General features: G+C 41.9%; 3 long non-coding RNA genes across 6 annotated transcripts; all 3 read left to right on the plus strand.

Annotated features, from left to right (window-relative positions):
- The first annotated feature begins 29,605 nt into the window (after positions 1 to 29,605).
- Positions 29,606 to 31,621, plus strand: LOC139829829 (uncharacterized). 2 transcript variants are annotated; one of them, XR_007865869.2, is made up of 4 exons: positions 29,606 to 30,003; positions 30,132 to 30,220; positions 30,372 to 30,464; positions 31,020 to 31,621. It is a non-coding gene; the product is annotated as an uncharacterized lncRNA (long non-coding RNA). The 2 variants fall into 2 exon arrangements; XR_011744293.1 differs by having other exon boundaries at positions 29,606 to 30,220.
- Positions 31,622 to 35,954: 4,333 nt separating this feature from the next.
- On the plus strand, positions 35,955 to 39,581 carry LOC127323675 (uncharacterized). 2 transcript variants are annotated; one of them, XR_007865868.2, is made up of 4 exons: positions 35,958 to 36,879; positions 37,008 to 37,096; positions 37,248 to 37,340; positions 37,896 to 39,581. It is a non-coding gene; the product is annotated as an uncharacterized lncRNA (long non-coding RNA). The 2 variants fall into 2 exon arrangements; XR_007865871.2 differs by having other exon boundaries at positions 35,955 to 37,096.
- Positions 39,582 to 67,713: 28,132 nt separating this feature from the next.
- Positions 67,714 to 71,555, plus strand: LOC127323669 (uncharacterized). 2 transcript variants are annotated; one of them, XR_011742358.1, is made up of 8 exons: positions 67,714 to 67,851; positions 67,999 to 68,161; positions 68,303 to 68,622; positions 68,715 to 69,084; positions 69,175 to 69,287; positions 69,385 to 69,490; positions 69,751 to 70,912; positions 71,324 to 71,553. It is a non-coding gene; the product is annotated as an uncharacterized lncRNA (long non-coding RNA). The 2 variants fall into 2 exon arrangements; XR_011742357.1 differs by having other exon boundaries at positions 69,751 to 71,555.
- The last annotated feature ends 534 nt before the right edge of the window (positions 71,556 to 72,089 follow it).

A 72,089-nucleotide genomic window follows, 5' to 3' on the forward strand; every position in this document is an offset into this window, starting at 1 on the left:
AACAACAAGAGCGTCACATGGATGGATACTGGAAGCAACCTCATCAAGTATCTCATGGAACAGAGGTTGAAATTAAAGCTCAAGAGGCAGATCTCGAGGGTGCTAATGCGCGGACAAACCGTCGTCCTTAAGGCGATTATCAAGGAGAAGGAGGATCTCCGTGCATAGCTAGCGACCTATATCTCGGCGTCCAGAAAGAGTTCCCCTGAGTAGGAGATCTTGTTCTGCCTCTTCTTTTGATGTTTATATTGCTTCATCACCTTAATATCGCCATGTGCTCGTAAAACTGCGAGTTAACTTTCTGTTGGTATGTTACACATTTGATTTGAACTTTGTGTTTTGCAATGCACAATTGATCAACTACTAATAAGTGTATATTAAAATGGCGGGATACTCTTTTTAGTGGCGAAAATTTTCCATTTGTTGCTATTGTAGTGAAGCTAAGCCCTTCAGAATCTACCCTAACGTCAAGAAAACTTTCCAAAAACATAAGCATTTTGGAGGGCAACCTTGATGATATAGGCTATGAGGATGATCCTGGGTTGTGGTTCTTAGCGTGATCTGTAAATGGAAATGCTTCTTGTTCATACCTGAGGCTTTACTGAGGCTGCAAGATGTTCTCTAAGGACACTGTCAGTTATGTTCAGATAAGCTAGGGAAGAGATTACTGGTCTTGGAGCATATTGTATTTTCGTGGGATTGAATTATCCGCTCAACATTGCAGTAAATCATGCATATTTCGATTTATATTTTGGTGGAGTTTCATTCGATTTGAATCATAGGTTTGTGAGCAAATATATATTTAGTTTAAACTAGTGCTCGAATACGTAAGAAGCTATTTAATCACAAGCTAGTCGTCCGAATGGGATGAAATATTCATACTGTAGATTTTAAAACAAGGCATCTACATATTACTGGATTTTTTTCAAAATTTTCTGAATAGTTTTTCTTTTTTAGCTTCGAAATAACAGATAGTTTGGAACGTTGGATCATGAATGGGTGGTAGATAGTGGCACCTAGTCACAATGAGACTTGGAAGCATCAAGTCACTGAAGCTCCGTCCGGTTTCCAAACCAAGCTAGGAATGCATTGAAAATGAAGTTCTGCTCTAAAACATCTCTAATTTCATTTTGGTGCTCGCGCGGTTGCATGCTGCCCACGTGTTAAGGTACGTGTCTCTGGCATAGAGTAATACGATTATCGGCGCGCTAAATATATCGCATTGGAAAGCGTAAAAAACCTTTCTGCTCAAGCTGATGTGACGAGACATCACTGCACCAAAAGTCGTCGCAAATTTATAGATGGGTGGCGTGCTAGTCTACCATCTACCAACTGTCAAATTGGCGCCCAGTCGCAGCAGCAGCATCCTAGAGTACTGCCTAGGTTTTGCCCCTTGCATGTCTATCATCTTTCTTCACCCTCCCAAAATCACGCGCACGCGCAGGATCTCGATCCCGACCACGCCGCATCACTAGTACTATACCTTTCTCTCCTCACCCCAGCCGGCTGCGGCGCGCATCGTTCCTTCCATAGCGCTCGCCCTCTCCTCCGAAAACCCCAAGCGCAGTTGCATCCGCCATCCACCTAAATCCATCTTCACGTGATGGAATATTCAAGGCTTTGCCGGGGCGGCGGGGACGGCCACTTGGAGGCTCTCACCGGCGACAACATCGACCTCATCGCTGCGCATCTGGACGTTACCTACACCGTCCGACTTGCCGCATGTTCCAGGGAGCTCTACGACCAGATCAGCAATGATGAAGGTAAGATGCACCATTGGGATGAACCCTGCCTGCTGATGCCTCCGCCTGCTTATTGGTTCGATGAACACTGGTCCGTGGCGACAGCATCTCGTCTGCATGTTACCGTGTACGACCTGGTGCCCCTCGACTATCCTCGCTGTTCTGTCACCCTGCCGTTCATGCACGACAGAAAATGGCTTGGCGCGAACGGCGACTGGATCGCCACCGCCGATCATCGTGGGTGCCAGTGGTGCCTTGTGAACGTCTACACCGAGCGACATATCCCCCTTCCATCCCCACCTGATCCGAAGATTGTTCATGGTGTTACATATCAACCTGCTACTAAAGATTGGTTATACTATCTTTGATGGAGTCGAGCAATTAATTTGTTGAAGATTGTAATCTGCCAAGTGCTCACAAAAGGTGGGAGGTACGCAGATTACAAGCTCATCGCCTTGTTCGACAAAAGGATTTTCTACCTGGAAGGGGGTGGCGACTGGAGAATGCTGAAGAACCCTACACCTGAACAAATTGTGCCGGCGTTCTGTGATGCCATTGAACTCGGTGGCCAAGTTTTTGCGGTGGACGAAATTAGGGGCTGGACGTACTGCTGGGACACCCCAAATGGTATTTTTTCAGTCCTTATGTTGCATTGCATGATACACTGCCTTAATCAATGAAGTTATTCATGAACTACCTTGTTTATATTTTACCTTTCATAAATGACTTAATGATCACACCGCCTTTTGCTGAATATGAATGAACCGTTGCTTGCAATGAATTAGTACTAATTAGTCACCAACAAACATAGTATGCTCAGTATGTGATTGCATTCCTGAATTAGTAATTCTACGCCACTGCAGAATATGGATGTAATTAACCAGTATCTCAAAAGATAAGGTAGCACTATGAAGGCACCCTTTTTGATAACCTTTTACACCCATTGTTTCATATATAACTAATTGATTTTTGCTCCAAAAGGAGGACGAGAGACCCCCGCCATCTGCATCAGAGAGATGCATAAGGACTTTCATAAGTATATGACTTAACGATCACATCCTTTATCTGAATATGAATGAACCGTTGCTTGCAACGAATTAGTACTAATCAGTCATCAGCAAACATAGTATACTCCGTATGTGAATGCAATCCTGAATTAGTAACTCTATCCACTGCAGAATATGGATGTAATTAACAAGTATCTCAAATGTTAACGTAGCACAATGAAGGCACCCTTCTTGATTAACTTTTACACCCATTGTTTCATATAACTAGTTGATTTTTGCTCGAAATAGAGGGCGAGGTACCCCGGCCTCTGCATCGAAGAGATGCATATGGCCGTTATTTAGTACTCCATCTCATGAAACATGTTATAACTATTTCTTACTTTTGATTTACTCCCTCCGTCCCACCAAAAGTGTCTTGAATATCTTCCTTCTCCTTTTTTCCCTTAGAAAAGTAACTCAATCAAAATCCAATTATTTACTAAACAAGAATGAAATACTTGTTATGCCTAATTTACTTAGTTTAACTTTGTACCTTTTATAATTCTGTTCTTTATCCGGCTAGATTTTTCTTTGCCAAATTGCCCGAAGCTTATGCATATTTCAACCCCATCGTGGATGTTATGCCTATCATACCTCTATTTTTTTCTATTAGCCTTTGTTTGGCAAGCTGCTTTAAGTTTCCCATGAAATGTTTAGTACTCTATCTACCAAATTGAATGTTGTATTCATTCCAAAAAATCAACAAAATGTGTACAAGGCGAGAACTTTTATATTTTTATATTACTAGTATCTATGCACGTCAAACCATTAAAGATTCTGTTTGATAATCAAAAGAATATTTATAGCATGCCTTTCGCAAGTTTTGAAAGAATATATAAAAAATCTAAAAAAAATAGATGTAGAGAATGTATTATTCTACCAGAGTGTAAAATCTGAAATTGAGATACCCTATATTCGGGCCGCACAAAAATGACAGAATCTGATAGATTTTGAAGTTACAAAATGTTGGAAAATATATATCAGATTTTTTTGTTGTTGCAAAACCTTAAATATAAGATATTTTGATTTGGACATTTGAATGTTGGTAGAACACAACATTGTTGACACCCGTATTTAATCTCCGTTTTCTTTGGAACTTCAAAATGCAGCTCTCAAAATTTTCAAAAACCATGCTACATGTAGCTCGAGCTATATTCATGGTTTTCGAAAGAAAATATTGCCAACAATGCATATATAAAATACGAAAACAAGAGTGGTCCTACAAAAAATGATGTTTCTTCCCATCGATCGGCCAAACGAAGGGAACAAATAAAAAATTAAAAATATGTGTACATCTAACACTCACTCGTTTCTTATCTACCTTTTCCTTTGATGTTTCCTTGAGAGTTGAGACCGTAAGAACCTTCCATTGATCCATGTAGCAGTGCTGAATAGCGATTTCTTTGAACGGGGTTATTCCTATGATTCAGGGGTTTCAGATATTTGGTCATTTTTTGGGGTAGATCCAAGGCTCACGTGATGGTTCTAAAATATTGTAGAGTTAGCTATGTGCACTCTTCACAGAGAATCCTGCTGTTGTGCACCGTTAGATTTAGCACTCCAAGGGTCATGATTGAAGCTCTATACTCAGTTTAAAACTGGACCAACTGGTAGCTTGTCTATACTCCTATATTGTATACAAATATCTAATCATATACACCGTTGGATCACTTAAGACAAAGGGAATTAACTACAACACAGGACTTAAACTTAAGATGATATATTTGTCAAAATTTGAATGTATCTATATGCTTTCACTGTCTAGATACATCTGAATTTGGACAAATCTCGCACACTTTTGTGGGACAGAGGTAGTATATAATCAGGTATGCCAAAACTAGTGTCTAGTTTTGGCGAAGTTAAGACTAGTTTCGTGGGATGCATGCAGTATAACTGATATATTGGACACTCGATTTGAACACATGAATGACCAATGTCCTTAGCTTACATAGTCGTATTTATATTGTGAGCATGAACGATGAACGATCTTTCTTTGTTTGAATATGGTTGCCAGTAACACCCTATTCGTCTCCATTTCTAATATTGCAGAAAACCCGATGTCCATGTTCGTAATCTCGCCACCGGTGGTGGATGATCAGCAGTACGCGTGGTTCCTTGCTCCAACTGCTGATGGCAAGTGATTGATGATCATCCTTACAGTAAACAACATTGGGATTGCCAATGCTGAAGTACCTCCTGACATTCCCTATGCTGCTAATGGGCTTCAGCTACGGCAGTATCCTCCTGTTGCCACCTACGTCTTTGAGCAGGATCCCATATCTCTGTTCGTTGCAGCACGTGCAGGGGACTTTCATTGGAGGCAGGTTAACAGCCTCGGCGACCACTCTCTGTTCCTCGACTCAATTGCCCGATCATTGCCAACCTGAAGAAGCGTGAATCCAAAGCTCCTGATGGCACATTGGTTCCATTCATGAGGAAAAAATGCGTCTACACAGCATACCGGAAGTATCTTCATAATCAATACCCTAAAATTTTGCGCTGCAACCTCCAGCCAGATGAAGGTGAGACTGTGGGAGTTATCAACCTTCCCAGAGATAGTTGGGGTAGTGTCCGAAAAGCGGCTATGTGGTTTAAGCCTGCTTTAAACATTGCCCGTTCGGTGTTACCTTTAAAAAAACACTGACACACTTTTTTATTATGCTTGAAGTGTTGAGAAGTAGTACACTGTTTTTAGTATGTACTAGTTTGAATCAGTTTATTTGAACACTGCCCTGCTTTTGTATTTTGTGTTGCCTTCATATTATAACCCATGCATGGCTGTTTTAGGATTGACTTTATTTCAGCACTATAATTACAATGTGTGTACGTCCTTTATAATATAGCCACCTCTTGTTGATCATAGTCATGAGAGGACCATTCCTATTTTTTCGCCGCTAAAGGGTAAAGTACATCCCTGGGGGCAGCGATTCTTGCTGCAGGCCACTAAACATGCATCAACTATGAGCAAAGAAGTTGATGTGCGACCTAGGTGACTGTGCGGACCCCACATGTTAACCAAAGAAACAAACATGTCAATACAGAACTAATGTACATACGATAACTCATATATGATATGTGTACGATTGAGCATCTGGAGGTGTGCTGCCACCTGCTTCCTCACACGCTGGGTTTGATCTTGTGTTGCGTACACGGATCGGACTGAAATTGTCGTGTGCATAGCAAGGTTCATGTCAATAAGGCTGAGTGCCTGAGTTTGGCATCTAAGTCTAGGCAACAAATACTTTTGGGTTCCAACGGCCATCTACATGGTATTTGCTATAGGCCTACTTGCTCAGCCGTCGAAGCCCAATAACTAGAAATGGGCTTTTCTGCTCTTGCAATTTCGGCCCTTTTCTAATGAACCATAGATCCTATGATGGCAAAAAACAAAAACACGGAGATTCTGCATAAAAGTTGTTTTTATTTATTTAGAATTATCCGGTTGCAATTTTTGAAACTGCTCATGGCCAATATGAAAATCCTTGATCGCTCCATACCCACACGGATCACGGTATTTTTAAAAAATTCATAAAGTGGATTTGAAATTTAAAACATATCCTAATAATTCCATGATTTATTCTATTAACTTGCAAGATCTTGGAGCGAAAGAGCTTGTATTAGACTGAAAAAATAATACAGAAAAACCTGTCATTAACAAGAAATGAAGGTTTATCGTCCAAAGAGGATGCCATGTGGGACCCATGAGCCAGCAGCGTCCTCAACATTTCAAAGGCGGTAGGAGATCCAAAAAAGGCAAGTATCTCGAAAATAGGGGTCAAAAATAAATCATAGAAAGGAATCATTTATAGTTCGAGTGGGTGACATGTGGGACAGATTCGCAGAACATCCTCATCATTTCAAAGTCGGCAGAGGATCAAAAGAAAAAAAGGCAAATAGCCAGAAATTAGGGGTCGAAAGTAAATCCAACAAAGGAAACTTTTATTATTCATAGAAGAAGACATGTGGGACCGACCTGCCATCATCGTCCTCATCGTTTTAAAGGCCCCAGGGGATCAAAAGAAAAAGGCAAATAGCCAGAAATTAGGGGTAAAAAATAAATCCAACAAAGGAAAGGTTTATTGTTCATAGAGGCTGACCTGTGGGACCCATGAGCCAGCAGCCTACTCAATTTCAAAGGCGGCATAGGATCGAAAGAAAAAGGCAAGTGACCAAAAATCAGGGGGGAATCCAAGAAAAGAAACTTTATTGTACATAGAAGATGACATGCGGGTCCCATGAGCCAGCACCTTACTCCACGTTTCAGAGGCGGCATGAGATCGAAAGAAAAAGGAAAGTGACTAAATATCAGGAGCAAAAAATAATCCAAGAAAAGAAACTTTTAATGTACATAGAGGATGATATATGGGTCCCATGTTGTAGCAGCGGTCTGAATGTTTCAAAGACGGCATGAGATCGAAAGAAAAAGGCAAGTGACCAAATATCAGGAGCCAAAAATAATCCAAGAAAAGAAACTTTCATTGTACATAGAGGATGACATATGGGTCCCATGTTGTAGCAGCGGTCTGAACGTTTCAAAGACGGCATGAGAACGAAAGAAAAATGCAAGTGACCAAATATCAGGAGCCAAAAATAATCCAAGAAAAGAAAGTTTATTGTACATAGTTAATGACATGCGGGTCCCATGAGCCAGCAGCTTACTCAACGTTTGAGAGGCGGCATGAGATTGAAAGAAAAATGCAAGTCACCAAATATCAGGAGCCAAAAATAATCCAAAAAAAGAAACTTTTATTGTACATAGAGTATGACATGCGGGTCCCATTAGGAAGCAGCATCCTCAATGTTTCCAAGGCGGCATGGGATCAAAAGAAAAAGGAAATAGCCAAAAAGCAGAGGGTGAAAAAATCGAAGAAAAGAAACTTTTATTGTTCATAGTGGATGACATGTGGGACCCATGAGGCAGCAGCATCCTCAACGTTTCCAAGGCAGCAGGGGATCGAAAGAAAAAAGGAAATAGCCAAAAATCAGAGGGTGAAAATAATCCAAGAAAAGAAACTTTTATTTTACATTGAGGATGACATGTGGGTCCTATTTTGCAGCAGCTAGCGGTCTCAACGTTTCAAATACGGCTTGAGAGTTGAGATCAAAAGAAAAAGAAAGTAGCCACGAAAAGAAAGTTGATTGTACATAGACGATGACATGCGGGTCCCATTTTGCAGCAGCTTACTCGACGTTTCCAAGGCGGCAGGGGATCAAAAGAAAAAGGAAATAGCAAAAAATCAGAGGGTGAAAAAAACCCAAGAAAATGAACTTTTATAGTACATAGAGGATGACATGCGGGTCCCATGAGCCTGCAGGTTCCTCAACGTTTCAAACATGGCATGAGATCGAAAGAAAAAGACAAGTGACCAAATATCAGGGGCCAAAAATAATAATCCAAGAAAAGTAATTTTTATTGCACATAGAGGATGACATGCGGGTCCCATTTTGCAGCAGCGGTCTGAACGTTTCAAAGACGGCATGAGATCAAAAGAAAAATGCAAGTGACCAAATATCAGGAGCCAAAAATAATCCAAGAAATTTTTTTATTGTACATAGAGGATGACATGTGGGTCCTATTTTGCAGCAGCGTTCTCAACATTTCCCAAAAAAAGGAAGTAGCCAGAAATCATGGGCTCAAAAAAATCCAAGAAAATAAAGATTTCAATTGGGCTGCATCTGGCCGTCTGGGCTTTCGAACTATCCTGCTGTACGCTTTTGGACTCGTACAATTTGAGCCCACTCCAAAACAGGAAAGTCCTATGCTTCGCGAAAACAAAAAACAAGGAGATTCAACATATAAGTTTGTTTATTTAAAAGTAAAGATTTATTTTTTCCCGTTTGCAATAGCTCAGAGCGAAATACACTGTTTATTGTCTGCAAAATAATCAAGATATCACATGTTTCTTGTACGGGGAGGCTGACATCGAGTACCCATGAGCCAGCAGCGTCGTCAACGTTTTTAAAGACGGCAGAGGATCGGAAAAAAAAATCAGTTGGTAAAAAAATCCAAAAAAAAGAAACATTTACTGTTCTGAGAGGATGACATGCGGGACCCATGAGGAAGCAGCATTCTCAATGTTTCCAAGGTGACACAGGATTTTAAAAAAGGCGAAATAGCCAGAAATTAGAGGTCAAAATAACTCCAAGAAAGGAAAGGTTTATTGTTCATAGAGGCTGACATGTGGGACCCATGAGCCAGCAGAATCCTCAACGTTTCAAAGGCGGCAGGGGATCAAAAGAAAAAGGAAGTAGCCAAAAATTAGGGGTAAAAAATAATTCCAAGAAAGGAAACTTTTATTGTTCGTAGATGATGACATGCGGGACCCATGAGCCAGCAGCTTACTCAACGTTTCAAAGGCGGCATGAGATCGAAAGCAAAAGGCAAGTGACAAAATATCGGGAGCCAAAGATAATCCAAGAAAAGAAACTTTATTGTGCATAGAGGATGACATGCGGGTCCCATTTAGCAGCAGCGGTCTCAACGTTTCAAATGCGGCTTGAGATCAAAAGAAGAAAAAAAAGTTGATTGTACATAGAGGATGACATGCGGGTCCCATGAGTAAGCAGCTTACTCAACGTTTCCAAGGCGGTAGGGGATCAAAAGAAAAAGGCAAGTGACCAAAAATGAGGGTGAAAAATAATCCAAGAAAAGCAACTTTTATTGTACATGGAGAATTGCATACGGGTCCCATTTTGCAGCAGCGGTCCCAACGTTTCAAATGCGGCTTGAGATCAAAAGAAAAAAGAAAGTAGCCAGAAATTAGGGGGTCAAAAAAACTCCAAGAAAAGAAAGTTGATGGACATAGAGGATGACATGCGGGTCCCATGAGCCAGCAGATTAGTCAACGTTTCCAAGGCGGCAGGGGATCAAAAGAAAAAAGAAATAGCCAAAAATCAGAGGGTGAAAAAATCCAAGAAAAGAAATTTTATAGTACATAGAGGATGACATGCGGGACCCATTTTGCAGCAGCTGTCCCAACGTTTCAAATGCGGCTTGAGATCAAAAGAAAAAGAAAGTAGCCAGAAATTAGGGGGTAAAAAAACTCCAAGAAAGGAAAGCTTTATCGTTCATACAGGCTGACATGTGGGACCTATGAGGCAGCAGAGTCCTCAACTTTCAAAGGCGGCAGGGGATCAAAAGAAATAGGAAATAGCCAAAAATCAGAGGGTAAAAAAAACCAAGAAAATGAACTTTTGTAGTACATAGAGGATGACATGCGGGTCCCATGAGCCAGCAGGTTCCTCAACGTTTCAAACGTGGCATGAGATCGAAAGAAATAGGCAAGTGACCAAATATCAGGATCCAAAAATAATTCAAGAAAAGAAACTTGATTGTACATAGAGAATGACATGTGGGTCCCATTTAAGGAGCAGCGGTATCACCGTTTGAGAGGCGGCAGGGGATCGAAAGAAAAAGGCAAGTGACCAAATATGAGGTGCCAAAAAAATCCAAGAAAAGAAAGTTTTATTGTACATAGAGGATGACATGCGGGTCCCATGAGCATGCAGGTTCCTCAACGTTTCAAACGTGGCATGAGATCGCAAGAAAAAGGCAAGTGACCAAATATCAGGAGCCATGTGAGAAACTTTTAATGTTCATAGAGGATGACATGTGGGACCGACCTGCCAACAGCGTCCTCATCGTTTCAAAGGGGGCAGGAGATCAAAAGAAAAAGGCAAATATCCAGAAATTAGGGGTCAAAAATAACTCCAAGAAAGAAAACTTTTATTGTTCGTAGAGGATGACATGCGGGACCCATGAGCTAGCAGCTTACTCAACGTTTCAAAGGCGGCATGAGATCGAAAGAAAAAGGCAAGTGACAAAATATCAGGAGCCAAAGATAATCCAAGAAAAGAAACTTTATTGTACATAGAGGATGACATGCGGGTCCCATTTAGCAGCAGCGGTCTCAACATTTCAAATGCATCTTGAGATCAAAAGAAAAAGAAAGTTGATTGTACATAGAGGATGACATGCGGGTCCCATGAGTCAGCAGCTTACCCAACGTTTCCAAGGCAGCAGGGGATCAAAAGAAAAAGGAAATAGCCAAAAATCAGAGGGTGAAAAAAAATAAAGAAAATAAACTTTTATAGCACATAGAGGATGACATGCGGGTCCCATGAGCCAGCAGGTTTCTCAACGTTTCAAATGCGGCATGAGATCGAAACAAAAAGGGAAGTGACCAAATATCAGGATCCAAAAATAATTCAAGAAAAGAAACTTGATTGTACATAGAGGATGACATGCGGGTCCCATTTAGCAGCAGCGGTATCACCGTTTGAGAGGCTGCACGGGATCGAAAGAAAAAGGCAAGTGACCAAATATTAGGAGCCAAAAAAAATCCAAGAAAAGAAAGTTTTATAGTACATAGAGGATGACATGCGGGTCCCATTTTGCAGCAGCGGTCTCAACGTTTCCAAGGCGGCACAGGACCAAAAGAAAAATGAAGTAGCCAGAAATCAGGGGGTGAAAAAAATCCAAGAAGAAAGATTTCAATTGGGTTGCATCTGGACATCTTGGCCTTCGAACTATCCTGCTTGGCCTTTTGACTCGTACAATTTCAGCCCACTCCAAAACAGGAAAGTTCGGAATTTTCTAAAAAAAAACAGGAAAGTCCTATGCTTCGCAAAAACAAAAAAAACAAGGAGATTCAACATATAAGTTTGTTTATGTAAAAATAAAGATTTATTTTATCCGTTTGAAATAGCTCAGAGCGCAATACACTGTTTATTGTCTGCAAAATAATCAAGATATCACATGTTTGTTGTACGGGGAGGCTAACATCGGGGACCCATGAGCCAGCAGCGTCGTCAACGTTTTAAAGGTGGCAGGGGATGGAAAGAAAAAATAAACCAAAAATCTGTTGGTAAAAAATCCAAGAAAAGAAACATTTTCGTTCTAAGAGGATGACATGCGGGACCCATGAGGCAGCAGCATCCTCAGCGTTTATTGTTCATAGAGGCTGACATATGGGACCCGTGAGCCCGCAGCGTCCTCAACGTTTTAAAGGCTGCGGGAGATCGAAAGAAAAAATAAGCCAAAAATCGTTTGGTCAACAAAATCCAAGAAAAGAAAACATTTACCGTAATGAGAGGATGACATGCGAGACCAATGAGGCGACATCCTCATCGATTTCAAGGCGGCAGGGGATCAAAAGAAAAAAAGGAAATATCCAGAAATTGATTAGGGGTTCAAAATAAATCCATCAAAGGAAACTTTTATTGTTCATAGAGGATGACATGTGGGACCGACCTGCCAACAGCTTCCTCATCGTTGCAGAGGGGGCAGGAGATCAAAAGAAAAAGGCAAATAGCCAGAAATTAGGGGTCAAAAATAACTCCAAGAAAGAAAACTTTTATTGTCGTAGAGGATGACATGCAGGACCCATGAGCCAGCAGCTTAGCCAACGTTTCAAAGGTGGCATGAGATCGAAAGAAAAAGGCAAGTGACCAAATATCAGGTGCCAAAAAAATCCAAGAAAAGAAAGTTTTATAGTACATAGAGGATGACATGCGGGTCCCATTTAGCAGCAGCGGTCTCACCATTTGAGAGGCGGCAGGGGATCAAAAGAAAAAGGTAAGTGACCAAATATGAGGTGCCAAAAAAATCCAAGAAAAGAAAGTTTTATTGTACATAGAGGATGACATGCGGGTCCCATTTAGCAGCAGCGGTATCACCGTTTGAGAGGCGGCTGGGGATCGAAAGAAAAAGGCAAGTGACCAAATTTGAGGTGCCAAAAAAAACTCCAAGAAAAGAAAGTTGATTGCTCATAGAGGATGACATGCGGGTCCCAATTAGCAGCAGCGGTGTCAACATTTCCAAGGCGGCAAGGGATCAAAAGAAAAAGGAAGTAGCCAGAAATCAGGGGGTCAAAAAAATCAAAGAATATAAAGAATTTTGGTTCATAGAGGATGACATGCGGGACCCATGATCCTGCATCGTAAACGGCTCGATCGGAGAGCGTTGAACGAGATGGCGCGATCGAGAAAAAAAACAATGCCAGAGAGGCTGCCATCTGGGCCCTACATCCCTCGGTGGTGCAGATTTGCGTTGACTCGGCCGGCGAACCCGAGAATTCGAGATGCACCACGTCCCGGGCCACCATACGCAACGTTTTGGCCGGTTTCGTCGGGCTAGGTGGCCTCAAAAACGAGAAAAAAAAACGTTTTGACATGCACAACGGACAGACCCAAAACCGTCGGCCATGGTACACCAGCAACCACGGCGCGACTTCAACTTCGTTGGCCATGGCAACTTTTCTTGTAGTGATGTGGCAGATCTGTTGACTAAATCTCTCCCTAGGGTAAAGCATGACCAACACCAAAACGCCATGGGTGTTAGGTACCTTACAATGTAATCTAGATTATTGACTCTAGTGCAAGTGGGGGACTGATACGTCTCCGACGTATCGATAATTTCTTATGTTCCATGCTTGTTTTATGACAATACCTACATGTTTTGTTCACACTTTATATCATTTTTATGCGTTTTCCGGAACTAACCTATTGACGAGATGCCGAAGGGCCAGTTGCTGTTTTCTGCTTGAACGGATCGTAGCGAACAAGAGGGGGGTGAATGGCGCTACGGCAAGTTTTAACCTTTTTCAAGTTTTAGCGCAACGGAAGGTAAAGGTGATAACTTTTGCTATAGCGGTGTTCCTACAATGAAGCTAGAGCATGTGCAACAAGTAAAGGAAACAACAAGATAGTAAGAGTGAGGAGCGAGACAACCGGGGAAGCGCGAGGCGAGTCGAGGTTTGTTTCCCGCAGTTCCCTCCACTAAAGGAGGTACGTCTGCGTTGAGGAGGTGCTAGTCTCACACAAGAGACTAGGCGGCCACACCACGAAGGAAGGCCTCACCCTCTTCCTCGAGAGAGCTCCACGGAGGTGCTCTCCCTCTTCCACTAAGGCACCGGTCGAGGCGGTGATTCCTTCACAAGGTTGGGGCGAGCTCCACACACACAAGGATGTTCCCAACACCCTATGGAGCTAGTACATCACCAAGCTAGACTCCATAGCTGCTCATCTCCAATGCTCCACCATAGGAACCCATCTCCAGTGCTCCACCAAAGGAACCCCTCCAATACTCCACCAAGAAGCTCCTCCAGTGCTCCACCAAGAAGCTCTTCCAGTGCTCCACCAAGAAGCTCTTCCAGTGCTCCACCAAGAAGCTCTCCCACCAAGGAACCCTAACAACAAGATCCACTAAGGACTACCACGAATTGGTGAACTTTCTCTCGGTGGAATGATAGATCGGGGTCTCCTCCACCACCACACAAAATATGAGCAAGATTGGTTGGGTGGATGAGGAGATCCCCTCAATTTTGAGCTCAGCAACAATGGAGGAGAGAGAGAGAGAAGAGCTGAGCTGGGTGGAGAAGAAGGGGCCTTTATGTAGGTCCCTCCAAATCCAACCGTTGCCCTCTGTTTTTGCCTAAGCGGTACTACCGCTCCTAGAAGCGGTACTACCACTCTGAGTTCGAATTCCCCACTGAACTTGTCCACGTGGACACATTGCGGTACTACCGCTCGCGGTACCGCTTGTGGTACCGCAATAGGGTCCAGACCTTACTGGAACCCACGCGGTACCCGAGCGGTACCAGAGCGGTACTACCATAACGCGTTACGGTACTTAGCGCGGTACCGTGGGCGGTACTACCGCCCTCAAGCGGTACTACCGCTCCAGGTACCGTGAAGGTACCGCAACATGCTCTGTGGGGCTAATCCTTGTGCAATGCTCAGAGCGGTACCACGGGCGGTACCAGTAGAGGTAGCGGTACTACCGCTCCTGGTACCGGTAGTACCGCTATGGCTAAAACAGTTTTCCTCTCTTCCTCTCCTACCATGTCACCTCACGACACACACGCAAAACCAGAAACCCTAAGAGCTACGCTTCATCTTCTGATCATAATGTGCTCAGCGAGGGTACCGTGCATCTTGCAATCCTATCAATGACAAACTTTGTGCACGGTTAGAATTGTTCGAGTGTTGTTATCAAACACACAAAACACGGGATATGGATCTTGCTCTTACAATCTCCCCCTTTTTGGTGTTTGATGACAACACACGAATTTGCAATAAAACATAGGATATTATGATAAGGAACTTTGGTTTGCAAGTATAGGCGAAGCTCCCCCTAGATGTGTGCATATTTAGAATATGCATTTGTATACAAACGCACACATCCTAGAGAGAACTCCCCCTAAATTTCACAAACCAAGCACAAGTGCTAAGATGATTATATGACAAGAATAATGTAGCACAAGTACACTATAGAGGCAAGAATATATATATATGGGGGAGTTTGGGTGAACCTTTTCATACCTTTGCCTTGAGAAAACCCAAACTCACCATAAGAATAAGTGCCACCACCATAATAATAAGTGCCTCCATAGGAATGATATGGCCAATCAAAGAATAAGCAATGGAGACCAATGACCATTAAGCTACGCACGATTAAGTTTTAATACAAACGGGGGGGGGGGGGTCGGGAGACCCACGAATAGAGTAGCAAGCACATATGAATAAGTTCCGAATAACTAGTGGAAAGTTTTGATGCCAAGGCCGAAAGAACCAAAACAAAGTCACCAAGCCCTTGGCATCCCCATGCAAATTCCCGTCCTAATAGATCAACTTCTCCCCCTTTGGCATCGAGACACCAAAAAGGGAGAAGGAGCATTTCTTGGGAGCAAATAAGGATTGGCTCCCCGCACCTCCAAGAATTGGCGCTTCTTACATCAAGAATTGACTGTTGGGGTCCCCTTGCCCCTGCTGCTGCATCTCTCTGTCTCTTGGTGGTCCTTGTCGGTATGATCTCCTCTTGCTCATCATCGCGATGACGACGAGAGGATGGCTTGACTTTGCCACCACGGGTCTTTGGTGCACCTGTGAACAGCAGAGGTTTGGGAGGGAATAGGAGATAAGTGCACAAGCCTAGAAATTAAAGATCAAAAAGGACACTAACAAGCAACATTGGTGACTCTATGCAGACCGGTAGTACTGGAATTTTCAACCGGTAGTGCCGCTCAGACCGGTAGTACCGTCCAAGAATGGGCGGTACTACCGCTCAAGCTCGCACAACCAGATCGAGGTTGGTCCATGGCAAAATCAACTCTAGAGTCACACATTGTTGCTAGCTAGTATCCTTACACATGAATAGCTTCCAAGAGTGCTTCTCCACCACAAATCTCCAACAAATCCTAGCATATGCATCTAGGGAGATCAACTCACCCTAGAAAGAGAAGTTAGGGTTCATACCGGAGGACATGGCGGAGAAGGGGTTGGGGAAGCTTCTCCACGGAGGAGAATGGGCCGATGGCGGCTGGAAAAGGAGATCGGGGCCGATCTCCTCGAGCTCTTGAACCTGGGGGCGCCCTTTGACTCGAGGTGGAAGAGGAAGAAGTGGTGGGTTGGGATGGTCCGACCCCCAACCGGTACTCTTGTCAAAGGGGGCAAGCGGTAGTACCGCTCCTAAAAGCGGTAGTACCGCTTACTGGTAATAGCCCGGTACTTAGAGCGGTAGTACCGTTCTGGGGATAACTGTCAGTTTCGTCAGACAACTGCCCCAGAGCGGTAGTACCGCCCCAAGAAGCGGTAGTACCGTCCACAAATCCAAAAAGAGCTCAGATTTTGGTGTAGACTTGTGCTTTTAGACGGAATTGGCTCAAGAGGTGGATGATGGCTTGGGATTAGATTGCGGAACTGTTAAGGTACTATCCAACCAAGCTTGCAAGAATCAAAGCTAGAAAAGCCAAGCTTGGGTGAATCTCCCGAGAAGAAACAAAGATGAAAGAAGAAACGACACACAAAAACATGAAGAGAAAAAGAAAAAGAAATCAAAAAGAACAACACCTCCTCGGAGAGAAGGTTTGGTGGCCGAGGCCACCGTGTGAGAGTTTAGTAGTGTGAGGTCGCGTAGAGACCTAGGACTCACGACTACTACTCAACATGAAGCTCATAGTCACTTGATTGACGGATAGCACATGCTTTTGGGTTTCTTTGTGCATCATGGGGGGAGGGATAGCTCAATAATTTAAACCGCACTCCCCCTATGTCCATGCGTGCTTTACCTCTAGACATATGGCACAAGAGTGGTATAGGTATCCACTATGACACAATGTCCAAATGAGAAGCACAAGGGTAGAGAGGCAAACCTTGACGATAAACGATAGAGAGTGAGTCCATTGTCTTGTTGGGCATAATTGGGATGAATAGATCCTTGGGATTGCTATACCGTTGGATCCCATCACTTCTTGCTCTTGAGAATATCTTGTGCTTTGCTTGGATTATGACGGGGTCTTGACGCATTAGCATCCCGGCGAGAGAAGATCAAAAGGATAGGTTCATGTGAGGTTCCTTGATCATCATCGAGATTTGAGTCCTCGCCTTGACGTCATGATGTTGATGCCGAACTTGAGGTTGTGGAAGAGGTGACTTATCACTTGGTTGTCCAAAGGAGCTGACTTGGCCTTGTGGTGTAGATGGCTCCATATAGATGGAACTTCGTCCTTCCCCGGTACTCATAGAAGGTAGCATTTGAGATTGGTGAGAGCCAACACTCATCCTTCCTATGGTAATCGGGGGAATTACATCTCCTTTCTCACAAGAAGCACTTCGCCTTCTCCAAGGAACTATCATATCTATCAAGAAGTCTCATCACTCAATACCACAAGCCTCTCAATAGACTCATACTCCATCATTATGCTTGAGTATCTTCTTAGATTTGTCTCTCACTTCCGGCAACCCTATGAGGTTAGGGTAAGAATATGGCTAGGAGCAAAAGATGGATTCCTTCTTTGCCAATGAAGAAAACCAAGATCTTGAGAACAAACTCCATTCCATTGTTGCCTCTTCTTGCAAGGATTATGTCATAGAACTTGTATCGAAATTGTTTGGGAAGCTTCATCATGATGCATTTCCTTTCAACACAATTCCTACAAAACACAATCTCTACACAAAGAAGCAAATTCCATTAGTCCTAGACCGTGGCCTCTTGAAGAGACTAGCTCCACAAGAGGACCACAACATGTTCATAATAGTAGGTAGGAAGACCCAAGAGTGTAGTGCAATGAACAATGAGTACATATGTAGGAGTCTTGACAAGATAGGACTTTGATCACCACTTTGTCAAGGCTCCATTACCTCTAAGCTTGATTGTGTCGTCGTCATAAGAAAGATGGATATAAGTACTTGATGATGACACCAAATTCCTTGCTTCCGGACATAAGACTTGTGGCTTCATGATAACCACCCAATAAGTACCTCCGAAAGCAAGGCCCTTCATGGATCAAGAGTTGGAAATAGGAGCCCACTTTTCAATGGGCTCTACCTCCATATCCTTTGCTTCATTGATCCTTCCTTCTCTCTCAATCTTCTTTGGCAAAATTGCCACTTCTCCTTCATGGCATACGTCCTCGTGGGCTTCAATGACTCCTTCCAAGAATTGGACTTGAATTTGGAGACTCTCAATCTCGGACCTCAAATCATTAGCTTCATCTTCTCGGTCCACTAGAGCTTCCTCAAGAAGAGAATTCCTTCTCTCGAGTGAATGCTTGTGTCTCTCCAAGGTGGCAATGTCATCCTCATGATTGCGACAAATGTAGTCCTTGCTTGAGCGTTTGTATTCTTCTATGGCTTCATCTTGCATAAGCTTGATCACCATAAGTTTGTCCTTGCTCCTCTTAAGATAAGCAATTTCATCCTCATGGTTACAACAAGTGACCTTTTCTTTGCTTGAACGGATCCACTCCAACAAGGACTCATTTTGCCTCTCATTGACTTCAACTAGCTTGGCCTTGTGTTTCTTTAGAGTGGCAATCTCTTCTTCATGATCACAACATTGCACCTTCTCTTTACTCAAGCGATAGTATTCATCTAAGGCCTCCTCTTGAGTTGAGATGACATCCAAGAACTTTGCATTGTGTTTTCTCAAGAAGCATACTTCGTCAAGGAGCTTGTCACAACATGAGTTAGGACCTTCATCTTCATTCTTCTTAGCAAAGGTTGCAACATCCTCAATTGACCATTCATGATCTTCTTCAAGATAATTCTTCTTCGTCTTGAGCTTGTCCAACCAACCAAGAGCATAATCTCGATCCTTGAGTTGGGAGATGAGAGAGTTGTTGTAGTCTTCAAGAATAAGAGCACTAGTTTCAAGAGTCATGCGCATGCACACTTTTTCCTCATAAGCTTGGGTGAGAGAGATAAGCTCCAATTCCTTCTTCTTTTCGAGCCCTTCATTTTCTACCATGTGATCCTCATCTTCAAGCATATTAGTTCTAGGCTTCTCGGTGGAGGAAATCTTGGAGACCTCGTTGTTGGGGAATAACTTGGGGAGCCCTTTGAGAAGAGGTCTACACCCGCTCTTGCGAACGAGCTTTCCATCATGTTCATCTCTTCTCTCAAAGATACATTCCGCAACAAGATGCCTTTTGTCACCACAATTGTAGCACGATACTCTTGAGCTTTGTCTCTTGATTTCCTTCAAGTGTTCACGAAACAACGCAAACTTAAACTCAAGCTTGCGGTTAGAGTTATTCACATGTTTGAGGAAGAGCATGTCAAGTTTGTCCCAAGCTTCCTTGGCGGTCTTGAGCGAATGGATATGAGCGCGATCCTTGGGAGTAATGGCCAAGTGGATCATGTTGATGGCGATGGTGTTGAGTTGGTTGTCCACCACTTCTCTTCTTGTCAAGTTCATATGGTCTCGTGGTGAATAGCCTTCCTCAATGATACGCCACAACTCGATGGAAGCACTGCGCATATGGGAACGCATTAAGAATTTCCAATCACCAAATCGATTATAATCAAGTAGTAGAGGTGGAGGACCATGAGGTAAAATGCATGGCATGTGTATTTGAGCATTTGAGTCATAATCACTTGATGGAGATGCATCCTTCCCCTTTGATGAGGTGTCAACATCCTCAAGATCCTTTTCCCGATGTGAATTTGTTGATTGCTCAACAATCTCAACACAAGGAAAAGAGTCGACTTGTGATGGGAAAACATTGACACCTCTATGAGTATCTATGATGGGTTTAGGCTTTGGAGTAATCAACTCCATCATCATGGCCTTCAATTGAGATACAATGGATGACTCCAATTTCTTGAGGTCATACAAAGTAGCCGGAGTATTATCGGCACTTGATGATGGAGATGATTGCTCACGGGAAAGGGCTCCATTCACAACCACCTCTTGTTCGGCCATTTCTTAGGCGGTAAAGCCCGAGCAACAAAACCTCGCTCTGATACCACTTGAACGGATCGTAGCGAACAAGAGGGGGGTGAATGGCGCTACGGCAAGTTTTAACCTTTTTCAAGTTTTAGCGCAATGGAAGGTAAAGGTGATAACTTTTGCTATAGCGGTGTTCCTACAATGAAGCTAGAGCATGTGCAACAAGTAAAGGAAACAACAAGATAGTAAGAGTGAGGAGCGAGACAACCGGGGAAGCGCGAGGCGAGTCGAGGTTTGTTTCCCGCAGTTCCCTCCACTAAAGGAGGTACGTCTGCGTTGAGGAGGTGCTAGTCTCACACAAGAGACTAGGCGGCCACACCACGAAGGAAGGCCTCACCCTCTTCCTCGAGAGAGCTTCACGGAGGTGCTCTCCCTCTTCCACTAAGGCACCGGTCGAGGCGGTGATTCCTTCACAAGGTTGGGGCGAGCTCCACACACACACAAGGATGCTCCCAACACCCTATGGAGCTAGTACATCACCAAGCTAGACTCCATAGCTGCTCATCTCCAATGCTCCACCATAGGAACCCATCTCCAGTGCTCCACCAAAGGAACCCCTCCAATACTCCACCAAGAAGCTCCTCCAGTGCTCCACCAAGAAGCTCTTCCAGTGCTCCACCAAGAAGCTCTTCCAGTGCTCCACCAAGAAGCTCTCCCACCAAGGAACCCTAACAACAAGATCCACTAAGGACTACCACGAATTGGTGAACTTTCTCTCGGTGGAATGATAGATCGGGGTCTCCTCCACCACCACACAAAATATGAGCAAGATTGGTTGGGTGGATGAGGAGATCCCCTCAATTTTGAGCTCAGCAACAATGGAGGAGAGAGAGAGAGAAGAGCTGAGCTGGGTGGAGAAGAAGGGGCCTTTATATAGGTCCCTCCAAATCCAACCGTTGCCCTCTGTTTTTTCCTAAGCGGTACTACCGCTCCTAGAAGCGGTACTACTGCTCTGAGTTCGAATTCCCCACTGAACTTGTCCACGTGGACACATTGCGGTACTACCGCTCGTGGTACCGCTTGTGGTACCGCAATAGGGTCCAGACCTTACTGGAACCCAAGCGGTACCCGAGCGGTACCAGAGCGGTACTACCATAACGCGTTACGGTACTTAGCGCGGTACCGTGGGCGGTACTACCGCCCTCAAGCGGTACTACCGCTCCAGGTACCGTGAAGGTACCGCAACGTGCTCTGTGGGGCTAATCCTTGTGCAATGCTCAGAGCGGTACCATGGGCGGTACCAGTAGAGGTAGCGGTACTACCGCTCCTGGTACCGGTAGTACCGCTATGGCTAAAACAGTTTTCCTCTCTTCCTCTCCTACCATGTCACCTCACGACACACACGCAAAACCAGAAACCCTAAGAGCTACGCTTCGGTCTTCTGATCATAATGTGCTCAGCGAGGGTACCGTGCATCTTGCAATCCTATCAATGACAAACTTTATGCACGGTTAGAATTGTTCGAGTGTTGTTATCAAACACACAAAACACGTGATATGGATCTTGCTCTTAAACTGCTGTTTTTGGTTTCAGAAATCCTAGTAAGGAAAAAATTTCGGAATCGGACGAAATCAACACCGAAGATCTTAAAATTCCTGGAAGCTTCCAGAGCACCGGAAAAAGGCCAGAGGGGAGCCAGGGGGCCCCACCCCACAGGGCGGCGCGGCCCAGGGGAGGCGCCCCCCTAGTGTGTGGGTCCCATGTGGCCCCTCCGACTCCGCCTCTTCGCCTATTTAGTCGTCCCTGACCTAAAACCTCGACCCAGTTCGACGAAACCAGAGAAAACCTTCCAGAGCCGCCGCCATCGTGAAACTCCAATTCGGGGGGACAGTAGTCTCTGTTCCGGCACCCTGCCGGGACGGGGAATTGCCCCCGGAGCCATCTCCACCGCCGTCTCCACCGCCATCGCTGTCTCCATGATGAGGAGGGAGTAATTCACCCTCGGGGCTGAGGGCTCCGCTGTAGCTATGTGGTTCATCTCTCTCTTTGTGATCTAGTTGAATATCATCTATGTGCTACTCTAGTGATGTTATTAAAGTACTCTATTCCTCCTGCACGGTGTAAAGGTGACAGTGTGTGCATCGTGTAGTATTTGGCGTAGGCTATGATTGTAATCTCTTGTAGATTATGAAGTTTACTATTGCTATGATAGTATTGATGTGATCTATGCCTCCTTCATAGTGTGATGGTGATAGTGTGCATGCTATGTTAGTTCTCGGTGTAGTTGTGTTGATCTATCTTGCACTCTAAGGTTATTTAAACATGAATATCGAATATTGTGGAGCTTGTTAACTCCGGCATTGAGGGTTCGTGTAATCCTACACAATTAGTGGTGTTCATCATCCAACAAGGAAGTGTAGAGTAGTCCTATTATGTGATCATTGTTGAGAGTGTCCACTAGTGAAAGCAGGATCCCTGGGCCTTGCTTCGAAGCATCGAATCTCTGTTTGTTTACTGTGTTGTTGCATGTTTACTCGCTACCATATTTTATTCAGATTGCTATTACCACTCATACTCATCCATATTACTTGCATCTCACTATCTCTTCGCCGAACTAGTGCACCTATACATCTGACAAGTGTATTAGGTGTGTTGGGGAAACAAGAGACTTCTTGCATTGTGATCGTAGGGTTGCTTGAGAGGGATATCTTTGACCTCTTCCTCCCTGAGTTCGATAAACCTTGGGTGATCCACTTAAGGGAAACTTGTTGCTGTTCTAAAAACCTCTGCTCTTGGAGGCCCAACACTGTCTACAAGAATAGAAGCACCCGTAGACATCAAGCACTTTTCTGGCGCCGTTGCCGGGGAGGAAAGGTAAAAGGTACTCACACTCCGAATCTCGGCTACCAAGCTATTTTCGCTGTTGTAAGTACTCGAAGCTATTTCCTTTAGATCCTGCAATTCCATCTTTTTGTTTCTTGTTTTACACTAGTAAGGCATAATGGAATACAACTATGAGATTTTTAATTTATTTCCTAAGTTAAGACATGAATTATGTGATGCGAAAATTAAAGAACCTATGGAGCCTCAATTGCATGCTAGTAGCAATGTTATTAGTATGAACGCAATCACTGCTAATGCTATGGATAAGTCTAAGCTTAGGGAAGCTAGTTTTTGTGATCTTTTTAGCTTTCCATCTTTAGGGGAGAAAATTTGTTCTGATAATGCTTTATCTCCCATATGCGATAACTCTAATGATGCTTGTGATATTTTAAATCCACCAACTGCAAGTACTGCTTTCAAGATACCCATGAAAATTATTGAACGTGTTATGGATAACCGCTATGAAGGGCTCTAGATGATCTTGGTAAAAAAGTTTGTGCCCTCTATCCTTTTATTTGTGAACTTTGCCATGGAGTGGGTCATTTTAATTTTCAATGCTCCTCCAATGATAATTTGAACCCAATGAGTGCTGCAAATTTTTATTGCGATGATGAAATTACTCCTAATCAGCATGATGAACTCACTTTATTTTTGTGGTGTGAAGAGTTATCAAGGAAAATTTCTTTGTTAGATATTAATGATCTAGATATTGATGACGTCCTGCATGGGTGTTTTTCTTATTGCATTGATAATAGCCATACAAATACTTACATACAAAATATTTTAGAAGATGACACCTTGCCAAAATATGTTAGGACCGCTGTGTGTTTTGAACTAATTAATGAAAAGGAGGAATCCTCCCAAGTTTCGTCTATTGTTTCTAAAAATAAATCAGGTTATGCGTACAAGCTACCCTTCAAGCCTCTTCCTCCTAAAGAAGGGAACGAGGAGAAGAAGAAGAAGAAGGGAACGAAGAAGAAGAAGAAGAAGAAGAAGAAGAAGAAGAAGAAGGAGAATAAAGAGAAAGAGGTAACAACATATCCCCGCGTGAATGAGATAACGCTAGGTAACCGTAAGTATGTTGCTCCTAATGATTATTATGATAATGAATCTGAATACAATGATCTTCCTATACCCTTTACATACATTAGTGATCATGATTTGAAAGAGCACACTACTTTTGATATTGCAAATCTCTGGGAAACTAATTCTGAAAATGATGATGATAATAATTGCCATAGTATCAGTGCTATTCATGCTTCCTCCCATAATGATATAGAAAGCTCTAAGCTTGGGGAAGAGGTGTTTGAAAATCCTTTTGCTACTGATCATTATGTGTTTGATACATCTCCTTCTAATAACAATGATGGTATGGTCACAGATAAACCGACTGTGAAAGATAACTATTCTATTTCTTATGATGACACTATGCCTCCAACCTTTGATGATTATTATAAAGAATGCTATGATATAGGTTACAACTATCCTTATGAAACTTGTCATAGTTATGATTGGATTGCCAAAAACAATTCCCTTACTTGTTTACCATGTTCAAATTCTTGATAATAATCTTGCTCCAATTACTATTAATGAGAAGAATTCTTCTTATGCCAAAATTAATGATACTTCTATGCATATGAACCATGATAAGAATGTTTTAAGTGATGGATATATTGTGGATTTCATCAATGATGCTACTGAAAGTTATTATGAGAGAGGGAAACATGGTTATATGCATCTTAATAATATTAAGTTTCCCCTCTTTATGTTGAGAATCTTGAAGTTACTCGTGTTTTATCCTCTTATGCTTGTCACTTTGTTTTTCATGAATTCATTTGTGTACAAGATTCCTTTGCATAGGAAGTGGGTTAGACTTAAATGTGTTTTGAATTCGCTTCTTGATGCTCTCTTTTGCCTCAACTCTTATTTTCTTGGGAGTGCACCATTGAAATTATTGAGCCCATCTTTTTTTTGAGCATAAACTGTAAGGCTTGCGCCCCACAGTATTTTATTAAACCAAAGCAACCACTGTACAAATATTTACAACAAACTACACTAAAAGATTACAAAAGTGAGTCAATCCATCTTGACAGGCTCTGAACATGCTTCTCCTTCACCCTATGCTTATGCAAAGAGAGATCTAACACAAAACGATTCTTCCAACCCCTAAAAGAAGGCATTATACCCTGAAAGATAGCCTCATTTCTCTGATTCCAAATGTGCCAAAGAGCAATAATCACCACTTCAGAGAAGAAAGGCTTACTGAATTTCCTCATGGCAGCATCAACTATAACCTCCTTATTGAGCCCATCTTAATGGCTATAAAGAAAGAACTTCTTGGGAGATAACCCATGTGTTTATTCTGCTACAGTAATTTTGTTTTATATTTGAGTCTTTGAAGTTGTTACTACTGTAGAAACCTCTCCTTATCTTAGTTTTGTTGCATTGTTGTGCCAAGTAAAGTCTTTGATAGCAAGGTTGATACTAGATTTGGATTACTGCGCAGAAACAGATTTCTGTCTGTCACGAATCTGGGCTGAATTCTCTGTAGATAACTCACAAAATTATGCCAATTTACGTGAGTGATCCTCAGATATGTACGCAACTTTCATTCAATTTGAGAATTTTCATTTGAGCAAGTCTGGTGCCTCTTTAAAATTCGTCTTTACGGACTGTTCTGTTTTGACAGATTCTGCCTTTTATTTCGCATTGCCTCTTTTGCTATGTGGGATGGATTTCTTTGTTCCATTAACTTCCAGTAGCTTTGAGCAATGTCCAGAAGTGTTCAGAATGATTGTGTCACCTCTGAACATGTGAGTTTTTGATTATGCACTAACCCTCTAATGAGTTTGTTTCGAGTTTGGTGTGAAGGAAGTTTTCAAGGGTCAAGAGAGGAGGATGATATACTACGATCAAGAAGAGTGAAAAGTCTAAGCTTGGGGATGCCCCGGTGGTTCATCCCTGCATATTTCAAGAAGACTCAAGCATCTAAGCTTGGGGATGCCCAAGGCATCCCCTTCTTCATCGACAAATTATCAGGTTCCTGCCTTGAAACTATATTTTTATTCGGTCACATCTTATGTACTTTACTTGGAGCGTTTGTATGCTTTTGTTTTTTGTTTTTGTTTGAATAAATGTTTGTGTGGGAGAGAGACACACTCCACTGGTTCGTATGAACACATGTGTTCTTAGCTTTTAATGTTCATGGCGAAGGTTGAAACTGCTTCGTTAATTGTTATATGGTTGGAAACGGGAAATGCTACATGTAGTAATTGGTATGATGTCTTAAATAATGTGATACTTGGCAATTGTTGTGATCATGTTTAAGCTCTTGCATCATATGCTTTGCACCTATTAGTGAAGAAGTACATAGAGCTGGTTAAAATTTGGATTGCATGATTGGTCTCTTTAAAGTCTAGATATTTTCTAGTAAGGTGTTTGAACAACAAGGAAGACAATGTAGAGTCCTATAATGCTTGCAATATGTCTTTTATGTGAGTTTTGCTGTACCGGTTCATACTTGTGTTTGCTTCAAACAACCTTGCTAGCCCAAAGCCTTGTATTGAGAGGGAATACTTCTCGTGCATCCAAATTCTTGAGCCAAACACTATGCCATTTGTGTCCACCATACCTACCTACTACATGGTATTTCTCCGCCATTCCAAAGTAAATTGCTTGAGTGCTACCTTTAAATTTCTATCCTCCACCTTTGCAATATATAGCTCATGGGACAAATAGCTTAAAAACTATTGTGGTATTGAATATGTACTTATGCACTTTATCTCTTATTAAGTTGCTTGTTGTGCGATAACCATGTTCCTGGGGACGCCATCAACTACTCTTTGTTGAATATCATGTGAGTTGCTATGCATGTCCGTCTTGTCTGAAGTAAGGGAGATTTACCACTAGTTGAATGGTTAGAGCATGCATAATGTTAGAGAAGAACATTGGGCCGCTAACTAAAGCCATGAATCATGGTGGAAGTTTCAGTTTTGGACAAATATCCTCAATCTCATATGAGAACATTAATTGTTGTTGAATGCTTATGCATTAAAGAGGATTCCATTATCTATTGTCTATGTTGTCCCGGTATGGATGTCTAAGTTGAGAATAATCAAAAGCGAGAAATCCAATGCGAGCTTTCTCCTTAGACTTTTGTACAGGCGGCATAGAGGTACCCCTTTGTGACACTTAGTTAAAACATATGTATTGCGATGATAATCCAGGTAATCCGAGCTAATTAGGACAAGGTGCGGGCACTATTGGTATACTATGCATGAGGCTTGCAACTTGTAGGATATAATTTACATGATACATATGCGTTATTACTACCGTTGACAAAATTGTTTCTTGCTTTCAAAACCAAAGCTCTAGCATAAATATAGCAATCAATGCTTCCCTCTGCGAAGGGCCATTCTTCTACTTTTATGTTGAGTCAGTTTACCCATTTCTCTCTATCTTGGAAGCAAACACTTGTGTTAACTGTGCATTGATTCTTACATATTTGCTTATTGCACTTGTTATATTGCTTTGCATTGACAACTATCCATGAGATATACATGTTACAAGTTGAAAGCAACCGCTGAAACTTAATCTTCCATTGTGTTGCTTCAATGCCTTTACTATGAATTTATTGCTTTACGAGTTAACTCTTATGCAAGACTTATTGATGCTTGTCTTGAAAGTATTATTCATGAAAAGTCTTTGCTATATGATTCAATTGTTTACTCATTGCATTAACATTGCTTTGAATCGCTGCATTCATCTCATATGCTTTACAATAGTATGATCAAGATTATGTTGGTAGCATGTCACTTCAGAAATTATCTTTTATCGTTTACCTACTCGAGGACGAGTAGGAACTAAGCTTGGGGATGCTGATACGTCTCCGACGTATCGATAATTTCTTATGTTCCATGCTTGTTTTATGACAATACCTACATGTTTTGTTCACACTTTATATCGTTTTTATGCGTTTTCCGGAACTAACCTATTGACGAGATGCTGAAGGGCCAGTTGCTGTTTTCTGCTGTTTTTGGTTTCAGAAATCCTAGTAAGGAAATATTTTCGAAATCGGACGAAATCAACACCGAAGATCTTAAAATTCCCGGAAGCTTCCAGAGCACCAGAGAAAGGCCAGAGGGGAGCCAGGGGGCCACACCCCACAGGGCGGCGCGGCCTAGGGGGGGCGCGCCCCCGTAGTGTGTGGGTCCCCTGTGGCCCATCCGACTCCGCCTCTTCGCCTATTTAGTCGTCCCTGACCTAAAACCTCGACCCAGTTCGATGAAACCAGAGAAAACCTTCCAGAGCCGTCGCCATCGCGAAACTCCAATTCGGGGGACAGAAGTCTCTGTTCCGGCACCCTGCCGGGACGGGGAATTGCCCCCGGAGCCATCTCCACCGCCGTCTCCACCGCCATCTTCACCGCCATCGCTGTCTCTATGATGAGGAGGGAGTAATTCACCCCCGGGGCTGAGGGCTCCGCTGTAGCTATGTGGTTCATCTCTCTCTCTCTCTTTGTGATCTAGTTGAATATCATCTATGTGCTACTCTAGTGATGTTATTAAAGTACTCTATTCCTCCTGCACTGTGTAAAGGTGACAGTGTGTGCATCGTGTAGTACTTGGCGTAGGCTATGATTGTAATCTCTTGTAGATTATGAAGTTAACTATTGCTATGATAGTATTGGTGTGATCTATGCCTCCTTCATAGTGTGATGGTGACAGTGTGCATGCTATGTTAGTTCTCGGTGTAATTGTGTTGATCTATCTTGCACTCTAAGGTTATTTAAACATGAATATCGAATATTGTGGAGCTTGTTAACTCCGACATTGAGGGTTCGTGTAATCCTACACAATTAGTGGTGTTCATCATCCAACAAGGGAGTGTAGAGTAGTCCTATTATGTATCATTGTTGAGAGTGTCCACTAGTGAAAGCAGGATCCCTGGGCCTTGCTTCCAAGCATCGAATCTCCGTTTGTTTACTGTGTTGTTGCATGTTTACTCGCTGCCATATTTTATTCAGATTGCTATTACCACCCATACTCATCCATATTACTTGCATCTCACTATCTCTTCGCCGAACTAGTGCACCTATATATCTGACAAGTGTATTAGGTGTGTTGGGGACACAAGAGACTTCTTGCATTTTGATCGCAGGGTTGCTTGAGAGGGATATCTTTGACCTCTTCCTCCCTGAGTTCGATAAACCTTGGGTGATCCACTTAAGGGAAACTTGCTGTTGTTCTACAAACCTCTGCTCTTGGAGGCCCAACACTGTCTACAAGAATAGAAGCACCCGTAGACATCAGGGACTGTTGGAGATATGCCCAGGAGGCAATAATAACGTGGTTATTATAATATCTTTGTATTTATGATAAATGTTTGCATACATGCTATAATTGTATTAACCGAAACATTGATACATGTGTGTTATGTAAACAACAAGGAGTCCCTAGTAAAGCCTCTTGTATAACTAGCTTGTTGATTAATAGATGATCATGGTTTCGTGATCATGAACATTGGATTTATTAATAACAAGGTTATGTCATGTAACATCCCTATTTTAGTTAAACCTAAATAGGAGTTGTAATGTGCATCATGAGCATGGCATGCATTATTTTATTTAACTCTCGAGAACATACATTGAGGAAAATTTAGAATCGAGTAAAAAAATTGCCTATTTTCTTTCATGTTTTAAATGTCCTCAAAAAGTTTTCAAATATAATTTATCAAATTGAAGAGGCAATCTACATCTATAACCAGCTTCATTTTCTAGAGCTAAATATCTAGCAGTCCTTGGATCGATATATATAAGCTACAGTACCACAATCTAATAAAATAGCCATGGAAAGGGATAAAACCAATCTAATCTTGTCTTGGTGAGGCGTGGTCAGCTAGTACTTCTTTACCCAACGTAGCAGATCACCTCAGCCATCCTGATCCATTCCCCATCTTACAACAACCGACCCAAATAGCAACCCTTCCAAGAACCACCGATGGAGCCATGGCAACCACCTACATGGGCCAGCGCCTGGAAGACTAACACCCGGACCTATGGCTGGAGCAGAGCAAGGCTGCCGTCGGGGGAGGCAAGGAAGGAGAGAAGAAGAAGAGACCCTGCCATCTACGTTTTATTCTTCTGCATCCTTGAGAATAGGTACAGCCCGTATGCATGACAGGGCAGCGAAATTAGTTTTCTTTGTTTAAGATCCGTCCCCTGTTTTCCCGTGAGATGAGCTGATGCCTGGAAGGTTTATTCTTAGAAATCTGTCTTGTAACTTTCAGCTAGAGAGAGAAAGTTGCAGTACAGAGTTTCAGTTTGAAGTAGAACAGAGCAACGGAGCATCCATACTTGCTGTTTGCTAACGTCTTAGGTAAAAGAATCCTTCTAAATGGCTGGAGCTTCTTTCTACTTGAGTGATATTCTGATGTTAATTCTATCTTCTACATACACGTTTCTGAATCTCCTATTCCTTCTAGCAAATAACCAATCTGAATACTTGTGAATCCATCTACTATTGTCAGGTTTATGTGGTCTGAAAATCCCTTTGGTGTTGTCCAAATATCTTGCCAAACTGAACCATGTGTCATATTCGAATTTCAGCAACAAGGAGAAAGGTGATATTGCTCAGACTCCTAGTTCTCCATCCGATCCCAGGAAAACCATCCGGTGTTTCAAGCTCGTTGTTGTACCCATGTTCAGTTTAATAGCTACAGTACTAACATCTAAACTCAGTACTTCCTAACAAAGTCCCACAGAACATTTCAGAGTATTTAAAAGACTAATTTTCGTATCTGCTGTTTTCCGTTTCAGAAAATAACTGAAATTGTAAAATTCGTGAATAATTCATTTTAAATAAGAAAATACGTATAATATATCGAAATCTTCAGAAAAATGAGATCTACCTTTTAGTGTCAAAAGCATGCATTGTTAATCAACTTTGAACCCTGCTCCTAATAGAAGAACAAATGAACCATTTTTCTTTATTTATGTGGTTCATGGAAATGCTAACCCTAGGGCATTCCAAACCCAATTAAATTGCCTCTCATGTTTAGGGATGATTCCAATACCTTTAAACATGTCATGTCATCATTATTGTTTGCGCATTGCATCGATGCCATGTGTTGATTGTTCTTTTCCCTTTCCGGTATTTGCTTCTTCGCGATCGATAGAACACGTGCCCGAGACGATGAAGATCGACAACGACGCAGATCAATAATTGTCCATCAGCGAACAAGTCAAGCATGGGATCCTCGAAGATCCATATTGGTTTGTCAGGGACAAAGGCAAGCCCTAGCCTGGTTCATATATGTTTTTGAAATGCTTTTACTTCTGGTTCCTACATATTGCACACGATTCAACTGTCTTTTATCGATAGGTAGAGTTATCCTATCTATTGCATGTTCCCCCTTGTAGCCTCAAATACCTGATCCACCGCTCCTAGCATAACTAGGTTGGGCATGTGTGCATCGCTAGAGCCTTTATCTCTTTATGCTTAGCCATGCTTAGTTTGTTACGCTACTACTCCGGTCTTCGGACTGGAGCCATACAATGAATGAAACTAGCATGACAGGTTGACGTGGTAAGTATAGAGATGTTGATAAACATGATTAAAGGCTCAGACGAGAGGCCACATTGGGATGTGGTGGGTTGTTTCGTTTCTGCCGACCCTAGGAACCGAGTTCTCGCCTCTTGAACCAAGACCGAGCGTACAACCACACGAGGCCCTATTATGGTACCCTCTCGACTCACTAACTTGCCTAGTAGATTCCATGAGTCACATAGTTTGTGCGTTATCTGGACATATGCATTGCATTCTGCTTTGGGGGAAAAGGTACATAACAGGTAGGTAAGAGTGGCCGTGGTGGCTGGGGGTTGCGGCCCCTGGGGAAACCCACCTCGCCTCACATCGTTAAGGACCGACTTCGGGACTTGACCCGTTACGGCGGAACAATCCTTAGCGCGTGACTCATGGTCTCGGCGACAGCAAGGTAAAGGTCGTGGTCAACCACCCTCTGCCGGCTTTCCAAGGAAGAGAGCTAATGGTCCTGGCATTAAGAGTCGGTTGGTACGTGTGGGTAAAGTTGTGCACCCCTGCAGGGTTATGAATCTTTTCGAAAAGCCGTGTCCACGGTTACGGACGACTTGGGAACGGACGTGGAGATCATAGAGAACTTTAACCTGATCGTAAAACTTGACAAACAATGTGTGTTTACGGATACCTTCTCCGGGTGTTGAGGGGGTGATCCGAGGATAGTGGTTCGAGATGATGGAGATTGGTGGATACAATATGATGATCAATAGAGATCGAGATGTCGCTCTCTTATCCCCTTTTAAAGGTTCTGAGTAGTCGAGCTTCTTCTCCCTCTTGTTTATTAAAGGAAAATTGGCTTTACGCAAAAGAAGCTCCACAGAAAGCCCGCATACCAGCTTTGCTAAAAGGTTGTACTAAGTCTTGCTGAGTCCCTGTACTCAGCTTTGCATGCTTTTGTTTCGCATTTAAGTCGCTCCAACAGATGGTGGTTTCTAAGTCGACATCGACGAGTAGCTTGGGGTTCCCAGGTAGCAGCCTGGAATCTATGGGCTGGGACGTCGCCGTTATGCTCCTGGCCTCTTAGGCCTTTTGCTATCTTGCTATGTCTAATAGCATAACTTTGCTTCCGTTGGTTGATGTATGTCGTGTCGTTGACCTCTGCTTGTAATGCTTTGGTTCTTCGCTCAGTTATGAGCTTGTGTTACTTTTTGAGTCGTAGAGTCACTGTTGTGTTACCGATTCTCTCACTGTAGTCTCTCGAGCTCTAGGTTAGGCTTATGTCAGACGAAGATCTGGTATTTGTCTAACCCTGATCCCGGGGGTGCCACAGGTTTTGGTATCGAGGCAGACTGCTGTAGGAAAACCATTTCTACTGGTCGATGTTGAGTCTAGTGTTTGCGAAAACTATTTGGAAGTTAAAAGTATTTGTGAAAATCTTATTAGGCTTCTTTTTACTCCTTATCTGGGATCGCTCTATTTCTAAGGTGCCTTACCTTGTGTTTATTTGAAAGTTTTCCTATCTCTTCTAGTCTTTCAAACTTAGGTGCCTCAAGGGCATGTCGTTCTAAACCAGTTGACCTAGTGAAGGGTTCTCTAGAGTCGTGTGTGTGTTGTGCACCTCCTCATTTTGTTTTAATAGAGAGATCTCCTTCCATCATGATCTTTCTAGTTTGTGGGTTCCACAAAATTCTGTTCTAGGCTTCGAGGTTTCCTTTCGCCTTGTATGCCTCCTTTTTATTTTCTTGGGTACTTCGGAAGCTAGTTATGGCTTCTAGATGCTACATCGTGATTACTAAATCACAGTGTCCTTTGTGTCACTCATCTAGTAGTTACTCCTTTCTCGGGTTTTAACCCTTGGACTTGAACCTAAGGTCCCCGATTGTGCTGGATTCTAATGTATGAATCTTCGTACATGAAGCTGGCCTTTAACCCAAGATCCATTCCATTAAACACTGATGTTAATGTTCAAACATTACATCGGGATGGCTACAAGCTAGCCTTCAAGCTTGTGGTTATTGTCGTGTTGAACTGCGACAATAAAGATCTTTCCTTTTCACTAGCTATCGCAGAGATTCCAGCGAATCAAATGGATCACGACAAGAGTTCTCTTTGAGAGTCTCATATCTATATGTGTGACTCTTCCACACCTCCTTTTTCAACATGAGTTTCACAAAAGTGTTATCTTGTGCATCTACATCTCAGGAATTCCGATCCTGATTGTGTTCCTCCTCTTTTGTTGCTTTCCTACCTTTGTCTGCTAGCTATCAGCCAAGTTCTAAATGTGCATTGGTGTTTTACAGTGCATATTACTCCTGTGGTTCGTCAGGACATTCCACTTTGGTATGTAAGGAGAAACAAACTCCAGTACCTTGTCCATTTCAAAGACTTGGTCAAAGTGTTGTAATCCGCAGATTAAGAAGTCCCGTTAGCTTCTGTTCTACCTTGGAGTATCAACCTCTTCTATATCATGAGGTCGTGCTTTGTATCATGGCCTTATTGATGAAGTGATGCTCTTACATATCTTTACTCGCCCTTCCTCCGAGTTGTTCGTGCTTGGGAATCTTGGGGTGTATTTATTGATGTGGCTATCCGAGATTCTTAGAAATTCTTATTTCTTTGAAATCCAAGGACGTTGATGTCATTCTTAGCATAATTGGTTCGCCAATTATTAAGCGAAGTTTGATCGTGTTGCCAAGTCCATTTATTCAGGCACATCTTCGGTCAAAGAGTTAGGTTCATCCCAAAGCTCTCAAGACCATATCGTTTCCTTTGTAAAGCAAGATCCCCTCTCGAACTCAGTGATATACTGGTGGTTCATCATATTCTAGTTGTCTTTATAGAAGTATCGTCATGTTGCCACATGACCGTGTTATCGAGTTCATGAGTACGTTGGTTCCTTGAACTACTCCTTCTCCAAGAACCGTGTTGGATAACCCTGGACTATTTGGTTGAGCTTAAACAACAACTTGGAGAGTTGAAAGACAAAAGCTCTATCGAACTTTGTTCCTTCATAAAGGGATGTCTAGTGTTGTTTGCGTTAAAGTCAGGAAGTATCTCCTTTATGGATATGCTACCTTTCCCATATTTGATTTGAGTTTGGGCTATCGTCAAATCATACTCAGTTCCAAGGACTATCTGGATGATGTTTATACTCATGGTGTCTCGTCTGAGTATACCTTCATGTCCTTTGGTCTGACCAATATTTCTGTCGAGTCCATATAGAATATGAGTCCCTCATTGGAGTATCTTGATAAGTCTGTTGTTGAGCCCATCGACGACATTCTTATTTCCTCCAAGTTTAAAAGATTCATATTGGACGTTTGACACTAGTATTGGAAAGTTTTGAGAACCATCTTTGTGTTAACATGAAGTATGTGTTCTGGATGTTGGAAGTAACCTTCTCTGGTTCACGTGCATATGCTGAAAGATGTCGCCGTGGATCAGAGTAGAGTTCCCTTTTGTTTCCCTCGGGAATCATCACAAGTTGGTCAGGCAAGTGCAAAGTTATCTTGAGATGCAAGGTTGTTACCTCCATTCCTTGAAAAGTTCCTCTATGCACATTAAGCCGCTGACTGATTTGTTCAAGAAAGAGAAGAAGCTTAAGAACTTCAAAATCTTCTTTGATGTCCCCATCAGGACTCACTTGTGTTACATTGCAAATTCATATGCACGCAATTGCCTTTGGCAGTCGCATCCATATGTGTTATGCAATCTAGCTCAATCCTTTGGAGCTTGACATTGTGGTCCATATCTTTAGAATCTATCGACTTTACCTTGGTGGTAACTATTGCAAATCTTACATTCAAACATTCTGAGTCCAAAAGTATCTTTACACCTAACCTAAGCTGAATCTCAAGCGGCAATGATAGTTAGTGTTTCTCAAGGATTTTTGACATGGGTCTCTTTTGTAAATCCGGCAAGATTGATGTCGTGGTTAACACACAATTAGTCGGAAGGCCTAATGCCATAACCTCTTGAATCATCAAGAATAACCACTCTCAATAAGGATCTTGTGCGACTTATTCTAGCAGTTGCCTTATGATGTCTTTTCAATTCCGAAGTCCAACCTTGACTCGATGACCTATTGAAGGCTCGTTAATAGCCTAAATTTGGTGTCTAGAACATCAAGGAGAACATTAGAAGCAGAGTTGCTAAATGTCTCTCGGTCAATCCCTCGAAACCATTTCTCTGGTGACAACAACTTTGTTCGGAGAAACTTCACTCCCGCTGATCCTTGGCACTTCACTAGCTAGTGCTATTCCTTTTCGTTGGTTAGTACCAAAAATTATAATCAACTCACACGTTGTGTGAATTTGTCAGCCATCTAGGGCCCCAGCCTTTTGAATGCACAACAATCATTTCATGTACCCATGCCAAAAGAGTGACTATGATTTTGAAATCCAAAGTTGCTCTCGTTGGGTAATCCTCTGTGTTTCTTCGAGTCAACCGTTCTAAGAGTGCCTCGTTATGATATCAAAGGAAATTTAACTCTTCGCTACCTTGTACCTTCATGTTCTTATCAAGCATGGAGAAACTGCCAATCAAAATTTGAAACTTCTTCTGTCTCCCCCGTTACCTTGATGTGTTTCATGTTTGTTAGCTCAAGAGTTGTTTTTAAACACTCCTCCCATGAGTTGATCATGAGATACTCGATCTTCGTGCAGATCTATCGTTCCAGAGTTATTCCCTCTTTTCTTTAGAGTAGTCGACGACAATCTCGAAGGAAGGAAAGGAAGATCTTCAGTCGTTATGAAGTTGTGGATCAACCTCTTCAAGAAAGAAGATCGCTATGGGGATCGTTGAAGACATTTGCAACCTTTCTCCCTTTGTGTCTCTCTTTTCATACCTTAGGAATCTCGGGGACGAGATTCTTGTAAGGGGGATAGAGTTGTAACATCCCTATTTTAGTTAAACCTAAATAGGAGTTGTAATGTGCATCATGAGCATGGCATGCATTATTTTATTTAACTCTCGAGAACATACATTGAGGAAAATTTAGAATCGAGTAAAAAAATTGCCTATTTTCTTTCATGTTTTAAATGTCCTCAAAAAGTTTTCAAATATAATTTATCAAATTGAAGAGGCAATCTACATCTATAACCAGCTTCATTTTCTAGAGCTAAATATCTAGCAGTCCTTGGATCGATATATATAAGCTACAGTACCACAATCTAATAAAATAGCCATGGAAAGGGATAAAACCAATCTAATCTTGTCTTGGTGAGGCGTGGTCAGCTAGTACTTCTTTACCCAACGTAGCAGATCACCTCAGCCATCCTGATCCATTCCCCATCTTACAACAACCGACCCAAATAGCAACCCTTCCAAGAACCACCGATGGAGCCATGGCAACCACCTACATGGGCCAGCGCCTGGAAGACTAACACCCGGACCTATGGCTGGAGCAGAGCAAGGCTGCCGTCGGGGGAGGCAAGGAAGGAGAGAAGAAGAAGAGACCCTGCCATCTACGTTTTATTCTTCTGCATCCTTGAGAATAGGTACAGCCCGTATGCATGACAGGGCAGCGAAATTAGTTTTCTTTGTTTAAGATCCGTCCCCTGTTTTCCCGTGAGATGAGCTGATGCCTGGAAGGTTTATTCTTAGAAATCTGTCTTGTAACTTTCAGCTAGAGAGAGAAAGTTGCAGTACAGAGTTTCAGTTTGAAGTAGAACAGAGCAACGGAGCATCCATACTTGCTGTTTGCTAACGTCTTAGGTAAAAGAATCCTTCTAAATGGCTGGAGCTTCTTTCTACTTGAGTGATAATCTGATGTTAATTCTATCTTCTACATACACGTTTCTGAATCTCCTATTCCTTCTAGCAAATAACCAATCTGAATACTTGTGAATCCATCTACTATTGTCAGGTTTATGTGGTCTGAAAATCCCTTTGGTGTTGTCCAAATATCTTGCCAAACTGAACCATGTGTCATATTCGAATTTCAGCAACAAGGAGAAAGGTGATATTGCTCAGACTCCTAGTTCTCCATCCGATCCCAGGAAAACCATCCGGTGTTTCAAGCTCGTTGTTGTACCCATGTTCAGTTTAATAGCTACAGTACTAACATCTAAACTCAGTACTTCCTAACAAAGTCCCACAGAACATTTCAGAGTATTTAAAAGACTAATTTTCGTATCTGCTGTTTTCCGTTTCAGAAAATAACTGAAATTGTAAAATTCGTGAATAATTCATTTTAAATAAGAAAATACGTATAATATATCGAAATCTTCAGAAAAATGAGATCTACCTTTTAGTGTCAAAAGCATGCATTGTTAATCAACTTTGAACCCTGCTCCTAATAGAAGAACAAATGAACCATTTTTCTTTATTTATGTGGTTTATGGAAATGCTAACCCTAGGGCATTCCAAACCCAATTAAATTGCCTCTCATGTTTAGGGATGATTCCAATACCTTTAAACATGTCATGTCATCATTATTGTTTGCGCATTGCATCGATGCCATGTGTTGATTGTTCTTTTCCCTTTCCGGTATTTGCTTCTTCGCGATCGATAGAACACGTGCCCGAGACGATGAAGATCGACAACGACGCAGATCAATAATTGTCCATCAGCGAACAAGTCAAGCATGGGATCCTCGAAGATCCATATTGGTTTGTCAGGGACAAAGGCAAGCCCTAGCCTGGTTCATATATGTTTTTGAAATGCTTTTACTTCTGGTTCCTACATATTGCACACGATTCAACTGTCTTTTATCGATAGGTAGAGTTATCCTATCTATTGCATGTTCCCCCTTGTAGCCTCAAATACCTGATCCACCGCTCCTAGCATAACTAGGTTGGGCATGTGTGCATCGCTAGAGCCTTTATCTCTTTATGCTTAGCCATGCTTAGTTTGTTACGCTACTACTCCGGTCTTCGGACTGGAGCCATACAATGAATGAAACTAGCATGACAGGTTGACGTGGTAAGTATAGAGATGTTGATAAACATGATTAAAGGCTCAGACGAGAGGCCACATTGGGATGTGGTGGGTTGTTTCGTTTCTGCCGACCCTAGGAACCGAGTTCTCGCCTCTTGAACCAAGACCGAGTGTACAACCAAACGAGGCCCTATTATGGTACCCTCTCGACTCACTAACTTGCCTAGTAGATTCCATGAGTCACATAGTTTGTGCGTTATCTGGACATATGCATTGCATTCTGCTTTAGGGGAAAAGGTACATAACAGGTAGGTAAGCGTGGCCGTGGTGGCTGGGGGTTGCGGCCCCTGGGGAAACCCACCTTGCCTCACATCGTTAAGGACCGACTTCGGGACTTGACCCGTTACGGCGGAACAATCCTTAGCGCGTGACTCATGGTCTCGGCGACAGCAAGGTAAAGGTCGTGGTCAACCACCCTCTGCCGGCTTTCCAAGGAAGAGAGCTAATGGTCCTGGCATTAAGAGTCGGTTGGTACGTGTGGGTAAAGTTGTGCACCCCTGCAGGGTTATGAATCTTTTCGAAAAGCCGTGTCCACGGTTACGGACGACTTGGGAACGGACGTGGAGATCATAGAGAACTTTAACCTGATCGTAAAACTTGACAAACAATGTGTGTTTACGGATACCTTCTCCGGGTGTTGAGGGGGTGATCCGAGGATAGTGGTTCGAGATGATGGAGATTGGTGGATACAATATGATGATCAATAGAGATCGAGATGTCGCTCTCTTATCCCCTTTTAAAGGTTCTGAGTAGTCGAGCTTCTTCTCCCTCTTGTTTATTAAAGGAAAATTGGCTTTACGCAAAAGAAGCTCCACAGAAAGCCCGCATACCAGCTTTGCTAAAAGGTTGTACTAAGTCTTGCTGAGTCCCTGTACTCAGCTTTGCATGCTTTTGTTTCAGACGAAGTCGCTCCAACAGATGGTGGTTTCTAAGTCGACATCGACGAGTAGCTTGGGGTTCCCAGGTAGCAGCCTGGAATCTATGGGCTGGGACGTCGCCGTTATGCTCCTGGCCTCTTAGGCCTTTTGCTATCTTGCTATGTCTAATAGCATAACTTTGCTTCCGTTGGTTGATGTATGTCAGGTCAGTGACCTCTGCTTGTAATGCTTTGGTTCTTCGCTTAGTTATGAGCTTGTGTTACTTTTTGAGTCGTAGAGTCACTGTTGTGTTACCGATTCTCTCACTGTAGTCTCTCGAGCTCTAGGTTAGGCTTATGTCAGACGAAGATCTGGTATTTGTCTAACCCTGATCCCGGGGGTGCCACATGTCATTGGATGAATGATATAATGGACACACACCCAAATAAGCATAGCATGAGATCAAGTCATTAAGTTCAACTTGCTATAAGCTTTCGATACATAGTTACCTAAGTCCTTCGACCATGAGATCATGTAAATCACTTACACCGGAAGGATGCTTTGATTACATCAAAAGCCATTGCATAAATGGGTGGTTATAAACATGGGATTAAGTATTCGGAAAGTGTGAGTTGAGGCATATGGATCAAGAGTGGGATTTGTCCATCCCAATGACGGATAGATATACTCTAGGCCCTGTCGGTAGAATGTCGTATGATTATCTTGCAAGCATGTGACTAGATCACAAGAGATGACATACCACGGTACGAGTAAAGAGTACTTGGCGGAAACGAGGTTGAACTAGGTATGAAGATACTGATGATCGAACCTCGGACAAGTAAAGTATCGCGTGACAAAGGAAATCGGTATCGTATGTAAATGGTCCAATCGATCACTAAGTTATCGCTGAATGTGTGGGAGCCATTATGGATCTCCAGATCCCGCTATTGGTTATTGGTCGGAGAGGAGTCTCGACCATGTCTGCATAGTTCACGAACCGTAGGGTGACGCGCTTAAGGTTCGATGTCGCATAAGTAGATTCAGAATATGAGATGGAGTCCGAAGTTTGTTCGGAGTCTTGGATGGGATCCAGGACATCACGAGGAGATCCGGAATGGTCCGGAGAATAAGATTCATATAAGGGAAGTTGATTTCTAGGTTTCGGAAAAGCTCGGGATTTTTCCGGTGGAAGACCAGGAAGGTTCTAGAAGGTTCTGGAGGGTTCCACCATGTGGCCCACGACCTAGGGGGTCAACATGGGCCGAGGGGATGCTGCCTTGCCCTAATGGGCCAGGCGAACCAAGCCCCAAGGACCCAGGCCGGCCACCCCTTAGGGTTTACCAAAACCATAGGGGGGTCAACTTGGGGGGGCAAGTTTGCCCCCTTTCCCTCCTTTGGCCGTCGTCCATAGGGCGTGGAGGAGGGGCCAAGGCAGCCCTGGCTGCACCCCCCCTATATAAAGAGGGGAGGGGCAGGGGCGCATCCCTCCTTAACCCCTTGACCTCTGGCCGCCTCTCTCTCCCACCGATAGTCTGCTCCGGCTTAGGTGAAGCCTGCAGCTTTTCTTGATAAGGGGTAGCCTGATCTTCTCAGTAAGCAACGGTGGTGATGATGATCACGGGATGATTACAGCGGAGGTAACTTGATGAAGTGGATGATAACTTGTATGACGCAACGAGATCTCTCGATTGGTCCCTGTCGCCAATGCAACAGCTCTCAACCCTGCAAGATATTCGCAACTCCACACACTTGCGCACCTAGCCGACCACGAAGCGGTAAGTTGAAACCTTCTAATTCCCAATGGAACAGCATATTACACAAGACTTTCAGATCTACACAATATCAAGCAATATGGTGTAGGGAATTCAATAGTTTTGCAGAGCAAACAACTAAGAACTAGGGTTTATCTTAAACGTGGTCTAAAGCAGCTAGGGGGCGTCCTGGGCACTTATATAGGCGTCCGGGAGGACTTCTGGTCGAAAAGATACAAGAATAACCGACCCAGAATAGATCTGGTCGAGACAGACTCGGACACGGCTGGTCTGGAATCCGGTTGACCGGGCCTGGGACCGGCCGGTCCGGTCTGGACCGGGCCTGGCGCCGGATGGCAACCGGGCGGGGCGTCCTGGCTTACTGGACTCGCCCCGGTTGGCACAGGTCGAAAACCCGGTTTGGACCGGGCTGTGTCGACGTGGGGGCCGGTCGAACCGACCCTGGGACCGGGTGGCCCGGCGGTACGGCCGGTTGTCCGGTCCTGGCAACGGCTGGAACTTCTCCTCCTCTCGTGCATGCCTCCCGCTCCTCCCTCGCGCGTTCATGAGATATCTTCATGTCCAGCTCCATGTCCAGCTTCACGTCCTTCTTTATGTCCAGCTGCTCCTCTCCTCCCCGTGCGATGCTTGTCTCCTCTTCATACCTGATGATACATAAGTAACAGGACTTAGGCAGTATAAAGTTCTCATCAATCAAAGTATCGTTTAGGAACAAGTTCACCTGTTGTTTAAGTAGCTTCGCACGAGCTCTTGTAATAGGTCCAATCCTAACTTCATTGGACTTGAGCTTAACAGTAGCTTCATCTTTATCTTGTAATGACGGAGGTGGTAGTGTGGTAGGGATGTCCTCATCATTTCTTCTCCAAGACCACCACCACGCCGTCGTGCTGCTGGGATTCCGAGGGGATCTACCACACCTCCGTTGCCCGCTGGAACGGAGAGAGGACGGGCTTCATTGGCACCTTACGCACGACCGAGTACGGAAGTGCTGCCGGATTGCAGCACGGATGATCGACTACATCAACAACGAGATCTAATCTCGTAGGCTTTGGAATCTTCGAGGGTTAGTCTCATGATCTTCTTGTTTCTTCGATCTTGGTAGATTAGAACTTGCTTCTTCCTAGATTGGATCTTGGTTTTTGTTCATGTTCACGGTAGAAAAAATTTGTTTTCCATGCAACGAACCCATCAGTCCTTCCAATACTTCTCCCGCTACGTCTCATTCTGCAAGAGCACATGTCGATGTTTCTTTGGGTCCTGACTCAATAACCCAAGAGATGGCTGAGTTGCAACGTCAATTGCAGTCGATGAAAAAGAAAACTGTGATTTTTATGGAACAATCTCATAAGTCTTTGGATCGGGAGCGATCTGCCCTTCAGCAAGCGCAGGAAGCCCTTGAGCTGAAAGAAATTGCGACTGTCAATGCTGCTCGGTCTGCTCAACCCAGGAAGCTTTGCATCAGATGATGACAGCCCAAGCACAACTTATGCAAATGATGACTCAGTTCATTCAAACCACCCAACAACAACAACAATCCACCACCTCCACCACCTCCACCTCCACCACCACCACCACCACCCCCAGTGGACCGACTCGCCAGATTCTTAAGACTCAGACCAGCCAAGTTCTCAAGTGCCACTGAACCCATTGTAGCTGATGATTGGCTTTGTTTTGTCAGCAAGGACCTAGTTACTTGTGAGTGCACAGAAGCTGAGAAGATAAGGTTCACGGCGCATCTGCTGGAAGGACCTGCTGCTAGGTGGTGGGAGACATATCAAATCACCCACCCTATTGAGGATTTAGACTGGGATACCTTCAGGGAAGGCTTTCGTACTGCTCATATTTCATCAGGCATTATGAACCTGAAGAGGGATGAGTTCTGCGGTTTGAGGCAAGGAGGAAGGACTCTGAAGGAGTATATGGATGACTTCTGTGCCTTGGAGAGGTACGCCCCAGAAGACATTGACACTGATGTCAAGAGGAAGGAGAAGTTTCTCAATGGACTTAAAGGTGAACTGAAGATTCCATTGTCTGTAGCCTATGCACCCAACTACCAATCCCTGCTTGATCAAGTCATCACCCTGGACAATAACATCAAGAAGGAAGAGAACCGCAAGAGGAAGTTCAGCAATAGCAAGAACCACACTGAGCCGTTCCACAAGAAGCACCATTCTTCTGAAGGAAGTGGGAGTCACAACTCACACAAGCCTAATGGTCATTTCAGTAAAGGGAATAGCAATAACTACAATGGTCATAGGCACAATGAAGGATTCAAGGGAGACCATTCCAATAGTCACCCCAATGGGAACAATGGCCATCACAATGGAAACAATGGCCAGCACAGTCACAATTCAGGGGACAATAGGGACTTGTCCAACATCACATGCTACAAGTGTAAGAAGACTGGGCACTTTGCCAAAAGATGCCCCGATAACAAGCCTGAGGAGTACCAAACCTAATCCATTCCAGAAGGGACAAGTGAACCACCTGAATGTGAAGGAAGTGATGAATGAACCTGGTGCTGTGATGGGTATGTTCCACTCAACTCGTTTACATCATTAGTTTTATTTGATACTGGTGCATCTCATTCATTCATATCAAGAGCTTTTGTGAATAAAAATGGAGTACCTACTGAAACTATAGGGAAAACAATTAAAGTAAGTTCTCCGGGTGGAGAAATGATAGTCAGCTCTGGATGCCCTCAGTTGATCTTAGAAGTTGGTTCATATAATTTCCCAACCCAAATTAGTGATTTTTCAATCCCAAGGTCTGGACGTTATCCTAGGTATGGACTGGATGACTATCCATAGAGGAGTCATAGACTGTGTTAGTAGATCAATAACACTCACTACTCCTGAAGGAAAAAAGGATTCGATTCAAATCCCAATTGAACATTGACGATATTAGGCTAAACATCTTAAGGGGGTTAGCCTAGATTAGGTACACATAGTAAAGTAGTACTCGCACAAAGACTAGCAAGTTTTTCAAAGTTCAGTGGAGTCACCATACTGAGGAAGAAGCTACTTGAGAGCGTGAAAACAATATTTGAGAAGATCACCCTCACCTATTTGCTAGCCTTTTCAAAGCCCGAGGACGTGCTTCATCTTAAGGGGGTTAGTCTGTAACATCCCACTATTTTCAAAACCTAAATATGCATGCATTCATATCATTCTTGCATTAAGTGCACCAAATAAAATAACAAACACATATGGTCAAACACCGAAAGCCCTAAATCATCGGTTTGTCGCATTATGGTCTATGTACCATTTATTTTTATTGAGCTTTCAAATTTGTTTAAAACACTTCTACTATAGTCCCAAAACAGTCCTCTTGTTTTTACAAAAAATTAGAAACAAATTTGAGCCGATTCGGAGTTACGGTTTAAAAGTTATGCGAGAAACAAAAAGAGAGAAAAAAAGAAAAAAGGAAACCGACCGAGTTGGGCCGACCGAGCAGCACCAGCCCAACCCGGCCGGAGCCAGACCAGCCGCACCCCTGCTCTCTTCTTCTCCCCGCGCGCTGACAGGTGGGCCCCACCTGGGTCATCTTCAACCTCCGGCCGCCGCTCCATTAACGCCATCAACTCGCCGGTTACCAAAAACGGTCGCCGGAGTTACACCCCCATTGATTTCCGCCTCGCCCCTGCCCCCTTGAGCGCCCTATAAAATCCCCTCGCTCCCCTCTTCCATTTGCCCCCAACCCCCTCATGAATCGAGCCGCCAGGCCGCCCCAATTCCTCGCCGGAGCGAGCTCCACCACCGTCACCTCCGACCGCCCGCCCCGGCCACCAGAGGCAGGCCCCGGCCGTGCCTCCGCCATCGGCCGCCTCACCTCGAAGCGGCCGACCCCGTCTGCCCCTCTCCGTAGCCGGTCGCCGCCAGGAACGCCGCCGGCCACCCCGTCCCGTGCCGCCCGCCGCCGCCCCCACCAACTCCGGCCGGCAGGTGAGCCCTCTCACCCTTTTTTTTCACTTTCGTTCATACCGTTAGATCTAGATCCAGTGGTTTAGATAGATCCACTTAAACCGAAGGGGTATCGGCCAGTCAGGTCACGCCACGTGGCCAGCACAGTCAGCACCCCCAGTCAAATCGGTCAAACACGATTAAATTCGATTTTAAATCTCTGTTTTGATGTCCAACTTGTAAAATCAATATAAAATCAACCGTTTGTTAAAATTTAGCAAATTTTATATCGTTGGAAAGCTTGTAATCTGTAGAATACAACCATGCAGTAATATAGTATAGGTTTTGTAGAAAGCTGTGTACCATAATTCAAAAGAGAGAATTCAACCTTTGACACTATAAAAATTGTGTAAATTAATTCAGTGGGCCAAAATTTACAAATTTGTAGTATCTGGAATACTTAGAACATTTAGAACACCATGGAACCAGAATTGATCAAATTTGATACGTGCACAAACTTGCTTTATCAAATTATGTGCAAATTAGTATTTTGTCGATAATTCAAAATCTATAAATTATTTTTGAGTGAATCAAATTGCTATGGATTTGTATTAATGTAAACTAACCATAGATGTTAAGATATGATTTTACCAAACATAAAACTTGCTGTAGCTAATTGTTAGTGGTCTATGTGCAATGACAATCACTAGATTTGATAATTAAGAAAAACCCAATAAAACTTTTATTTCCAGAGAACTTTACCAACCTCCTAAACATCAAAGAACCAATCTTGAAACATTTTCACTTCAACTAATTGAGTGAAATTAAATCGTGCATATCATGCAGGCATACATGTCTATGGTTGTTCATCTAGAATGCTATGTTTATTTTGGGTTGTTTGTTTGTTTGTTTGATTAGATTGTGAAGAAGATCAAGGTTACGCTTGCGGTTGCTGTGTTTGTACGGGTTGCTTTGATCAAGGCAAGTGGCATTCAATTCCTACTTGTTTATTTATGCATTAGTGTTTTTGAAGCTAGTATGCATGGTAGGATTTTGTCTTCAAAACTAAAAGATTATACTATGCTTAGCAAACCCTAGTAGTGTGTATTGTGGTGACCCGGGATACCACTGCATGGTGTAGTATGCAAGTTTGATATAACTCCAATGAAACAACGTTCCACTAGTATTATATCGCTCAGAGTGGTACAACAGAAACATATGCGGGTCCAAGGCATGTCTATAGAATTACAACACTGACTCTATTACATAAGATCAGCACAGCCTCCTACTTTACAATGAGGTAAAACTACAGATAACTCCAGAAGAACGACTCGTAGTCTAATCCTATCACGAACTCTATTTGTAGAGTATTTAACTAGCTATAGAGGCTAAGAATAGATTCTATCTAAATAGGAGCTAGGTTTAGGAAGCTAGTTCCCTTCTATGGCTAAACTAGGTTTTCTCCTTGATGGATGTGGCATCTGACTCCTCTGACAGGGTCCTGTATCTTGAAGTAGTTGTTGACTCCTCGGTCTTCGAGTTGCACTGTAGATCCTCCTTCAATGCCTCCATATCTAAGAAGGGGATTTAAGAGTGGGATGAGTACGAGCGTACTCAACAAGTTCATTATAGGAAAGAGGTGTTTAATGCACTAGCTACAACATTAGACCAGAAAGTCTAATACCAATGCAAGTTTTCATAACCATTTCTTCAGAATGTTTCTTTTATTCAGAAGAACTATGTCCGTCAGCCTTCACCGGTTTAATAGAACTTCATGGAGCTCCTTTCCGGCCGCGTTCGCAGTTCCATATCCCGGAACAGGGAGTGACAGGTCACGGTTCTTTACACTCTGCAGAGGTGTGTTGCTTTACCCATAAGAGATCTTAACCTTGGTGCCAACCGGGAATAACCCGTCCACACTTCCTATGGTGTGAGGCCCGGTATAAGGTCTAGCCAATCATGTTCCTCCGCTACCTCGAACACCCACCCTTTGTTGCATACTCCGACCCTAGGTCCACGCCAGCCCCATTATTCCCATAGATTTCACGGTGGACTCCGACCACGACATCAATGCAGGGCTCTACCATACATTCCTACGCCGGCAGATGCAACCCATCATAGACCTCATTACCGTTGGGACTTCTACGGGTTCCCACCCCTGCATCAAGTCTCGCAAGATCATGAGCACCCGGTAATGAGCATCCGTTGATGAACGAGAGGTGGAAACACTTTTGACTACTCCATCCCACTCCGGATCTTATGGTTAACACGGGTATTACGGCACAAGAATCACTGGCGACATTTGTTGTTTAATCCTAGATGGATATAACCCTTGCAATGGAACCTCCACCATATCAACACAATCCATGGTTCCATTGCCCACCACATAGTCATATTCATAGTTATGAAAGTAGTGGTTTTGATTTTTATGCAATAGTGATAACCATAATACTTTGCAAGTAATTTGATAGAAATACTCAAATGACATGAGCAAGTGATGAACTTGCCTTTCTTGACTACAAGATTATGCAGACAAGGTCTTCGATACGCAGTAACTCCAAATTCTGAAATAGCATCATCGTCCGGTAAGGACGATGTTTAAAAGATTGGCAAGGATGCAGTAGTGCATAAGTATGAGATGCAATCGTTCTAAGCGTGACCTAACCCCGATGATTTAGGATCAGTGAGTTGTAGTGATTGGTTCAGGGTGTGTTGCACTTTTAGAGTGATTCACAAACAAGGTTCTTATTCAGGTGTGATTACTTGGGATTATAAACAAGTAGATAATAAGGCATAGTAATCAATTGGGCACACGAAGAATGATAATTGGCATAATGTTAACAAGTAAAGAACAGTAGTCAGTTTTAGTACTATATGGCATGGTTAATGATTGATTATCATATAATTTAAAAGAATAACTTTTGAAGAACATGTACTTTGATAAAGAACAAGTATGATAATTAGATTGGTGGGGTTCTATGGTTGACTAGGGTTTCATCTAGTTTCTGAAGTTAGTATTAGATGGATCACAACCTAGTTGGATTCATCAGCTACTAGGCTTGTATTGTTGAATTAAGCCTAAACATCTAGTTACCAATAGTTGTTATCAAGGTGGTATACCTTGTTGGTGATAGTTGGCTAGGGTTTATAGGTCCTTATAAGCAGGGTTGATGATGATTCTTTCTTTACTTCAAAAGAATAATTTTTGAAGAACATACTTCTTAATTAATAAGAAGTATTACAATTAAGGTTGAGGTTGTCTAGGTTTTGTTATTGGATTCACTAAGTAAGGAATGGTGGTTTCCTAGATAGGATGTTTAATAATTATCTCACACTAATAGGGTTTAGTGTGTGTGGGATATGATGTCAATATTAGCATGGTTGCTAATGGAGTTCATCACAATGATGTGATGCCAAATATGGATAATTAAGGTTGTTGCCTCTAAAGATAGGAACTATGGTTGGTTCTATTTGATCATCTAGGTTTGATTAAGATGAATACATGGGATACTAATTTAGTAATGATGGTTGCTACATTTTATGTGATCAAGGTAAACATTTAGAAGCTACTATGATTCTATGAATGAAATCAAAATATCATGATCACATGTTCTAACCTAGGGTTTAGGTTAGAAGCAAACTGGGATTCATATGAATTAATGGAGCTAGGGTTTGGTGCATAATTGAATTAGGGTTTTAGTATCCCACATAAAATTATGGGTTTGTGTTCTTAATTCAATATGGAACTTAGGGTTTCCTAATTGTCAATTAGTTCTTGGATTAATAACTTCATTTGAAAAGTTGAAGTTATTAATAACTTTGAAATAAGAATAATATTGAATTTGGCATTTTAATATTTTTAAATAATTAATAATTAAGATAATAATTAATTAGGGTTTAAATCCTTCTGATAATAATTTAATAAGTTAATAGTAAAGGAAAATTAATTTTAATGTTTTCCTTATTTAATTTCTGGTTTTTATTTATTTTATACCTTTTTCCTAATTATTGAATTTTAACTGAATTTAGAATTAAAATAAAAGGTTTAATTAACAATTATTAAATAATTGAATTTTTATTAAAAATAAAAATTCCATATTATATTTTTATTGGATAGAGTTTACTTTTCTACGAATTTTGATATATTATTTGTATGTTTCTGAGTTGAAATGAATTTTCTATGTATTTATAAAGTTGCAGATATTTTCTGGAATTATGTAATAATCTAAAACATTAGGCGTACCGGTTGGGTTGTTACCCCCAGGGACAGACAGGTGGGCCTCGGTCCACGTCGGCTGCCACGCGGACGGAGACCGAGTCAAAGAGGTAACAGGCCCACGGCCACGTTGGCCTTGCCGGCGGCTCAACGCCGGCGGCCAGTCGGAGGCGGCGCCGCCGTTTTAGGGGCTCCCGGGATGCGGTTCTAGGCGTTTCAGAGCCTCCTCTACACGCTGAGGCTAACGGCGGTGATGGTTTTTCATAGGGATCACCGGAGCTAGCTCCGGTGAGCACTTCTGCGGCGGCGTGAGTCCGGCAAGTTTCAATCTAATGCTAGGATCGTCTATTTAGTGCAATAGGGGGTGCAAAAGAAGCGCAGACTCACCACCAGGTGGATAGGATGCTCGAGGAAGGCGGGGGTGGTCGGAGTTGAGCTCGGGGACATGAATTCCGGCGGGCTCCGACGAAAGGGAACGGGCAAATTCTCCCGTTTGAGCACGCCGTTTCTCGATTCCTTGTGGGGGATGGGCAAGAAGAGCACGGCGGTGACGATGGTGTGCTCATCTTGGCTTGGGAAGGCCTCCATCGCCGGCGGTGATGGTAACCTGCGGAGACCGTGTGTTGGTATGGGGGGGGAATGGAGCAGAGGAGGAAGAAAGTTGGGGCTAGGGTTCGTCCAGGGGATTTTATACGGCGACGGAACAAGCCTCGTCACGCCGTCGGTTGAGGAGAGGGCGCCAGCGCGAGGGAGAAGCTGGCCACGGCGTCTCGCTGGCCTCCAGGCGTGAAGAAGGGGTGAGGACGAGCTCTTTTTATTTTTTTCTGTCGAAGGGGTACGTGAGATGGTGTTGGGCTGTGCTGGCCTGGTGATGTTGGGCTGCTTCTGGACCTCCCTTGCTGGGCTGATGCGGCAAGTAAGGTCCAGGTAGGCCTTCTTCCCTTATTTCTTTTATTCATTTTCTGTTTTATTCCTTGTTTTGAATTCTGGTTTTAATTCAAATTTTAATTGCAAGTTTCTTGCTTTGTTATTTCCATTAAGTTGTATAGCAGTGATTGTTAAACCATTCTTTCCTTTTGGAACAAGTATTTATATTTGAATTATATTACATACTTGTGTTTTATTCAAAATGGCAAATGAGCATGAATTTATATCCTCATTTTATTTTTATGTTTTTCTTGTGTATCAATCTGCTTTAAGTATTAGAGTTGATACTTTGAACTCAATTTATTTCAGAGATTGATATTAGTGCTTGGTTTCTATTTGAGGATTTTGTCACTAGCATATGATTTTATGTGAGCACATATTTATTAGAGTTTTATCATTTCTAGTATAACCCCTTTGTTAAGGTTAATACTATCACTACATTTGAAAGTATCTCAGTAGGGATTGTTTCCATCATGGTTTATCTTGTTTACAAAGATAAATGGTTGATCACTACACATATGGTTTAATTATAGGACTTAGCATTAGGTGGCTCTTATGTTTTATAATTGAAACATTGGATTTAATCAATGAACCATCATGGTTCAAATGCTATTTACCTAATGACACATGGGTTGAATCTTAATGGTGGTTTAGGTTTTATTTGTGATCACCCAAGTGATACTCAAACTAGGTTTGAGATTTAATTCTAGGGTGTAGAGATGAGATGACACCATATTGCATGTGATAGGGTTTAATCTCCCCTAACCATGATAAGGTGGTTACTTGCTTAATATTTCATGTGCTTCTCTAATTACTAAGGATTTGGGAATTGGTTTTATCTTCTACCAATTAACTTCTATTAGTATTCTCAATTCTACCATTAAAGTAACTACATTAGTTATAGTTCTTTTTATAGTTAACTTTGGTCATATGGATGGATGGTTTTGCACCATTTAGAGTAGAGAGTTTGACTCTAAAGGTTTTCTTGTGGTTCTTAAATGAAGAATAGGTGGAATGTAGTTGTGGTAGAATTCTACTTATGATCACTAAGTGGTTCACAAGTTAAGGTTGGGATGTAAGCCTAGGGTTGCTTCCTAGTTACCTCCCTATGATTTCATGTGATGAATGATATCTACTTATCCTATTAGGGTTTAACTTATCCTCACATATCTCAAGGGCATGATCATGGTTTAGGCATGATCAACTTGTTCTTAATATCTTTACCTCAAGTTCTTAGGGTTTATGATCATTACTCAATTTATAATGATCAAGGTTTGGCTTCCAAAGGTATCCCTCCTGAGTTAAGTTTCTTACTTCTAAGATCAAGTATTGTCTTGATTAACTAAGGTATAATATCTCTCTTATAGTTTCTTGGGTGAACATGGCTGTGGTTATTTCAATAGGTTATATCCCGGGAAAATGCCTGAGATATTCTGTTAGGGTTCTACTTAGACAATGTTGATATTATCATCTGGGTATATGGATAGTTCTTTCCTTCAAACTCAAGTGTTGCCTCAACTAACTTGAGTGTAGTACCAAAGCTTGAGCTCTCTCTCATATAGGGATGGTGATTCTAGGGTTTATGGGGTATTCACAATATCTCATTAGGTATTTAGTCTAAAACTCCACTTGGCTATCTTGGTTGAATTAATCTCCTCCTTTCCTTATCAATCCATGGATATAGTCTTATTCCATGTGATATTAGGTTGTCTCACCACTCCAAGATGAAATGGTTATTCTCCTAATACTTTAATTCAAGTGTTGTCCTTTATTCTTATTTAGGTAAAGCTGGGATTAGTATGAATGGTCTCTCTCATTTGGGAAGGACTTCAACACTAACCTAAGTTTACGCTCCATAGAGAATGATGTGATCATCAATATCTAGGTTTAACATAATTGGGTTCTCTCTCTAGGGATGGTCTGGAATAATATCCTAGGGTTTCTCTTGAAGATAATGATTTGAATACTTGGATGTATATCCAAGGTTTAGCTCAAGGTTTGTTATTGCTTCTCTAATAATTATAGTAAAACTCTCACCTTTCTAGGTTTGGGTATAACTATTTGGAATAGAGAAGAATTATACTTCTTGAGTTTATCTCCTTGTTATGTTTCCAAGAACGGAGTAAAAGGAATACCCTGAGGTTCATGTTAGGATCAAGGTTTAGTTTAAGACATGGAGAAGATAAGTGAAGAATAGTTTCTCCAATTATTGTTGCTTGATTTCCAATTGAATGGATGTTCATATGTTATGGCAAGGAATATCATGTTGTGATCTTTAATAAGATAAAGTAGTTGATCCTTGATTAATAAGTTCTTGTGTTGATTTTAATTCCATTTGATCTAATCCCTTGGATCAAATTATCTCTACCCAAAACAAAGTTTTAGCAAAGTCACATTGAGGTTTATAGCGCTTGACTTGATGAGCTACTTCAATTCCACCAAGGTCAAGTGAAACTTCGCCATTCTTTGTGGACTGTTTTACTTTAAAGCGCGAAAATTCCCCAGATTTTCTATGCATGAATGCAATGCACACATCTGTTTCCTCTATTTTTGTAACCCCATTACCTGGGAAATTACAGTCTCTACCCCTTAAACTAAACTTCGTCCTCGAAGTTTGATATCTCTCACGTTTCGGATAGTGGATCTGACTTGTGCAGACTAAATCTTTTCTCGAACTCCGTGGTGATCTCACTGGATATAATTGAATATATCCCTTGTCCAGATTCTTCCTGGAATCCTTTAAGATCTTTTCTCTGAACCATGGCTTCTTACTTCAATTCCATGATTTCTTTCAATATTATAATCTTGTTTCATTTTCCCATTGAAGATTCAATGATTAGGACTTCTTCTGGTGCTGCTAGTCTTGACTGGAGACTAATTTAATAACATACTCCTTATTGGTAATTAGGTCTTTGTTTTCCCTTACTACCAAAAGTGCAATAATGGTACTTGGTAAGGTACTTACCATGGAGATGGTCGTGATAGTTTATTTTCCTAAGAATGGATTAGACTCATTTAGTCCATCCAATCATGGTTTATAGTTGATACCTATAACTATTTTGGGTTATTTAGGTTCCATGTATGGAATCATTCGATTAGTCTTTGATATTGGTATGTTAAATCGTCTTCATTCTTTGGCCATCTTGGGATTTATTGGTCTATGGTATTTCCTTCGTCCAACTTCATTAACCTTAGTTTTCTTGAGCTATCGTACTTCTGAGTAAATCTTACTCACTTTCTCAAGTTATAGTCCACTTCTTACTTCCTCGAGGTATAAACCTCGGCTTCTGGTCTGACATCTATCTGAAAGTAATGTTCAACAATCTTATGAAAATAAGATCGAACTTCCTCTCATTTTAGACATTCTGCTTCTATCAGGCTTAAAGTATTGAGTTATTGTATACCCAACTCAATCTTTACTCTACCCCTTAGAGTTTTCGTATGGTCTTCAACTCCTTTTCTTCCAACCATTGGTCTAAGTATAGCTTATGGTTTGTACTTCTTCTAAGGTCTCACGAAGAATGTTTGTGGTATATCCACTTATTTGTGGGCATCCAATGTGAATCCTTCGACTGAATGATTATAGTTCATTGTAATTTGGCTAGCAAAATTCTATTTGTTTCCAACTTCTTGGTACAAATAATCCAATAGTGGACTACTTGATACCAATTGTAGCTATTTGTTATCTGAAAATAGATTCTATTATAGGTTCTGATCAACGGGACGAGACATCTTCTACTTTATCTTGCAGTATTGATCCTATACCAATTGTGGTCTTCTAATATCAACTATGGTCTTCTTATATCTGCTATGGTTTCATATATCATCTTCCTTCATACAGGGTTTATTTTGCAAGAAAACCACTAGCTGACACTATGAATATAGTATCCTAAGTGATTTCCCATGCATTCCCTCTTCCATAATGACTATGGTTCTACTTCTACTACTCCATAATCACCAGATTTCTCACCTTCATACTTCTTATGTACTAAAGTACTCCTCTGTTGAGGTAAAGCATGAGTTTTGATTGGTACTTCCTTCAGAGTATTGTGGTTACTTCCCACAACTTTGCTTCCTTTCTCTGATGAACCTTCATCTTGTTTTCGGAATCTTCCAGAATTCGTCGCTTCCTCACACGAATACTATTACCCTCTAGATCTATAGCATCAAGTAAGGACTTGATATTGCAACATGCATTTGTATATCAAAGTCAAACTTCATGTATGGATCTAGTCAAACAATGAAAATCCAATAAGATCCAAGAAGATTCAGCTTTGTCCATATAATACACATCATCATAAGCCTGAATTATAATAGTTGAGTAAGACATCTCTAAACATCAGGCTCTGATGTGTAGTATATACACCACATAAGATAGGTTTATATCGTGATACATAGCACGAATATAGGGGACTCTACTATTTGTCTCAACATTTACCTTAATTGCACGTTTGCAATGAGATAAACTTGAAACAAAATGGTCTAGGATAGCTAAGGTTAACCTAATTTTCTTTGGAAGTACTAACAAAGTATTATACCATCTATAAGTGCTACTGAGGACTATTTTGTATGATACCACTAGTTCTAAAATGGTTACTTGAACACATATTTATTAGGATATAATTCCTATACTTCTAAGCTTTTCTACCATAAGCATATGGTCAGGATGTGCTTGGCACACTTCCCATATTTTTGGAACACAGTTCTTGCACTATTGTCTGGCTTCTTATTGTACTTCTTCTAAGTATTTATGATGTTCTAGTCCATCACATAACGATTCTCAGGTGAATCATATATGATTTCTATCTCTACCATGTAAGTAGGCATATTTTATTCCTATCTCTCCTCCTTACCTCCCATGATTGACTCATCATGGTCTATACTACCTCATATAACTCATAGTTATCACTTACTAGCAATTGTTTCACAAGTTTGGATAGATTTTACTTACCCATTACTTGTCTGGATCTACATCTTCTATTAGGACATCTTAATGATTATCATCACTTGATATTACTTCTAGTATAGGTCTGGATAACTCTTACTTAATCATAACATGTGTTGGTACACATCTTCCAATAGGATATCTTCTTATGGTTGTATCCTCTCTTTGGACTACCATGTATTGTATACCAACTGGGGTCTACTCATCTATTGTTTAAAGGACTTAATGGTGCGCTATATGTTTGGGATTAGCTAACTTTACTTAGTAAAGATAGGTACGAAATGTTGACTCAAGTGTGTCAGGATTATTCTCAAGTGAATATCCATCTCAAGTCATAAAAATATTTGGTTTATCTAAGACAACTTCCTATAGACACTACCAATCCTATAGGTCTCATTTAAAGGGTTTTAATCCTAGGGTCAAAGCATTTGCTCTAATACCAACTGTGGTGACCCGGCATACCACTGCATGGTGTAGTATGCAAGTCTGATATAACTCCAATGAAACAACGTTCCACTAGTATTATATCGCTCAGAGTGGTACAACAGAAACATATGCGGGTCCAAGGCATGTCTATAGAATTACAACACTGACTCTATTACATAAGATCAGCACAGCCTCCTACTTTACAATGAGGTAAAACTGCAGATAACTCCAGAAGAACGACTCGTAGTCTAATCCTATCACGAACTCTATTTGTAGAGTATTTAACTAGCTATAGAGGCTAAGAATAGATTCTATCTAAATAGGAGCTAGGTTTAGGAAGCTAGTTCCCTTCTATGGCTAAACTAGGTTTTCTCCTTGATGGATGTGGCATCTGACTCCTCTGACAGGGTCCTGTATCTTGAAGTAGTTGTTGACTCCTCGGTCTTCGAGTTGCACTGTAGATCCTCCTTCAATGCCTCCATATCTAAGCAGGGGATTTAAGAGTGGGATGAGTACGAGCGTACTCAACAAGTTCATTATAGGAAAGAGGTGTTTAATGCACTAGCTACAACATTAGACCAGAAAGTCTAATACCAATGCAAGTTTTCATAACCATTTCTTCAAAAGGTTGCTTTTATTCAGAAGAACTATGTCCATCAGCCTTCACCGGTTTACTAGAACTTCATGGAGCTCCTTTCCGGCCGCGTTCGCAGTTCCATATCCCGGAACAGGGAGTGACAGGTCACGGTTATTTACACTCTGCAGAGGTGTGTTGCTTTACCCATAAGAGATCTTAACCTTGGTGCCAACCGGGAATGACCCGTCCACACTTCCTATGGTGTGAGGCCCGGTATAAGGTCTAGCCAATCATGTTCCTCCGCTACCTCGAACACCCACCCTTTGTTGCATACTCCGACCTTGGGTCCACGCCGGCCCCATTATTCCCATAGATTTCAGGGTGGACTCCGACCACGACGTCAATGCAGGGCTCTACCATACATTCCTACACCGGCAGATGCAACCCATCATAGACCTCATTACCGTTGGGACTTCTACGGGTTCCCACCCCTGCATCAAGTCTCGCAAGATCATGAGCACCCGGTAATGAGCATCCGTTGATGAACGAGAGGTGGAAACACTTTTGACTACTCCGTCCCACTCCGGATCTTATGGTTAACACGGGTATTACGGCACAAGAATCACTGGCGACATTTGTTGTTTAATCCTAGATGGATATAACCCTTGCAATGGAACCTCCACCATATCAACACAATCCATGGTTCCATTGCCCACCACATAGTCATATTCATAGTTATGAAAGTAGTGGTTTTGATTTTTATGCAATAGTGATAACCATAATACTTTGCAAGTAATTTGATAGAAATACTCAAATGACATGAGCAAGTGATGAACTTGCCTTTCTTGACTACAAGATTATGCAGACAAGGTCTTCGATACGCAGTAACTCCAAATTCTGAAATAGCATCATCGTCCGGTAAGGACGATGTTTAAAAGATTGGCAAGGATGCAGTAGTGCATAAGTATGAGATGCAATCGTTCTAAGCGTGACCTAACCCCGATGATTTAGGATCAGTGAGTTGTAATGATTGGTTCAGGGTGTGTTGCACTTTTAGAGTGATTCACAAACAAGGTTCTTATTCAGGTGTGATTACTTGGGATTATAAACAAGTAGATAATAAGGCATAGTAATCAATTGGGCACACGAAGAATGATAATTGGCATAATGTTAACAAGTAAAGAACAGTAGTCAGTTTTAGTACTATATGGCATGGTTAATGATTGATTATCATATACTTTAAAAGAATAACTTTTGAAGAACATGTACTTTGATAAAGAACAAGTATGATAATTAGATTGGTGGGGTTCTATGGTTGACTAGGGTTTCATCTAGTTTCTGAAGTTAGTATTAGATGGATCACAACCTAGTTGGATTCATCAGCTACTAGGCTTGTATTGTTGAATTAAGCCTAAACATCTAGTTACCAATAGTTGTTATCAAGGTGGTATACCTTGTTGGTGATAGTTGGCTAGGGTTTATAGGTCCTTATAAGCAGGGTTGATGATGATTCTTTCTTTACTTCAAAAGAATAACTTTTGAAGAACATACTTCTTAATTAATAAGAAGTATTACAATTAAGGTTGAGGTTGTCTAGGTTTTGTTATTGGATTCACTAAGTAAGGAATGGTGGTTTCCTAGATAGGATGTTTAATAATTATCTCACACTAATAGGGTTTAGTGTGTGTGGGATATGATGTCAATATTAGCATGGTTGCTAATGGAGTTCATCACAATGATGTGATGCCAAATATGGATAATTAAGGTTGTTGCCTCTAAAGATAGGAACTATGGTTGGTTCTATTTGATCATCTAGGTTTGATTAAGATGAATACATGGGATACTAATTTAGTAATGATGGTTGCTACATTTTATGTGATCAAGGTAAACATTTAGAAGCTACTATGGTTCTATGAATGAAATCAAAATATCATGATCACATGTTCTAACCTAGGGTTTAGGTTAGAAGCAAACTGGGATTCATATGAATTAATGGAGCTAGGGTTTGGTGCATAATTGAATTAGGGTTTTAGTATCCCACATAAAATTATGGGTTTGTGTTCTTAATTCAATATGGAACTTAGGGTTTCCTAATTGTCAATTAGTTCTTGGATTAATAACTTCATTTGAAAAGTTGAAGTTATTAATAACTTTGAAATAAGAATAATATTGAATTTGGCATTTTAATATTTTTAAATAATTAATAATTAAGATAATAATTAATTAGGGTTTAAATCCTTCTGATAATAATTTAATAAGTTAATAGTAAAGGAAAATTAATTTTAATGTTTTCCTTATTTAATTTCTGGTTTTTATTTATTTTATACATTTTTCCTAATTATTGAATTTTAACTGAATTTAGAATTAAAATAAAAGGTTTAATTAACAATTATTAAATAATTGAATTTTTATTAAAAATAAAAATTCCATATTATATTTTTATTGGATAGAGTTTACTTTTCTACGAATTTTGATATATTATTTGTATGTTTCTGAGTTGAAATGAATTTTCTATGTATTTATAAAGTTGCAGATATTTTCTGGAATTATGTAATAATCTAAAACATTAGGCGTACCGGTTGGGTTGTTACCCCCAGGGACAGACAGGTGGGCCTCGGTCCACGTCGGCTGCCACGCGGACGGAGACCGAGTCAAAGAGGTAACAGGCCCACGGCCACGTTGGCCTTGCCGGTGGCTCAACGCCGGCGGCCAGTCGGAGGCGGCGCCGCCGTTTTAGGGGCTCCCGGGATGCGGTTCTAGGCGTTTCAGAGCCTCCTCTACACGCTGAGGCTAACGGCGGTGATGGTTTTTCATAGGGATCACCGGAGCTAGCTCCGGTGAGCACTTCTGCGGCGGCGTGAGTTCGGCAAGTTTCAATCTAATGCTAGGATCGTCTATTTAGTGCAATAGGGGGTGCAAAAGAAGCGCAGACTCACCACCAGGTGGATAGGATGCTCGAGGAAGGCGGGGGTGGTCGGAGTTGAGCTCGGGGACATGAATTCCGGCGGGCTTCGACGAAAGGGAACGGGCAAATTCTCCCGTTTGAGCACGCCGTTTCTCGATTCCTTGTGGGGGATGGGCAAGAAGAGCACGGCGGTGACGATGGTGTGCTCATCTTGGCTTGGGAAGGCCTCCATCGCCGGCGGTGATGGTAACCTGCGGAGACCGTGTGTCGGTATGGGGGGGGGAATGGAGCAGAGGAGGAAGAAAGTTGGGGCTAGGGTTCGTCCAGGGGATTTTATACGGCGACAGAACAAGCCTCGTCACGCCGTCGGTTGAGGAGAGGGCGCCAGCGCGAGGGAGAAGCTGGCCACGGCGTCTCGCTGGCCTCCAGGCGTGAAGAAGGGGTGAGGACGAGCTCTTTTTATTTTTTTCTGTCGAAGGGGTACGTGAGATGGTGTTGGGCTGTGCTGGCCTGGTGATGTTGGGCTGCTTCTGGACCTCCCTTGCTGGGCTGATGCGGCAGGTAAGGTCCAGGTAGGCCTTCTTCCCTTATTTCTTTTATTCATTTTCTGTTTTATTCCTTGTTTTGAATTCTGGTTTTAATTCAAATTTTAATTGCAAGTTTCTTACTTTGTTATTTCCATTAAGTTGTATAGCAGTGATTGTTAAACCATTCTTTCCTTTTGGAACAAGTATTTATATTTGAATTATATTACATACTTGTGTTTTATTCAAAATGGCAAATGAGCATGAATTTATATCCTCGTTTTATTTTTATGTTTTTCTTGTGTATCAATCTGTTTTAAGTATTAGAGTTGATACTTTGAACTCAATTTATTTCAGAGATTGATATTAGTGCTTGGTTTCTATTTGAGGATTTTGTCACTAGCATATGATTTTATGTGAGCACATATTTATTAGAGTTTTATCATTTCTAGTATAACCCCTTTGTTAAGGTTAATACTATCACTACATTTGAAAGTATCTCAGTAGGGATTGTTTCCATCATGGTTTATCTTGTTTACAAAGATAAATGGTTGATCACTACACATATGGTTTAATTATAGGACTTAGCATTAGGTGGCTCTTATGTTTTATAATTGAAACATTGGATTTAATCAATGAACCATCATGGTTCAAATGCTATTTACCTAATGACACATGGGTTGAATCTTAATGGTGGTTTAGGTTTTATTTGTGATCACCCAAGTGATACTCAAACTAGGTTTGAGATTTAATTCTAGGGTGTAGAGATGAGATGACACCATATTGCATGTGATAGGGTTTAATCTCCCCTAACCATGATAAGGTGGTTACTTGCTTAATATTTCATGTGCTTCTCTAATTACTAAGGATTTGGGAATTGGTTTTATCTTCTACCAATTAACTTCTATTAGTATTCTCAATTCTACCATTAAAGTAACTACATTAGTTATAGTTCTTTTTATAGTTAACTTTGGTCATATGGATGGATGGTTTTGCACCATTTAGAGTAGAGAGTTTGACTCTAAAGGTTTTCTTGTGGTTCTTAAATGAAGAATAGGTGGAATGTAGTTGTGGTAGAATTCTACTTATGATCACTAAGTGGTTCACAAGTTAAGGTTGGGATGTAAGCCTAGGGTTGCTTCCTAGTTACCTCCCTATGATTTCATGTGATGAATGATATCTACTTATCCTATTAGGGTTTAACTTATCCTCACATATCTCAAGGGCATGATCATGGTTTAGGCATGATCAACTTGTTCTTAATATCTTTACCTCAAGTTCTTAGGGTTTATGATCATTACTCAATTTATAATGATCAAGGTTTGGCTTCCTAAGGTATCCCTCCTGAGTTAAGTTTCTTACTTCTAAGATCAAGTATTGTCTTGATTAACTAAGGTATAATATCTCTCTTATAGTTTCTTGGGTGAACATGGCTGTGGTTATTTCAATAGGTTATATCCCGGGAAAATGCCTGAGATATTATGTTAGGGTTCTACTTAGACAATGTTGATATTATCATCTGGGTATATGGATAGTTCTTTCCTTCAAACTCAAGTGTTGCCTCAACTAACTTGAGTGTAGTACCAAAGCTTGAGCTCTCTCTCATATAGGGATGGTGATTCTAGGGTTTATGGGGTATTCACAATATCTCATTAGGTATTTAGTCTAAAACTCCACTTGGCTATCTTGGTTGAATTAATCTCCTCCTTTCCTTATCAATCCATGGATATAGTCTTATTCCATGTGATATTAGGTTGTCTCACCACTCCAAGATGAAATGGTTATTCTCCTAATACTTTAATTCAAGTGTTGTCCTTTATTCTTATTTAGGTAAAGCTGGGATTAGTATGAATGGTCTCTCTCATTTGGGAAGGACTTCAACACTAACCTAAGTTTAGGCTCCATAGAGAATGATGTGATCATCAATATCTAGGTTTAACATAATTGGGTTCTCTCTCTAGGGATGGTCTGGAATAATATCCTAGGGTTTCTCTTGAAGATAATGATTTGAATACTTGGATGTATATCCAAGGTTTAGCTCAAGGTTTGTTATTGCTTCTCTAATAATTATAGTAGAACTCTCACCTTTCTAGGTTTGGGTATAACTATTTGGAATAGAGAAGAATTATATTTCTTGAGTTTATCTCCTTGTTATGTTTCCAAGAACGGAGTAAAAGGAATACCCTGAGGTTCATGTTAGGATCAAGGTTTAGTTTAAGGCATGGAGAAGATAAGTGAAGAATAGTTTCTCCAATTATTGTTGCTTGATTTCCAATTGAATGGATGTTCATATGTTATGGCAAGGAATATCATGTTGTGATCTTTAATAAGATAAAGTAGTTGATCCTTGATTAATAAGTTCTTGTGTTGATTTTAATTCCATTTGATCTAATCCCTTGGATCAAATTATCTCTACCCAAAACAAAGTTTTAGCAAAGTCACATTGAGGTTTATAGCGCTTGACTTGATGAGCTACTTCAATTCCACCAAGGTCAAGTGAAACTTCAGTTACTGTGACTGTTTTACTTTAAAGCGCGAAAATTCCCCAGATTTTCTATGCATGAATGCAATGCACACATCTGTTTCCTCTATTTTTGTAACCCCATTACCTGGGATATTACATGTATCTACTCCCGAACTCATTGCTAGGATGCCTTACTTATGCTTGCAACATCAAATGTCAAGTGTTGTTTCGTTGTTGAATGGGAATGTTTGAAAATTTAAAAATTAACAACCTTAATAAAACACCTGGGTGGAATTGGTATTGCTTGGTGGGTTATGGTTGAGTGGCTACTCAGGGCCACATGACTCCTGTCTAGTACTTTTCATGTGGTTGTCTTCGCTTGAGAGTGCACTTGTGGATAGCCACCCAGGATTAAAGAGATTATTATGTCGTCCATGTTTTAGATAGCTTCCAGTGCAGCCTTATGGTATTATGGGCTCAGCCAAGATTAATTAAGTTGTGAGGATTCAACTTGTGGCTAGACAGTGGGTGGAGGCGACGGCCAAGGGAACGGGTCTAGTTTGTATGGTTGAATTCTTCTTCTGAAAGATCTTGTCTCATTCTTCTCTTGGGAAGGGTGGATCGTAAGGTGAAAGTGCACAATCTCTCGAGAGTTAAACCTAAGATCTTAGTCGTGTCCCCGGTTATGGACAATTTGAGCTTCTAGGCAAGGAATGTGCGGAAGAATCTCATCATTGTTTTCTGAATGAGTTAAAAATTGAGTAGCAATTGTCTAGTAGTACACGGGAGATGTAACCATGGTACTATTTATGACGTCATTACAAATTTTGTAAAAATGTTTCGTTTTAAATAAAATATAGGATAAAATTGGCTTTATGCAAATAAACTCCAGTAGCCAAATATTATGTAGATAGTCATGTCTAAAACTGCCACCAAATAAGTATCATTTGTGAGTACATCATTGTACTGATCTCCATTCATGGGCTGCATATTCAAACATGCAGGTTCTTCGGAAGAGTAGTACTATTAGGATCTCGAGTCTACATTCCAACATGTCTGCCTGTGGCGCATGAAGATGATGGAGGCTCATTGCAATTTATATTTCCGTTGTGTTTGCTCGAACTCTATTATGTGAGCTAGTCAAAGTGACTATGCAATTTGTAAGACTTCGTTTACCTCCTGAGGATCTACGTTGTAATAATTTGATACTATTGCGACGTTTACTATATTTTGTAATGTGTGTGCTATCAGTGATCCCGGGAATAGCACTATACACAGGTATCTTATCTTTATTAAAAGGTAGGATGCTACAACTTCATTGTTGCTTAACCTGCTAATGTGGTTAACTTCACAGCCATCAAAGGTTTTCTCGAGTTTGTTGTACACCTCCTTGTAAGCCATCATGCTGTCATTGACTGCATCGCACTTGTTCATCACATGTTGAGCCACCAGCTGAGAGTCGCCGAAGATTTTTAAGCGAGTCGCGCCGCACGCTTTTGCTATTTTCATCCCGTGAATAAGTGCTTGGTATTCTGCTTCATTGTTTGACGCATTGGGGAAAGTCATTCGCAGTATATATTTCATCTTATCGCCTTGTGGTGAGACAAGTACTACGCCTGCCCCAGCTCCTTCTAGTCTCTTGGACCCGTCAAAGTTCATATGCCAGGTACTCGACAAATCTGGGGGTCCCGTGTTTTGGAGTTCCATTCACTCCGCGACAAAGTCTGGCAGGATTTGCGACTTGATTGCTTTTCTTTTTTCATAAGTGATGTCCCGAGGGGAAAGCGTGATTCCCCAAAGGGAGACACGTCATGTGACTTCTGGATTGTTTAAAATGTTGACCACTATTATTAGGTGTGCCGAAACATAGTGCCTTAGCTTTCTTGCTGACATGAATACTCCATATTTTAGCTTCTGATAGTGCGGGTAGCGCTACTTGGATGTTGACAACACCTCACTGATGAAGTATATTGGCCGCTGAACTCCATGGATCTTTCCTTCTTCTTCTTGTTCTACCACGAGGACTGTGCTGACCACCTGAGGTGTGGCCGCGATATATAACAGGCCATAGAAGATTTCCAAAAAGGGAAGTGAGTTCCATCAAAATGGGGAACATTCCCACTATGGTTTATATGAGGCATGGGTGAAGTGTTTTTGGGATAGTCATGATTGACTTGGTGGAAACCTTCCGGAGGAACTGAAGTCCCACTAGAGGTCCCACTAGTCAAGTTCTTAAGCATGGCATTCATTTGTGCCATTTGGCTTTGTACTTCATCCTCCTTTTTCTTTTTCTCGGCATCATATGCCAAGAATCTGGATGTCATTTGTTTAACCGAAAGGTTAGAGTCTTCATCCAGACCCTCGAATAGTTTATCCATCTCACTCTTAAGGTTGTGAAGCCCTTAATAAGAGTCCAGGCTCTGATAACAATTGAAAGTTCAGAGATGGTATACCTAGAGGGGGGGTGAATAGGTTTCTACATATTTTAATTCTTTCTTTGCAATATTAGGCTTTGCGGAATATAAAGGTGAGCCTAATGCAAACTAGGTAAGACAACCTATATGAGGATACAAGTAACTTGAGCACGAAGGCTCTCACAGGCAGTTATATCACAAGTAAGGAGTTCAGTTAGAGATAACCGATAGCACGCGGAGACGAGGGTTTATTCGCGTGTTCCCTTCCTTTGCAAGAAGGTACGTCACGTTTGGAGGGGTGGAGGTCCCACAAAGGATTCCCCACGCCACGAAGGCTCACCCTATTCTCCGGAGCCTATCCCACGAAGGAATATCTCACTCACTTGTGGTAGACTTTGAGGTAGCCTCCAACCTTCACAATCTTGTCAGGAGCAAATCCACAGCCCGGATGCTTCCGAACCACTCTTTCCCACCTAGGGTTTCCAAGGAACCCTAGAGAGAAAGCTTCTTGATGAATACAAGGGGAATGAGATTTGGCTTGGTAGAACAGTAGATCGGGTCCTCCTCTATCGTTTCCCCGGAGGGATTTGAGTTTGGGTGGAGGAGGAGGGAGATCCGAGGCTTTTGGTGTTTCTAACAATGGAGTATGAGAGAGAGAGCTCAAGAACAGCTTGTAGTGTAGTGCCTACCCCTTCAGAGGTAGAAGAATGGGTATATATAGTGTCACTTGAAATGTGACCGTTGTCAACTTGCCACCTCAGCTTTCTCCCCGAGAATCCCGGTCAACCGGACCAGGGACTGGGCCGTCCGGCGCAGGGCCCGGTTCGACCAGGCCAGAGACCGGACCAGCCGGTCCAAACTGGGCGGCAGACCGGACCGAGACCGGAACGGTGAAGTGTCGCGCAGTACTCCTCCCGGATGGCATCAGCGTAGGAGTGATGACCCACAAGTATAGGGGGTGTATCGTAGTATCTTAGATAAGTAAGAATGTCGATCCCAACGAGGAGCAGAAGGTGTTGACAAGCAGTTTCGATGAAGGATTCACTGTAAATGCTCACAGACAAGTATTCAGAGGGTTTTGATGTAACAGATGAATAAAGTACGAGTAAGTAAAGTGCGAGAGTAACAATTGCAGCGAGTGGCCCAATCTTTTTTAGCACAAAGGACAAGCCGGTTTGTTTACTTATAATGACCAAACGTTCTCGAGGACACACGGGATTTTAGTCTAGTGCTTTCGCTACATACGGCTAATTAATCTTCATTGTTTTGATAAGTGTTGTGTGGGTGAACCTATGCTAATGTACTGCCCTTCCTAGGACTAATACATACTTGTGATTATACCCCTTGCAAGCATCCGCAACTACAAGAAGTAATTAAGATAAATCTAACCACAGCCTTAAACTCTGAGATCCTGCTATCCCTCCTGCATCGATATACCAACGGGGGCTTAGGTTTCTGTCACTCCGGCAACCCCGCAATTGGCAAACGAGTACAAGATGCATTCCCCTAGGCCCATAAAGGTGAAGTGTCGTGTAGTCGACGTTCACACAACACCACTAGAAGAATAACACCACAACTTAAATATCATAACATTGAATATTACTCAACCATACTTCACTACTAACATTTAGACTTCACCCATGTCCTCAAGAACTAAACGAACTACTCACGAGACATCATATGGAACATGATCAGAGGTGATATGGTGATGAATAACAATCTGAACATAAACCTTGGTTCAACGGTTTCACTCAATAGCATCAATAACAAGTAGAAATCAACACCGGGAGAGTTTCCCCTATCAAACAATCAAGATCAAACCCAAATTGCTACAGCGGTGACGATGTGCAGCGGTGGAGATGGTGGTGATGATGATGAAGATGATGACGATGGTGATGGAGATGATGTCCAGCTCGATGACGGTGACGATGGTGTCGATTTCCCCCTCCGGGAGGGAATTTCCCCGGCGGATCTCAGCCCGCCGGAGAGCTCTTTTCTCTCTGGTGTTCTCCGCCCCGCAGAGGCGACTGTAACTCTTCGCGAGGTATCCTCTGGAGCTTAGGTCATCGAGACGAAGGCGTACGCGAAGAAAAGGAGGCGAGAGGGGGCTGTGGGCCCCCTCCTCACAGGGCGGCGCGGCCAGGCCTTGGGCCGCGCCGGCCTATGAGGTGGGCCCACCTCGGGTCCCCTCAGCTCCCCCTTCTGGCTCACTTCATCTTCTGGAAAAATAAGGTTTTTCGTATAATTTCCGTCAACTGTTGATCTTCCGAAATATTGCATTCTGACGGCGCTTTTTCCAGCAGAATCCTGGCTCCGGTGCTCGATCCTCCAATAATCATGAAACATGCAAAATAGATGAAACAACATAAGTATTATGCCCAAATATGAAATATATCAATGAATAACAGCAAATTATGATATAAAATAGTGATGCAAATTGGACGTATCAACTCCCCCCAAGCTTAGACTTCGCTTGTCCCCAAGCGAAACTGAACTCGGTAAACAGGACCACATGTTTATGGAGTGAAGAGTCGATAAATAAAATACGGACAAGAAGCATCATATTCATTCACACAAGACATTCTAGTAAACAACTTCCTCATATAACTCAACTTGAAACAAGTATAAGATAATCACAAATAAAGGTGCATAATAAATCATAGTTGGTGATGGCAAACTTCGTTCTTGGTCAGAGAACAATTAACAAATTATACTTATCTTATTGAGCAGCGCTCTGATGTTAAAGTTTATATGGCACAACTTGCATACTCAATCATTATAGTCTCCTCATGATCATTGATAACTTGCAGAGCTATATTCATTTAGATAAAACTTGTACTGAACAAGGAAGAATAAAAGACATGATAAAGCAGATCACAATATAATGGTTTGATCACAACAACTCAAATGCTTGCTTAAGATGGAGGGAAATCTCTACTATATTAAATGGCTAGAGGTGGTGAGATGGTTGGTACGTCCTACCTCACCTCTCACCCCGCGCGGAACAAAAGCTGTGGCTCCGCAAACACGAAAAATAATCGAAATAAAACTACCAACGAAAAACAAGAAAGAAACCGCTGAGCCACATTCGGTGCGCCTCCCAGTTCCCCGCCCGACTATCTCCATGTCGCCTCCCCCATAATCATCGCGGTTGTGCGGCGACGGTTCCCCATTCCTTCGTCGCGCCGCCTCCCCCATATCACGCCGCGCCGTGGCCAGCCCCTTGCCATGGTAAGCCCCGTCCATGGCTACTGCTGACAGGGGTAATAAGGAGGAGCCGTTCCCCATGTGCGCCCAATCTGCAGAGCGACGGCACCGCGCCGCCCCCACTCCTCCCCCGCCGTCTTCTCAACAGATGGGAAAGGTTGATGCGACGGTGAGATTGGCTTCGTACCGTTGCTCACCCGCTCTAGACTACCGCGATCCCGTGAGCGTGAGCGCGAGGAAGAAGAAGGACTGAAGGAGGCGAGGAGCCAGGATAAGGGGGTTGTGACTGCGTGGGTGAGCTCTGGTGGACTTACCCCAATTTTAGGGTTCGTTCGTTCGCTGCCTAAGATTCTCCTTTTCTGAATCTCAACTGCTCCTGCGCCATGGCGGACCAGGTCTTGTCGATCTTTTCTTGTGCAGCAGCACACACTACCGATTAGGAGATGCTCTACTGTTTCTCTTGCTCTTCCAGTTTCACTATGCCTTTTGTGATTCTAATTATTTTACATCCTCAGGTTTTGCCTCTTTTCCTATTTGCGCAGGTACGTTGTTGTGGATCTTACCTTGCAGTTGCACCAGCGACACTGCTGCAACAAGTACTGAGTGATCCAAATGATTTTCAGAAGATGGTTCAGGGAGTGACAGAGTCAACTCTTAGCATCTTACAGTTTCACAATCTCAGCTCATGTTGGAAGACTATCTAAGGTGATGCAAGAGTTTATACTGGCCAATTGAGTGTATGCATTATTTTTATGCATTAACATAGAATGTATCATTGAAAAGAACTACCATTGTAGTATACTGCATTCGTGAACTTTACATTCAGAAACTAATCCTAATCTACAGCCACGGCTGCAGCGCTGACACAGATGGGCGGCAGGGAACGCCGGAGTTGCTAATAGACATGTCCATTGAATGTGACACAAGCCGTGCGTGGCGTGTCCTTGCTGAGTTGAGTAGAAAAAATTAAACATGTGTCACATCACGCGGACTATCTGATAAAACCATGGTTAGGGGGATGACATTCCAGTTTATCAAGGTTACGAGACTATTTAGAAGGTTTGCATCTGTTGTCTAAAAAGCGTTAACCTGACCTCGAGCAAGAGAATGAGATATTCGTGTTGCCACAATTCCATAGGCCAATCACTTTCTTGGCTTCCTGGAAGGTATTCGTGTTATTCCGTGACATTTTTTTTGTCTTTTCATCCAACATCATTATTACTACTGCCCTTTCCTGATTTACTAATTCTTGATGCAGAGGATACTTGCTGCAACTCAATTACTGCCCCTTTACCTCTAGATTTATGCCGAGCATGTTTGCTGAAAGTGAAGTTCTTCATCTTGCCGTGGGTATTGGATTACATGCATGTTCTTGTTTTAGTTGTAATCCCTATCTATATTAGTATATTCAACAAACTTCTTGGCTAATTTTCGGTACGCAAAATTACAGAGGTTGCAAGTAGAACGAGTGCAAATTTCAACTTAAATCATATTTAACGATGCTTTCATGTGCATTCTTCTCATACGTTGCCCCGCTAAATGTTGATTACATAATTTCTCCTCTGTAATTTTGGAATTAGTTTGTTTCAGCTTTCATTCAGCCATAGCTGGAGCAGGCACTATCAAAGGTTTTTAGTCCCACTACATTTATTTGCTATTATGTTGGTTTCACCCAGACATGATTGGCTTGCTGATTATGTTCTTGATAATTTGGCCAGTATACACTCACTATCACTATCAGTATCACCGGGAAGCCCAACCTCAAGTGGAACTATGTTGCTGGCTATGAGTCTGCCAAGTAGACTGGTAAAATTCCCAAAGTTTTTGACAGGTATTTGGTTAAGTTCCTTTCCATGATCCACCCGGATCTTGTTCGTCTTCTCTACATTTTCCATCCCGAGCTCGACTAATGACAAGGATCTCCAGAGGTAACCTTCGGTGAGGATGCAAGCTGCAAGCGCTCCTTGAGTTAGCCCGTTCCGAAAACCCGATGGACAAGAAGGCATGGAACGTCCCAGGCAATGAGTTATCATGGTAACCTGATGTTTGTATGATATGTATTTTCCTATTTCAAGCAAGAGATTATTGCCCGTGTGTTCAAGTAATTTTGCTTTTTATGAGATGTATTAAAATCCCACTGATTGGTAGGCTACATCAGACCACGAGGAAAAAAATATTTGGTTGATTTCTTGGATAATTTCTAAGGTGTCAAGTGCTCCATATTGACAAAAAGACGGTCTATTGTAGAGACGGTTTCAAATAAAATCTGTAACTGAGGTTGAGAATTTCTATAGGCAGCAGATGTCTAAAACATTGCGCGTGCCCTGAGAAGAAAGATAGGACGGAATAAATGATGGCAAAGATGAAGGAACAGAGAGTGTTTCTTCTGCAAATGAGGCACGAGAAGAAAGATAGAAGAGATGAATTCACTGATTCCAACGTATAGGTATTGCAACTTCTTTCACTTGTGCATTCCTGTTATCATTCTGAACTTGGTTTGATCTCATTCCCTGCTGTAGCTGTTAGCCGAGTAGAATGCCAAATATAGGGACAAGTTTGGTTTTGCATGGAAGATATGTGATCCTAGCAGGGCTGCCCTTGAGGTTTATCTACTCACCGCATCTTTCCAAAAATATCTTACAAGAAGATCATTAGCTTTTTTTTTTGACTTTGTGGTTTTACAACCGAATAAGCAGAATTACTGGTTTTGTACTGCTGCACTTCGACTGATGATTTTCCGCACTCTCCGTTCTTCTTCAAGTAATCATTCATACATTATCACCACTTTGAAAGAATCTAGGCATCTTATTGATTTATTTGCTGATGAGAAACCAGCTTACTCATGAGATCGCTAAGTAGCCAGGAGAGAGTTGAATGGAGTTTTTAGGTGTGTGTTGGAGATAGTGTGCATAAGCTATGTATCACCAAATAAATCTGCCGAGGGTGACACTATGGGTGATGGAGTCAATGAATCCGCTTGCATTGGCGGATGGCGCACACGGCGGACGAGGCGGCATGGTGCTTAATGCGGCTTTCGATGCGTGCCCCGAAAAGGGTGAAATCTCGGCTAAGGGAAAGACCATGTTAGAGTAAGATCCTAACTCCGTGCCATGGAAGATAAGCTTAATTACAGGATATTTAAAGACTTGGATCCAGTACTACAGAATTAGATTGCATTGTTGGTTTTTATTCCTCATGTTTGTAGTTCTACCCTTTCGAATGTTTTTTACTGCCTTTATGATATCTACTTGTAACACACTTCGGAATTTGTCCTATATTTTTTGGTCCAAGTAAGATTTGCACTTACTCACCACTGATTTGTTTTTGACATGGCGAGGCTGACGCTAATGAATTGGTGGGATCTACTTCTTTTGGTATTGTTCTTCTAGCCGCCAGAGTTTAAAAATCCTATATAAGGAAACTACTACTTCAACGATACATCTATTACGGCATTCTGTAAGCTAGACTTTTTGTTCTCTAACGATTGCTTATCACATTAGAACTGAATATGCTATGTTGATGACTTTTATTTCCAGTCTTTCTGGGTGGTGTCATATTAGTAGGCTGCAAAATAGATAGCTTCATGTTGCTTTTTATATTTTTATGGTTGATACATGTCTCAACCCTAGCTGATTCACGATTGTAAACTTTTGAATATTTGAAACACTGTAATAAATAAAAAGTTGTGTCCTTGTTCAAAAAAAAAAAACTGTGTGCATCAACAGATGCTGGGGTTTCTCCCCATTTCAAAAAAAGAATTTTGAATAGATAGTGACTTAGTAAACATTATATTCTCGATGTGTAAATGGCAAGTTTTAAATGATTATAATATCTTGTATGGGATGATTTGTTTTTGGACAGAAACAGGAGAAGCTCTACTCTCTATTGCCAAAAGGAAAGCTTCCAGGGCATCGGGAAGAAAATGTTCACAAAAAGCATAGAACTAGAGCTTAGGGTTGGCTTTAGAACTAGAAGTAGAAGTTAAAAGTATTGTAGATCAACGCTGGAGGATGGTGAACTCTGATTACTAAACTAGAAAATAATTTTATTGTTTTTGGAATAGTATGAGACTATATCTTTTTTTGTTCACATGAACTTTCACTTTTATGTTTGTGGCAAAAAATAATGGATCCGTGGCAACGCACGGGCGTTTAACTAGTAGGTTTAATGACTCAACATAAAGTAAAAGACAGGCCCTTCGCAGAGGGAAGCAGGGATTAAATCATGTGCTAGAGCTTTTTCAGTTTTGAAATCATATAAAGAGAATAAAAGTAACATTTTGAGAGGTGTTTGTTGTTGTCAACGACTGGTAGCGGGCACTCTAACCCCCTTGCCAGACAAACCTTCAAAGAGCGGCTCCCATGTTATTTTTATTTTGTGTGGCACTCCTTCCAACCTTTCTTTCACAAACCATGGCTAACCGAATCCTCGGGTGCCTGCCAACAATCTCATACCATGAAGGAGTGCCTTTTTATTTTAGTTTTATTATGATGACACTCCCCCCAACCTTTGCTTACACAAGCCATGGCTAACCGAATCCTTCGGGTGCCGTCCATCAATCACATACCATGGAGGAGTGTCTATTTAGGTTAATTAATTTGGGACTGGGAATCCCATTGCCAGCTCTTTTTGC

The sequence above is a fragment of the Lolium perenne genome, chromosome 4 (assembly GCF_019359855.2).
Source record: "Lolium perenne isolate Kyuss_39 chromosome 4, Kyuss_2.0, whole genome shotgun sequence".
In the NCBI taxonomy this organism is placed as follows: domain Eukaryota; kingdom Viridiplantae; phylum Streptophyta; class Magnoliopsida; order Poales; family Poaceae; genus Lolium; species Lolium perenne.